The 72,089-nt window shown below is 39.2% G+C and overlaps 1 protein-coding gene and 1 long non-coding RNA gene across 8 annotated transcripts; one reads left to right on the top strand and one right to left on the bottom strand.

The window, feature by feature from the left end:
- Positions 1-14,337: 14,337 nt before the first annotated feature.
- On the bottom strand, positions 14,338-71,782 carry LOC6507092 (homeobox protein cut). 4 transcript variants are annotated; one of them, XM_032455205.2, is made up of 6 exons: positions 69,873-71,782; positions 35,322-35,363; positions 21,890-21,998; positions 21,619-21,827; positions 14,914-15,185; positions 14,338-14,841 (listed from the first exon to the last, which is right to left on the bottom strand). In XM_032455205.2, exons 1-6 carry the CDS (start codon positions 71,079-71,081, stop codon positions 14,727-14,729), a joined length of 1,956 nt encoding a protein of 651 aa, XP_032311096.1. In that variant the 5' UTR covers positions 71,082-71,782; the 3' UTR covers positions 14,338-14,726. The 4 variants fall into 4 exon arrangements, with proteins under 4 accessions (XP_032311096.1, XP_032311097.1, XP_014760595.1 ...); XM_032455206.2 differs by lacking the exon at positions 69,873-71,782 and adding an exon at positions 48,102-49,243; XM_014905109.3 differs by lacking the exon at positions 35,322-35,363 and having other exon boundaries at positions 69,873-71,781.
- Positions 31,514-33,038, top strand: LOC26514996. Of its 4 annotated transcripts, XR_001408454.3 has the most exons (6): positions 31,514-31,616; positions 31,931-32,032; positions 32,317-32,454; positions 32,519-32,642; positions 32,704-32,799; positions 32,860-33,038. It is a non-coding gene; the product is annotated as an uncharacterized LOC26514996 (long non-coding RNA). The 4 variants fall into 4 exon arrangements; XR_001408455.3 differs by lacking the exon at positions 32,519-32,642 and having other exon boundaries at positions 31,515-31,616; XR_001408456.3 differs by lacking the exon at positions 32,519-32,642 and having other exon boundaries at positions 31,544-31,606.
- Positions 71,783-72,089: the final 307 nt, after the last annotated feature.

Below are 72,089 nucleotides of genomic sequence, written 5' to 3'. Positions count from 1 at the left end.
TTAGGGGTTTAAAAATGTACATATTCTCTTGCACTTACATTAATCATTTTACTTAAAACTGCTTATCAACTAAACAGTTTTAGAAACAATTTTAGGACTGACTCATAGTGAACTCTAATTTCTCTGTACTTGAAATTTTATGAGTCTTGATTCTTGACTTTTTAATTTCCCCTAAAATTTCTATAACTTTACAAATGCATTACCACATGATCTTTATTTGTATGTTTTCAGTTTTTTTCATTTTTATTATCAACTTTGCGGGGGCGTTGGGGAAAAGCGATCGTTTACTTATCGCCCGGACGGCTTTTTTCCATCAGTTTAGTTTTCAGTTGTTCCAGTTTCCAGTGCGGTTTTTTGTTTCCTCCGATTGAGGCACAGAATTGACAATTAGTGAAAGTGTCTGGTCTGAATTGGTTATGGCTGTTGCTGTTTGTTTAGGCCAAATGCTTGTAATGGGTTTTATGGCTTACAGCCTGAGATCTCTGGCCCTGGGACGTGTGAATATTTGAGAAAATATTAAAATGAATGATTTGCACTTTGGTCCGATAGGTGTTTTAATCTTAGAAATTTATAGAACTAAAAAGGGACTGAAATTCTGGAGTAAAAATGCTTCTTCTCGGTATACCATAATGGAATTGGAAATTGTCAAAGTGCAAACAATAAAGAAATTATCAGAGCTCAGAGCTTCGCCCGCGATTTATGACTTGCGGGGGAGTGTTGGAGCCTAATAGATTGCAGCCATGACAAATTGTTGGTTTTGGCTTTATGTGCCACAAAAAGGTAGCGATAAAGTGGCAATAGCTTTGGCCAGCTGGGCGCTTGGCTCCCTAGCTGCCTAGCTGGCTGCCTGGCTGGCTGTTGACTCTTGGCCTAGTGACTCGAAACTGTGCCAATGAATTTGCCAGTAAATCAAACGCAATGTTTAAATAATTTGGCAGCGAAACCAATCGAAAAAGCGAGACAAGACGGCGGCAGCCAGCAACCTAAAAATAAATGCCATGACGAAGTGGAAAGCGCAACCCAAGACCCAATGATGAGACATATGCATACAACGGAGGCGGTGGGCGAGGCAGACAAACGTGCCACAAGTTGCCAAGTAATTTTTTCAACATTTTTTTATAGCGTCTGGCAATTGGCGATGATGCAAGGCGGTCGGTCGAGACCGCTCTTTGCGGCTTATTTTTTTACGACATTATTATTTGCCGGCGGTTCTTGTGGCCATTTTTTATGACATTCTCTTGCGGTTTGTGCAGTGCGTGGGCCCTCATTGATATTAATTGCTTGGTTTCCCTTTTGGCCGAATAAGCAAGTTAGTGCAAGTGTTGATTTGGCTAATGCCTTCCGGCCTAAGTGGGGGAGGACTCTTGAATTTGTTATGGCTGGGATTTTAGGGAATTAGATTGTCTTAGAGACCGTTTTAGATGTCTGGGTTTTTTGTTAATATACTTGAAATACTTTTTGAAATTCTTTAGAAATATTTTCATATTATAAGAATCTCTTTTATGAAAACTAAAATTCTTAGCATTTATTGCAACAATCTTTTTTATGAAAACTAAAATGTTTAGCATTTATAGCCCTTTAATAACAGTTATGAAAAATTCTAGGTATATTATGTTATTATAATTATATTTATAGCTTTAAATTTTAGAAGAATTGTAGTTTCTAAGTAACTTCCACTTTATTTTAGCAATTTTTGGCAAATCTGTGTGATTTTGTAGAAAAAAGAACTTTTGATATTATCCAGATATATAAATATATAAAAAAATTACCACTTAAATTATGTATTGTAAAAATTAGTGAAGCAATTTTGCGTCTTTGTTGAAAAGATCTAACCAACAAGACATAAACTATATTGTGTCTGCCACATTTTTGTGGCTACTTTGGTGTCTTTTTGGTTTCCTGGCATGGACATGCTAGGACATAAAAAACCCAAATTGTGCTAATGTTTTCACATCTATATGTAGTATATATATTTCCTTTTTTTTGGGGCGCTAAAGCCAAAGCCAATTTGGCGACAGTTGCTTGATGCCAGTTTTCCCCCGCCTTACCATTGGCAACCCCTACGGGTGAGGCAACAAGTGTCTCTGGGGTTTTGTTTGTATTTTCTTGCCTGCTTTACATGTGATAATTAATGCCTCCTATTTTTGGCCAAGACAATTTGCATCATGAAATTAAGTCAGTTTTTGTGAAATCTTTTTTCTAGCAAAAGCTCTCCCTAGTTTCTCGATTGCAAGTTCAAAATTCTCCAGTGACCCGGATGCAAGTAGATTAATAGATAAGTGAGAAATGTTGTTGGACCCAGACACGATGAAAAAAAAACCCAGATCGCAATCAAAGGCGCGCCCTTGTTGGCGTTTTCTCTTTTTTATTCAATTTAGCTTTAGCCAGAGCCTCCTTGGGCGGTTTTTTGATGCACTTGAACTTGACTGAGGAATTTAATTGAATTTAATAAAATATAAAAAGAAAGCTTTAACATTTTCACATTACTTTTTTTTTCAATGTATCTGGAAGATTTTTTTGTATCTCAACTACTGCATCTGTATCTGAGCTGCATTGGTTTTTATCTCGCACAATGATGCCCTGTTGTCTCCGCTGTTTGTTTGCACTTTTTAAGGTCCTATTTATGTTTGTTTGTTTTCTTGTTTGTTAAGCATGCCGCGGGTTACAAAAAGGGGCTTGGGTTCTCCGTAATTGTGTGTTTTGCGCCTAAAGATATGCTTTGATTTTTGTCGGCAGCAGGCAGCCGGTTCGGCCGCGGGCTCTGGCCTTTCCCTTATCTTATTTTCTTGGGGCAGCACCAGCACCCAGCACCGTCATGAGTTCAAGTTCAACGCCTCATTGCGTGAGGTCTAAAAATTCTTTTAGGAGATGTGTCTTTAAAATTGGTTATGCCTTCCACTTAAGTCACACAATGAGAGCATCCCGCCGTAAACTAATATATGGAAGTCCCTTTTCTGATACTTTTCCTCGTAAATTGTCATTTGTTTCTAGGTTGGTGTGACGTGACGCTCTGCCTGTCAAGTTTTTTTTATTCTGACTGTGACTCACACTGCCATGGATGGCCACTGTGACCGTGGCAACAAGCACGTGGATAGATTTTTCCGGCGAACAAACAATTTGTTGTTTGGCTTTTGGAGTTACTACTCTGGCTGGTAGCTCTTGTGGATCAGACAACGTGTCGGTTGTCACGTTCAGAAATAATTCCGGCCCCAGATTGAGTTTGAGAAACCGTAACCGAAATGGACCGTTACCGCAATGTGATTGATTAAACATCAGACATTCGACAGTTGCACTATAGCTCCCCCTTATCCAGCTAGCCACCTTGCCACCAACACTCTCTGTCTAATCAGTGGCAATTAGTGCAAACAACAGCCAAAAATAAAAACAATTTTTCCAATTGTGCAACTAGAGAGACATTGGTGTGTCGAAAAATTTGTCCAAAGTTTTGTACCCTAATTGCCAAAGGTCACAAGCGGGGGGGTGGGAGGAGAGGAGCGTGGATTATTACCGGTTGACCCCAACGGTTAACAGACAGTTACCTCATCTGCATATGTGGCCCGCTCTCTCGATTACGAAATCTCAGTCAACGGATATTTTTGCATACAATTTTTTCTAATTTTTTTATCTGCATACAAATTGTTTAGTTGTGTGGCCCAAAGCGTCTCGACACAAACAAAAATTAAACGAAATATTTGTGTTAAAAAAATGGGGAACTAGACAGAAAAATTATACACATGGAGGTATCTGGAAGTAGCAGCAGCGAAATATGAGTTTTATGCAAATTGCTTTGTAAATTTGTGATATTTGTGTCTGCGAGCGCTTTTCCTTTTGTCCTATCCTACACAATCCACCTCGATTTTCCTCGTTTTTCCAGCACAGTCCCTCCGCCCGCAGAACCCCCTTAAAGACCCCCCTTAAAGCCCCTCTTTTTAAACCGCTTCATGTCTTCTACTGTGGTTATTGTAAACCAATTTGCTTATGTGATTTGTCTTTTCTACAGAAGGTTGTACAACCCCCCTCGGCTCATGTCCCTCTCAATCTTTATTACCCCTTTGGGCGGTGGGAGGTGGGTGTGGGGCTTGGGGGAAAGGCAAAAGGGTTGGGGCAGGACAGCAGGAACCTGGGGAGAAAAGTAGGCGGGGCTGGGGGACAGTTAATGGCTGCGGCGTGATGTTGTGCCGGATGGGAGGTGTGACATTTGACACAAAAGCGGGGAAGTGTGCATCATGTCTTCTTCTGCTTTGCCCGCAGCGGTTTTTGTGGTTATTGGGTTTACAATAATAGGAGGTCTAATAAAGAAACTCGAAATGTTTAGAAAAAATATATAAAACAAGTAGAGAAGGAATAATAGGAAAATCACAGGATTACTGAATTCTATTCAGTAGACTGGATTAAAATCACTCTCATTTTGTTTTGTCTTGGTTTTAATGGAACTATTTTGGAATTTTTAATATAAAATGGAGATAAATAATCCTACACCTAGTTTTTTATAATTATTAATATAGTATATTAACCACAGTTGTAAAAATATAAAACCAGAACCACCTTTGTTAGTGAGAAACCTTTTTCTTGACAACTTCCGTATTCTGAGTCATCCCAACTGGACGTCAAGTGTAATGTTTAAATATTCCATATTTATATATGAATGATTCACTAAGTTCTGGCAAAACCCTGAAATTTAGTCAAGCCATTTTTTGGATGCAATCATGTGCATTTCCATAACAAATTCTGAAAAGAAATGACTCATTAGTTGCATTCGGGATCATATTCGAAATATTGTTTTAAGTCTAAAAGATGTAACAACGAACCAATGACTCAGAGATATTACTGTATTACTATATACCATTTTTTCCCCTGAGTAATTAACAAAAAATTGTTGATCCACGATACCCAGAAATACCAAAAAACACACATACACTTCATGAAATTCAATTAAATCGGGCACGATGCCGAATTTCAATTTCGATTTTCAATACGTCGTTGTGTTTTTTACAAGCTTTCAATTCAAATGCGATAAATGACACGGGGCCAAAAAGCACACACAGAGCAGCACTCAGATCGCGATTCGCAGAGCCAGAAACAAGCGCCAATGGCCAAGATTGCATCAGACAGTCGCAGATCAGGCGGTGGAGTGGCTAGCAGAATGCCGATGGAGGGACGGGTAGCCAAGATTATGGCTGATCATATTCAAGACCAAATCGATGTCGAAGTCTGTCGGAGCGCGGCGCAAGTCTTGGCCTTTGGGGCGTTGTACGGCTGGCAATTAAATTGCAAAATAATAATTTTTAATACCAACTTGACTACGACGACCACGACGACGATTGCGGTGGAAGACTCTCCATCTGCGACTTGGTCTGTGGCCTCAAACGAAATGGAAATCAATTGAATGTAAACAAATAAAAAATCTTGTAAAATGTGTGGATAGTAAGGATGATTTCAAATATTAAATACCCTTTTCTTACATATATATATATTTTTTTTTTTAAGAAAACATGCAGTAGTCTGTTAAATTTTGTCTATTCTAGAAGACAGCTCTATCCTATTGATGATAACTTTTGAAGACCCAGAATTTCCTAGTAATATTTTATAAAAATATCCTATCAATCTTATAAAATAGCTTCCGGTTATTGATTTTGTAAAAAACTATCCTAGATCTTTTCCAGGGTATCCAAAGGAGAGGCCGCCATGGCATGTTAATTGAGCCGACTTTTGACGCTTTTGCGGAGGCGTCCGGGTCGTTTGACTTTTGTATCGATGTTGTGGGTAGATCTTAATAATTGGCCATTGGCTTTCCCATCTAGCCGTTAAACGAACCCAAAATCTGTCTATTAAATTAAACCTAGATCGTACATTGACCCAGAGATCGATCGTCCGTAATAATGGCATCGAGTGTGGGTGTCGCGAAAACGAAAATGGGGCGAAAGGTTGTTAAATGATTAAGAGGCGTTGCATTAGCCACAATCCTTAAACCCCCCGATTTTCAACCTCCTTTTTTTTTTTTTTGCTCTTTCTTGGCCGTCAAATGGGGATGGAAGGGGGAATTGTAATAGGTGCATTAGAAAGTTCGTGGGAAGTCTTACCAGTTGGAATTATGCAGATGCTGCACGGGTGTAGAGGGGCAGAAATGTGCAGAAGTAGACTGGCTCTGGCGAAAAACTTTTCGCAGTCAGTGTGAAATGCTTTTCATAAAGGAAGTAAACCAAACACCGGCGCACATATGCAAAACTTAAGAGGTGGTAATGAAAAGAGCTAATACACAAACGAACATACAGAGATGCATGCACTTGCATATGTGCACTTGGAAAAATTTTGATATTTTTTAATAATATATGTTAATTATTTAATATATAAGCTGTTAACAAGAATTCATTTTTCGTCACCTACGTGGTCTACTTTCCACAGCGACTTTTCCTGTTAGCACAGCGTTAGTTCCTGTTTCTTCTAGCACCGATCATAGTATAGTAGAGCAACTACTTGGTAGTTTGACTTTTTTTGAGTGCACATAGGTTACTTTTTCTTACACACATCTTATGTTAATTGAAGCAATGCGTCAATGGCAATTCCCTGAGTGTTCATTTGCCCTCTTTCACAGTTTTACCCGCCCCTTTTCCTGACCTAACTTCATTTTCCACTCTGGGTTATGTCAACTGTGAAAAGCGCGCCTCGAAAAAGGTGGAAAATCTTGAACCATTTCACAGCAAGAACCAAAAACTTTTATTTCAATGTGTTCTATGCGTGTGTATGTGTGTCTGTGTGGGTGGAAACTGGAATGAACTCAAGAAAATGTGGGCGGAAAATCTATTAAAATGAAGAAAGTGTTGCTTGGTAGACCAAGTGTGGCAAAAGATGACTTTAATTAGACAAAGAACAGAGCAGAACTTTAAACATACATATTTTAATTCTAAAGCTTATAGGTTTGCTAAACAACAACAAAATCGCATTCCCTACCCATTTGTTATCGATAAATATCGATATTTATTGCCATAGGATATTTGGCCAAGAAATTTAATCTCCGCTTAAGTGTAATTGCGGCAAACAAACATTTAACACGACCAAAGCTCCCTGAGCAGCTAATCAATTATGATCAGGCCAAATGCCAAGGCCCATACAAAATGGCTGCCACGCCCTCCTAACGCCAACTGCCCACTGCTTTTGCCAAGAATGTGTATGTGTGGGAGAAGAGGCACGCTGCAGCGATTCCCAATTCCCCGAACAATTTCCGGGGCTAATAATAAATATCAATAAGCCAAAAATTTATTACCAACTAACCGCAGAATTTGCAAGGGCTTCTGTGTTGCTTCTTCATTCCCAGCCAAAGAATTGCTTGCTATCTCTTTCTAAAGTCGACTTGCATCCCTTTCCACTTGTGTTCCCCCTCTTTATCGCCTGCGGTGCCAACAAATCCCCTTGATTAATTCTAATAGCCTCAGATGTTCAGCCTCGACATCATTTCTTTCGTTTAATACTCAATTTGGTGTTGTTACTCCCTGTACTTCCCGTCCTGTTCGCACCGTCTTCCCTCTCTCTTCCACTGTCATCGCTCGCCTTCGCCACCTTCCAGGCACCCCCACCCTCTTGCTCGTTCCCTTACAAGGCGTCAAGTTGTTTGCGTTGCTCTTCTGTGACTAATATGCAAACAAGCAAGCACCAGAAACTTGGCCAATAACTTAACTTGGCTCAAATGCTGCCTGATGCCACATGCCCCTCGCAGCTCCTTATATACGCACACATACGGACGCTTACTTATACATGTCAAAGGCTGGCTGGGGCAACATTCACGCACTCGCCAAAAGGAAAAGAAATAATAAGTGCAAAGGAAGTCATGTATTACTCCTAAAAACGAATATTGAAATACTCTTCAAACTATATAAAAATAAATATTAATTATGTAAGTTTTTGCAAAAGAATTTGTATAATACGTATACGTAATAAATGACTCATACGTCATGTTGGCACTAGACTTTTTTCAAAGTTTGAAATTCAAACGCTACAAAAACACTGTTTTTGTCTCTAATACTATTATTTATTCATGAAGTATAATTTAATATATTATTTATATGTATTACTTTATTAAAAATCAACTATATCTATATCCAGGGTATCCAAAAAAACGAAGAACAAGTCCAGCATCGGCGGGACCATAAAGATAAGATTAGCACACGATTCGCAGCGTTCGCAGCTGTTGTCGGCATCTCAGGGAATTCGAGCTCGATTGCTTTGTTTTCGGATTCCAGGCAGTAGACAAAATGTTAGTGCACCATCGCATTGAGAAATAAATATGAATTGTTTATGAAATGACTCATGGCAGTCGCATCGTTCTAAATGTTGGTTAAACAGGGTGGAAAATAAATGATTTTAATACAGCTGGGCCGTAAACGCTATTTGTTTACAATTTATTGTTTACCACTTTATTTTTCCTTGGCTGTTGTTTATTGCTCATTTTAATGAAATTCGTTCAATGTTCCTTTCAGTTATTTTTTTGCTGTTTTTTTATTCAACTCGTTTTGGATCTTTCGGTTGAGTCAGGTTCATCCTCTGAAATCTACCTCGTTCTGTATTATTTTTTTTGTTCGTGCCCCACATGCGTGGCCTATCAAAATGTTTCATATCAAGATACAGTTGGAGCTGGGGCATGTGTAAATATTTTTTATGAGTCCTTTTCCCCCTGCCAGCCTCCTTTTGAGGAGTTCCGAGGATAATCGCGTGCTTTTATGAAGCTCTCTTGTCTGTGGGTCTGCGAGTGCGCCTTTTGATATGTGAAGCGTGCCTGGGCATTGGGGTCGATGGTATTTATGGTCCTAATGGTCAATGCTGAATAACCCAGCACGATCTCGACTTCCATACAAACACATTCAGACTTTTTTACTTTCAGGCATCCTAAGCACATCGCACCCACATGGAATTTCAAGTCAAGGTCGAGGGTGTAATGTGGCCTACCAGAGTCCTATACTTGAACGAAAAAATAAGGAGATACGCAAACATTTAAATATTTTTCAAAAACTGAACTCCTACCCTAATTCACTCCGATTCAACTTGGCCACGACATTAATTTGAGCAATTTACATAAATCCTAACTGCCCGCCATAAAGCGTATAATTAAAATACGCAAAACAATGCACATAATTATTTTTCCAGGAACTCATGTGATTTCACGTTAGACCGAACCAACATATAATTGCCTTTAAATTGGGGCTGGCCGCTGAAACAGCTGCAATATTATATTGAAATTAGTTTCAGTTGCAAATTTAGCACAGATCCTGTTTTTTCCATGCCATTAAAATTTATGAATAAATGCAAAATTGCAAATTGCATTAATGCTTAATTCCTTGTAAACGTTTGCCCATTTTTATTTGCCAAACAGCAACAAAATGCGATAATAACGGAAGACTCAGAAAACAAATATATTTATAAATAAAAACCTAAAGTGAGCACACTTCCATACAGAAAATATTTATTCAGTACATGGATTTTACCATTTAATTTTACCATTAATTTTACCATTCCCATTCCACGGGAAAGGGGTTTTTTATACCCTTGCAGAGGGTATTATAATTTTGGTCAAAAGTGTGCAACGCAGTGAAGGAGACATCTCCGACCCTATAAAGTATATATATTCTTGATCAGGATCACCTCCTGAGTCGATATGAGCATGTCCGTCTGTGCGTCTGTCCGTCTGTCCGTCGGTCCGTCTGTCCGTCTGTCCGTCTGTCTGTTTCTACGCAAACTAGTCTCTCAGTTTTAAAGCTATCGAGTTGAAACTTTGCACACACCCTTCTTTCCTTTGCAGGCAGTATATAAGTCGGAACGGCCGGGATCGGGCGACTATATCCTATAGCTGCCATATAACTGATTGATCGGAAATGCCATAACTTTGGTGTTTTTTAAGTTGGAGACTTTCCACACATGTTATATTTGACCAAAATAACTTGAGTACAAAATTTCAAAAGGATCGGCCGACTATATCCTATAGCTGTCATAGAACGATAGAAATTGGCATAACTTTATTGTTTTTTAAGTTAGAAAGATGGGATTTGGTGCAGATTCTATTTTGGGAAAAAAAAATCTGATTTGTCGAATTTCATAAGGATCAGCCAACTATATCCTATAGCTGTCATATAACTGATTGATCGGAAATGCTATAACTTCGTTGTTTTTCAAGTTAGAAGGATGGGAGTTTCAATGGATTCCTCTTTTGGCAAAATAATTCGATATGCCAAATTTCATAAGGATCGGCCGACTATATACGATCCGCTATATATCTAATAATATAAGATGCGTGGCGCCACCTAGCGGACTGCGACTCAACTGCAAGGGTATATCAACTTCGGCTCTGCCCGAAGTTAGGTTTCCTTTCTTGTTTTAAACTAATTTGTACTCCATTTTTACGCAGTAAGACTTAAAAGATGAATTGTGGATCGATTCTCCTTTAATCTGCATCAAAATATTCACAGATCCTGCGAACCGACGATATGGCACATTGCGGAAGCCATATCTTAGACAATATCTATCCGAATCTTGAGCGGAATACCTTAAATGAATTGTGGATCGATTTTCCTTCAATCTACATCAAAATATTCACAGTCTATATTTTTGAGATTTTCGATCAAATTTTCTGATGGACCCCCTTCAAAAATGGGCCAGATCCTGGGAACCAACGATATGGCACATTGCGGAAGCTATATCTTGGCCAATATCTATCCGAATCTTGAGCGAAATACCTTAAATGAATTGTGGATCGATTCTTCTTCAATCTGCATCAAAATATTCACAGTCTATATTTTTGAGATTTTCGATCAAGTTTTCTGATGGACCCCCTTCAAAAATGGGGCAGATCCTGGGAACCGACTTCAGGGCACATTGCGGAAGCCATATCTTGGCCAATATCTATCCGAATCTTGAGCGAAATGAATTGTGGATCGATTCTCCTTCAATCAATGCATTCTGGATCTGGATCCTGGGAACAGACATTAGGGCATTTTCACATTTCATTGCATGTTTCGTGTTGATTTTTTATTTAATTTTAATTTTTTTTTAAATTTATATTTTTCTATTTAAAAACGTATTGTCTTTTAATCTGCAGAAAGGCTTAAATCGCAGTGGCAGTTAGCAGAGACTTGGCCGTACTGCCAAGTTCTGGCTTTAAGCCGTGCCTAGTGATACCAGATCGTATCATATTGAAACGTTTTCGAAACGAAATTAAATGCAATTTTGTGGAGACTGAATCCCCGGACAGGCCTCTAGTCGAACTCCACCTGTCTGTGCAACTGTGTGGGAGTTTGAAATTAAGCGGCATTTGCCGTTTGTTGGCATTTCCTGGGTGGAAAGTGGAGGAATGCCGCCCACTTGAAAATTTCCATTTGCTCACTTCCATCCCCCCAGCCCCTTACAGTCGGCGTTTGTGTTTGTGTGAGTGAGTGTGTGGCGAGAATTAATTATGCAGGCATATCATGGCGACTCCTTGTCCCACTCTCTCTCCATCTCCTTTTCATCCTTTTCGTGTGCGGTTTTAATTTGTGAGCTCGTGCCCGTGCATTTCGCTTGAGCCTTTACCTTCCTCCTTGGCCTCCCACACCCCCCCAGACCGTTATGTTTGGCCCGCCTACTGATGATCCTGCTTGCCACGCCCATCGCTTGTTGCTGCGGGTTTGCAAACATTATTTTGCTTGTTTTTGTTGCTTTTCCTGTTGTTGTTGGCACTTTTGCCTTGTTTGCATTTCCGTGTGATTTCACTTGGCCAGCAAAAATCGATGATTGGCGGGCGAGTTAAGAGCGAGCGGGAGTGCACCCTGAATATTAAACTGGTATTATCTGATAGCCAGATTTTTTTTATGGCACTTTTAATTGATTTTGTTCGGCGGTCATTTCTTTCGCTTCTCTGGGGAGACAGGGATGAAATTTTTGATTTTGTTGTAAACTTTCGTTACTAAAATTTTTAGTTTTTATAGACCGTTTCTTACCTTTAAAAGTAGTTTATCCCTGTTATTTTATTTAAATATCATACAGAGATATTATAAGATAGTTTATCTCATGGAAACGTCCAACTAAACCCCGATTATAACCATTATTTTAGCTATTATACCGCCAAGGACACATGCCCATCAACCCAATGAGCTTATCTATGGCGTGGTGGCGCTTCCGCCCGCCAGGTGGCGCTATCATCGTCGTTAACCCTTCTGGGTGCACTCTGCTTATAAATTCTATAAATTTTAGATCGTAATGTGTGGCCAGCACCCATTTCGCCGTGCGTCCACCTGTCAGCGTTTCAGTGCTAGTGTGTGCGTGTCTGGGTGAAAATTACATCTGTGTGGTGTTCTGCAAGTGGGCGGAAAGTGGGCGACAGGTGGGACGCTGTCTGAGATACTATTTGTTATGCAGTTTCATTAGTAGAAACTTTCCAGTTAGATGCTGTCATTAGCACGGAATTGGCTGACTGGATGGGTCCACAGGTTGTAATTTTAAAGTCTTTGAAGTCTAATCAAAAGGTGAACTAAGGAAATACGGGAAGAAGGAGTGATTTATAAGCTTCAAACATAAACAAAAGTTGTGTAACAACAAGAAAATTTAATTATAAATCACCTCTGTTTTTTTTTTATTTTTTTGCAACTCATTAGCATTGCAGATGGAACTTTCGCCACCTGACTTTCCCTGGTTGGAACTCATTAAACTGGCTCCTTTAGCGCCAGCCTGCTAATTAATACCTCACCTTACCCCACTCCATCTCAAACCATTTTTTTAATAGTTAAAATCATTAACTTTCCATTGTTGGATTTTTCGTTTTATTCACTTTCATATTTATTTGGATTTTTGCATAGTAATAATATGTTTTGTTTTATTAGTAATGGTTGCTTTTTCCGTTCAACTTTTTTGCATTCGCTCTTATTATACATTAAAATTTATGCTAAAAGTGGTAAATAAAATCATTTTGAAATGTTTTTCTTTCATTTTGCGGTTAATTTTTTGTTTGTATATTCGGCTTGGTATTATTTTTTCTCAATATAGCTTCTATAAACAATTACACAGATTTATTGAAATATTCATATGATATTCAACGTACCAGGGAGCTAGCAATCTCTCCATTCGTTTCGATATTTGAGTTTATCCGATTGTGTGGAACGGATTTAATAAATATACATTTATATTTAAAATTTGAGCAAATAGAATGCCCGTAAATTATGGCAAATAAACGATAAAATTGGTAAATGCGATATCGTGGAAATGAAGAACATTAAACGGCTTATGGTGTCAGGGCTAAATGGGTAAATAAATTCATAATTATTAAAATCCTAAAAATTTCGATCGATATTAATAATGGAACCGGTAGATTTCCATCATTAATATGCAAATGTGTTATGAAATCCGTGGATTATCTTGCTTTTGCTAAAATGCCAAATGGTTTGATTTCGAGTGCCGCTTAAATTTAGATTATATCTAAAATATATATATACAGTGCCTGGTGTGAGAACTATGATTTAGGTAAACTTAATATTAAAATGGTGCATTCGGCGAAGGAAAATAAAGACCTATTTAAAATCGTTTTCTCTCAAGTCACATGAGCCTTTTAAACTTGAAGAGTTTCTTAATTTAGTTCTTGAGTTTTTATTATCGAAATGCCGTAAATAAGAAGCTGGAGAGTTTGGGGGCTAGTTAATATTCATATGGTTTTTACATTTATCTGGCTACATTTAGTTATTAGTTTTCATATTTGCTGGTAACTTCTTTAAATGCCTTTTTGCTTTAGTAAGTTAAATTTCAGAATTACTCAAAAATAAAGCTACGAAAACTTGGGATCTGGTCGAGGAAAGAAAAAAAAAACAAAATTAAAATTTGACTAGAAATTAAATATGAAAACTTAATTTTGTTTTTTTGTTTTATATGATTGTATTGTTAAGTTTGTTGAGTCTTATTTTGTGTGTTTTGCTTGTGTTTGTGTTAAAACTTAATTTAAATAACATGAATAAAATATGCTTCGTATATAGGTAATTTTTAGGCTTAACTCGTAGGTGTTTTCGTTTTATTGTGTTTATTATAATTAAATAACATAACATTAGTCAATTAAAACTAAAAACGCAGTCAATTTATATATTTGGAATTTCTTTTGCGTATGAATAAAATACACATAATTCGTTATTGTTTATTTCTATAATGCTTCTTTGTAAATTGAATTAATTATGTTCAATTATTCGTGTGATTTTCATTTTTGTTTTGGAGCGAAACATGCACAAAAAAGTCTTAGTTTTTGTTTGCTAATTATCTTATTAATTTTCTTTACAAATTTTTGGAAAATCTTTTTCGAATTAAGAGCAAAACTTTTCGTGGTCTTAAAACATCTAATACACAATCTTTTGATATACATTTAATTTGTAGGTGTATATTGGGATGGATCGACTAGGAAAGTTTCAAAAAGTTTATGTTTTTTTTTTTTTGTTGAAAAAGGGAAAATAAGCTGGGGAGTATTTCCACTACGATACTACTGTATTTTCTTCATATATCTTTGTCGACCCATCCCTGTGTATAAATAGATTTATTTTAATTTTACTTTCGTATTGTTTTTGTATAGGATATGCAACTTAATTCACGTCTCTATATTTGCTTTTACTCGGCCAGGCGATGAAAAAACTCTTTCCCGTTTTTCCTCCCTGTCGCATTTTGAGTTTTCACACAGGCTGATTAATACTTTTCCTGGTTTCCGTCGTGGTTGTTTGCCCATCGGTTTGGAGATTCAACGCTTATGACATGACACTGTAGATGGGATGTTCGTGCTGTTTGGGGCAGCCACCCTGCTGTTTCATAAAATGTCCGTATTCGCAGGTGGGCGGCATGCAGCGACCTTGCTCTATGCACCTGTGTTTTTTTTTTGGGGGTATAAATGGTAATAAGGACTAATAGTTAATCATAGGGTTTTATCATACTCACTTGCGATCTTTCAAGGAAAAGTGCTCAATGCCGCGTTTCAGGGAATCGCAGCCGGCGTTGCTGGAAGTGCAATCGCACCTGCACTGGCCGTCGTCCTGCAGGACTTTCTCGAAAGCGCTCGGACAGGTGCAGCTTAATATGGTGGCCCGCACCGGAGATGACACTGCCATGGCCGTTTCCACATTATAATTGGATCGTTCGATGCAATGGCACTCGGTGTGATTTACAAAGGTCCTCTTTTCAACCGTACGCGAATCTTTGAGGTTGTACACCTGGGGTTAAAGTTAAGAAAGTCGTTAATTAAATGTCACATTTAGCAGGGATACACTAGCATGGCACAGTGACATCCAGAGTCGCTTAATTAAACCAAGCAACTATTTGCATATCAAGCTGGCATTACATAATTCCCCCAAGGGCCCTGAACCCGTGACTTGTTTGCTCCAAATGCTATATATCTTTCGATCTGACACCAAGGGAGTTGACAGTCTGCTAAGCTGACTGCTCATCAAACTTGTTGTCATTGTTGCCGTGGCACGATGCCCGATGCTTATAATCATAGCTCTTGTAATTCTTAAATGAGTTGTCAATTGTCATGGCAGGGGCTTATGGGGATTATTGGGAAACTTGTTAGGGGATTTTGAATTGAAGTTAAAACTGTCGTATTTAAATGTATATAATTCTTTAAAACTTTAGCCTTTTATAGTTTTTTTTTGTCCATTAATACTTCTGCTTAACAGAACCTGCTTTTCCAACTTGAAGTTAAAAGAATGTTTTTTAATTGAAAACTTTTGAATGTTTTTATTAAGTTTGAAAGTGCACTTTTCATGGCTAACCAAGAGTCCTTAAATTCTTGTACTATTAGTTAATTTTCTATCCCCTCAAATTTTCAAGAACGTGCCTGGCTAACTTTCCCCTTATTCATTTTGTGAGGCGCCTCTGTGTGCCACAGCCATTAACAGACCACAAAACTTCTACAGCTGCTGATGCTTGGGATTGGATTGGTCTCATGCCACTTGCCACTTGCTACTTGCTGCTTGCCACTTGCCCCCGTCTATGTCGACACTTTCGTGGCTAGTCTGTGGTCCACATTTCACTGCTACTCCCCCGCTCCTCGGCCCTCCCTGGGCATTTGTGTGTTTTGTTGCATGACAAGTGCAAAATGATGAAATGCGTATGAATTGCATAAATTAAGTTGAATTCTTTAATTAAAATAACAAGTTGGTTATTAATCAAGCCTTAGCCAACAGCCAGTGGCCACTGGCCACTCATCTATGCAGCTCCGAGATCTCTTGTAAGGACCAGGGAAAATGGCAGAGTGTGCCACTGAGGAAAAAATAAAGGAAATCAGGAGAAAATGTTTGAGTTCTGCGAAGCATTTGAATTTTGATTGGACGCATCAAAGCAGAAAAAACTAACCAACCCAATAATGTCAAACAAAAAAACAAAAATCGGACATCTTCTTGTTTCATGTATTTATGAAAATGCTGAAAATTGGGTTTTTAGTTTAGAGTTCTCTGTGGTTCGAGTGTTGTGAGGTATTTCTATTTTTTGTTGCCAGTTTTGGGGTGTGGTTTTGGCCAATCCTTATGCAAATGCAACCAACGAATTGAAAAAGTTTTTACCCTCGTCCTCTTCTCTATGGCTGGGACCAACTGAAAAGTTTTTAGGGTTCTTTATTTTGCATGCTAAGGCACACAAAAAATTCCTTGAGAACGAAAGCTTTACTTCACTAAGTGCAACAATAATTGCCGGAAACGGAAGTGCCAAGTGCTGCTGTTGTTACTACGCTCAGCCCACCGTTCCTGCCAAACCGCATTTGTGCAACAAAAAAATTGCAGTAAAGTGCTTCTCTGTTTTCCCAGCTCAGTAAATATGCAAAAGTCGGCCTAAACTGCTTTTGGAAACAAAAGAAAATTTCCAACTAGACTTTCAGGAGGAAAGCCCCAGCGGTTGACATATTTTTCATTTGAAAATAGTAATCAGAAAAAATATGGTAAAAATTTATACGAATTTAGGTTACTAAGGCTTACTAAAATCTTTATTTATTATTAATTTGTTTTGTTTTCATAGAGTTAAGTTTTTATAAATTTAAGTGTAACCATGATATAAAACCATATTGTTTATGAGTGTTTTGAGAGGAGGCCCGGGCTATTGTGGGTGGTTGGGTTTCTTTCCAAGTTGGCATCTCTAATTGAGGTTGGGTTCTTAGTATGCAAATGCATTCATATTTATGTGTATGTTGGTATACCACATTTTAAGCCCCCTTTTTGAGTTTCTTTCTCCTGAGAATGTGCGTGTGCTACCTGGACAATTAGTCAGTTATTGCTCGGTTTGCCAGGGGATTTTCAAGGGGGGCGATTAAGTCAGCTTGCTGGCGTGTAAGCATAAAATGTTTTCCCAAATTTCCAGGCACTTGTTGTTTTGGCCCAAAACAATAGACCTTGTCGAGAGCTTAATTGAGCCGGAGAAGATGAGAGGTAAAGGTTCTTGAGTATTTGCAATCTTTTGCTTGAAATTCAGACTGAATATTTTATGATGCTTTGATAAAGGTCATAAAAAATATTACTCAGTTATTGCTAGTGTCTTATAAATTTTAGTTTTTTAAAAATTTTCAATTTAAGAAGCTTAAATAGTAAGCTCTGTCTTTTAAAACTACTCTTATTGGCTCAAACATATTATAGAACTTTTAAACTTTAGAAAAAAATTACGTAAAACTTTTAGAAAATTAGTAAAAAGTCTGTTTGGTAAAGGTTCTAACTCAGTTATTAAATATTGTTGCCAATTCATATAAATAAATTATTCTCACGATAAATTCATAATCACTATTATTACTGTTATTATTCAAAATGAATAACAATTGAATTTGAATAAAAATTAAATTATTCTATATATTTTTTCTAGCTAACATATTGAAATTATGCATTTTGTTTATGTTTGTTATTCATAGCTTAGTTTTAAGCTGGATTTTAACGCGGCTTTCACATCAACGTGGTATTAGAGAGGTTTTTCTTTAGTGCTATACTGCCACCACTTGCACCTGTTTCCACCCATTTACGTGCTCGCAATTTGCATTTTGGCCCGCTTCTCCCACGATGCTGCTGCCACACACGTGGATGCATGCCCCAGCCCGGTTTTTGGGGTGCTCTGAGTTTGATAAAACTGCATTACGCAGCTTTAAAACTGTCTGTGCGAATTTGTCACGAATGGTGGGGAGAAGGCGGGTCCTTCAACTCTTTTGGCAGCTTATTTCTGCCCCCCGGGAGCTCCTGCCGCTTAGCCGCTCCTTTTCGTGCTTTCCCTCGCCTTGTACAACTCATCCCTAGCTCATTATATACACGCCTCGAGCTGGCCACATTTTGTGGCAAATTAATTAAATCACCGAAGTTTGGAGCGGTTAAGTCTTTGAATGGGGGCTAGACACTGTCAGAAAATAGGGGGGGTTTTTAGATATCTTTAAGATTCAATAGGCTATGGTTCTCTTTAATTTAAAATTTTAATGTTGGAACCATTCTGAAAGAGGAACTCATAGTATCTAAGGATCTGTAGTCTGTAGATAGACTCTATAGTACTTTCTCTCTCTGTATTCGATGGAGAATATAGATGAGGAGTCGCCCATGGAGCTAGCCATTTGCCTGTCAGTCAATTGACTTTTACTTTGGCTTCGGTTTGCTAAACAAGCAAAACTTTTCCTCGAATGGTGTGTGTGTGGGTGGGCGTTGGCTTTCACGATTAGAGGAGGCCTTTGATTTCTGCTCTAGCCTCCTACCTCTTCCCTCTACCATCATAAGTCTCACTCCTTTTTGGACCTGGGTGAAAGTGGAGGTCATTGAACTCTCCCCCCCTCCACACAACACACACAGACTCAAAAAAGCTGAGAATCCAGGAGAAAAGGAAAGGAGACCAACTCATAAATCTCACAATGCTTTCAACATGTGGTGGAATTTTGTTTGCAACACCGCAAGGGTAGAGTGGGAGGGAGGGCATTGCCCTTTACAATCTTGCACAATGCAGAATATCCCTCACTACCACCCCCGCATCAAGTTTGAACCTCCTCTCATCTGGCAGTATGGTACCAGGAACCTTCCTGGCCACCAAATGCAAAAATTTGCGCAACATAAATTATGTTTTGTTAAAATGTTTACGCTTTTTTTGTTGTTTGTCGTGTTGTTGCACTGCTCTCGTTATGGTTGTTGCATCCTCAGCCCGGTTATCGCTCCTTGACTCCTGTAGAAACCTTCTGCTCTTCAGTGTTCTTACACAGGAAGGAAATATTATAGTAAGAGTAGGCGTTTAATCTTATGGCTTTAAAAAAGAAGGAAAAACTGGATCTAAACCTTTTAAATCCCTTACTTTTTTGAAGTATAATGTTTTTGATTTAATACATATTTTTCTTATAATTTTTTCTCAGTGCTTCCCATGCTTTGGTGCTCTCCAGCTGTGTGTGTGTGTTGGCCCGTCACTTGACACCTCTCACTGACAAACCGCTGAGTTTCTCCCTTCTGGCAGCCAGCTTCTTCTTCTTCAGTCTTTACAGCTTCCTTTTCTTCTTCTTCTTCAGGCCCTTCTTCTCACTTCTCTCCACTCTTCAGAAGCTTCTTCTTTTTTCTATTTAGTGGCTTCTATATATTATTTCTAAAATGTGTGCTTGTGTATATATTTTAGCCATAGACTGCCAACAGCTTTTGGACACACAGCTTCAACTTCATCTTCAGTTTCCTGGCCAGATAAATATATATATATTATAATTTATTTTTTTGTTGGCCGCTATGTAAGAGAAGGATATGTGGGTGGAGAAAGGAGTCGGAAGCAGGGCCAAGAGGAAGCAATGATGGACACAAAAGTTCCTAGAGGCCATACACTTTCCAACAGGAAGATTCCCAAGAACTTGTCATAAAGTTAGTTTAAGCCAAAAATACGGAAGTTTATTCTGGAATTTCCCCTTCGAAAGCCAATCCGAAAATTGTTTGCTTATTTAGTTTAAGCTTTAAGTGAAAACTATTCTTAAACAAAGTTATTAAATTATGTTTTACTTTAAGATCTATTTATTTTTCCAATAAATTCCATTTCGACTCTTTGCCTGCCAAACTTTTTGCCTCGTAACTTGGCCATTAATGTTAGGGCCAAGAAGACCTCTTCCCTTATCTATTAATATTATCTTGCCGGTTTTTGCCCGAGTGTCGAAAATGTTAAATTGCTCCTTCAATAATTTGTGTGGCTTGGTTCTCAACTTATATTGGATAATTAAGCGGATGGCCCTTTTTCTGGCCACGTGTGTGGGTGGAGGGGTGTGTTTGTCTGGTTCTTAAGCGTCTTGCGGCCAACCTCGAAGAACTATCTCTATGGGCGAGAGTGTGTGCGTGCATAAATCTTGCAAGTGGAAACTTTTTGCGGCAAGCGCAGCATAAATATTTGAAAATTAAAAGCCATCCTTTAGGAGTACGGAGTGGCAAGAGTTATGGTTGCCCCGTAGGTCCCTAATAAAAAAAAAGTTGCAACGGCAACGAGCCTCAGCCTGCCGCAAAAAGGAAATTTATGAAAGTTGTGCAAAGAATGGAAAGTCACTCATAATGGAGAACTAAGCAAATGCAGGCTGGGAAAGTAACTGAAATTTCCCAAGAAAGGAGCTTATGTTTACTCGACAAAAGATGGTTTCATGTCACTGGCAGAATATTAAAATTGCCGCCAGCAAGATGCTAATAAATTAAAAATAAATTAGTTTCTCTTCATATAGAGTATGCCTTGGTGTTTCTGCCACAATTCTTTTTTCATTTAATTAGCAAACCATCCATCAGATCATTAACAATCCAATTTGTAACATATTTGAGTCAGACAAAATGGGTTTTCCACCCAACTTAATTACATTCTCGATTTCAAAACGTATTGAAAGCTCGTTATATAACAAAAAGGCAGAAAAGAACAATGCCAGAAGCAGCAACAGCACCCCCACGGCAACAATAATCATATCATGAGGCATAAATCACCAAACAAATTGAATTATCATTGCGTCATTAAAAAGTCATTTCAGTCGAAAGCCCGGAGACGAAAAAAAAAAACAAGAGGAAAAAAAATTAAATGAAAATAAAGGTGAAACGATATAATTATGTTGCAATATGGCGCCCTCAAGCATGACCTACGCCCCCAACAACAACAAGCCATACCAATTACCTTTGAGTTTTACCTTCATGAGACAGAGATGGCTAGACCCAGCGCGAAAGAGATAGGGCTGTTTGTGCATTTATGTTAGAAGTCAGAAAACGCGAGCAAACCGCTCACGTTTGTCGCTTTAAAAAATCAAACAAACAATGAAGGCCTGCATGTCACAATGAAAATAGCTTTTAATTTGTTGATTCTGTGTGTTGTTGTTTCCGCTGCACCCAACCATAACAATTGAATGAAAGTAATTTGACGAGGGCAGGGGCGTGGCTATATGATAGGTTATTTAATAAAAAACTAAACAGATCATCTTGTAATCACAGCTCTAAAAAACTAGCGAATAAAATGAATTTAGTTTGGCTAATATTCATTAGATTTTTAAGAGAAATGCTTTAAAATATAGATAAATCAGTTCTCTACGAAACTTCATTAAAATATTTCAGTTAAAATTTTTTCCCCATTTTTAATATAATTCTCTGGTGAACCCCTTTGATTAACATCCTTACATGAAATGAATATAAGACCCCCTAGTAAGACTATATTAATACTCACAAAGAAATACAGCTCCACATTATGAGTGCTCTTGGCGGCGCATATTTTACCCTTTCGGCAGCAGCCACTGTCCTCGCTGCAGCGATGCAGAATGGCACAACGGGGCCAGTACTCCTTCGAAGTGTCCTGTTGCACAAGCAGGCAACGTTTCTGAGGAATCCGGCAGATGGCCTCTCTTGCTACCCTCCTAACATTTTCCTGGGCGAGTTCTATAAAAAAATTAGATAATAAATAATTATGAAAATTTATTTTTAAAAAAATCTATCTTTACTGTTCATATCCGAGAAACGCTTCTTCGAGTATCCTTCTTTATGGAGCTCTATCTTACGCCGTGTCGAACTTCCCGGTAAATAGTTGTTTGATATAATATTTCCGGTTTCCTGTAAATGACAAAAAAAAAAGAAAATACATAATTTGTAGTTTCCATTTGGGCCAACATAATTGATGGTATTTTTGTGTTGCAACAACAATTCCCCAATTGTCTGTTCACATTACGCATACGCCACCGGAGCCATTGGCAGCCATAAAAGTCGCTTACATTAATAAAGTCTCCATTTGGCGCGTGTGATGACAATTTGTCACCATTTTTATTGCTCATAGAGGGAAAAAATATAAACAAGGTATATCCCATGCATTAGGGAGCGGGAAGCCGACACAGATTGAGGTAACATGCCAGTGAAACATTAACAAGAAGTTGTGGGGCCAACTGGAGTTCATAAACTAAGAATTCATGTGCACACAGACGGCACCAAAAAGCAACAAGGGCAACAAGAAAGCATTACAACATTAAACTAAAAGAAAAGAAAAGTTGGAAAAACTTTTATGGAATACACTTACTTTGACTTATAAATTATTAAATACAATTTTAATATTTAAGCTATTGTGTTTAGACTTCAAAATTATTTTTTTTTAATAATGAAACTAAAAAGACTACTTTTTTATAAGTCACAAACTGTCCTACAAAATCAAGATACCTTGACCCAATAGTGTAGAACAATGGCCACATGAAACAAATTGGCATTCAAGGCAATAAATACAACAGCGAGAACAATAGAGAAGAAATTGTCGGACACGGACATGGCTATAAAGCCGGGGCGGGCTCAGGGTAAAAAGGAAATCAACCTGGTCCAGAAGCAGCAACAGAACCAGAACCAGCAGCAGCACCAGAAACTGAAATCCAGGCCCAGCCAACCATTCGAATTCGAATTGGTAGCGAGACGGAATAAAGTACAAAAATGTTGACCAATGCGCACAATTGGCAATTTGTGAAGTTAAGCGAAATTAATGAGCTGGCTGCGGCCATAGCTCTCTTTTCTCGTCACATATATAAAAATATACCGGCTATATAGAACCATACACTCGTTATATATGTAGGCACGTCAGAGTAACGTAAATTGTGGAAATGTGGGTGGGCTCAAAATGGCTAAATAAAAGGCCAACGTGCTGGTTGGTAGTTGCCGGATAGCCTGTTCATTAGTCACACACCGAGGATGCAAGAGGGGCTACAACATATATATATATATATTCTATACACACTTTGGTTTAAGGTGCTCAAGAGCAATTGGCATAAATCTTCGTCTTTGGCATTTGTGTTATGTCCATCCATTCCCACTCCCATGTCGATGCCGATTCCCATTCTCGTTTTCATTTGGGGGCTTAGTATTTCTGGTCCATTTGCTTTTGACCGAAAACAATGGCTCTTTGATGTTGGTCAATGATTTTTAGCGGTTTAACCTTGGGGCTTATGAATGGGGCTTCCATTGTTGTTGCTTTGGCTACTCTCCTTGAGGGCCAGTCCTAATCTTTTCCGGCCTGCGGGAGTGGGACGAGGGCGGAGGGCCTGACAAGAATGCGGCGTTAATGCCTGATTTGATGGCATTCGAGTCTTTGGTTTACGGCCAGGTAGATTCGCATCTGGCCATTGGGCGGCATTAAAAGTTAATGCAATTTGATTGAAATGCTCTTGGCCGCAGTGATAATGTGGCTAAGCACTTGTAAAAATTGCCAATAAAGTTTACTCTTGGGAGATGCTATATTTCTTTTCACTTTTCAACGATATTTATTTTTTATTATTCGCGAGGAATTGGCAAAAGATTATAAATAATATTCTTGAACATTAGTTATTTCGAAGGCCAAGCTGGCAAAAATAAGGATAAAGCTAGAGACGATTTCCAGCATCCTTGAAACTATCCCAAGAGCTCTAAAAGAGTCATCCAACACCCGGCCAGCATCTGAGTTTTTATCTCATTTGGCAAATTGCATTTGCAAAAATCATTTTCCCTGACCCGTATACTTCCGGCTTTTTCTGTGAAACTTCCTTGGCATCTGCAAGCCAAGGCTTGCAATTAAATTTATATTTTTTTTCCATGGGATCCGATCCCATCACTCCGATTTCCCCAGCATTTCCGCCCAAACTGTTGACGACACTTCAGTCCGTGACGGCGTTTCACTGAGAATTTATCACCTTTTCGAGAGGGCTCAGACACCTAGCTCCTCTATGTTCCTCTCGTTCCGTCTCTCTGGTGCTGTCTCGCTTTTTTTGGGGGCGCTTGATATTGCCACGCCTCGTTTGTCAACTTTATTCAATTTTGAAAACTGCAATGCCACCCTCCCCGACAGGCTGCCTTCACTTTCATCAAACATCTGGCATTTGACGCCGTCCTGGCTGCTTATTAAAAACTCAAACGTCCCTGGAAGAGTGCTTTCCCAGTGGCTCCGCTCCCCCCATAGGTCCATAGGTAGTCCCTCCACCCATAGACACTTGGCTGTCGCGTTGAGTGCTGAAATATTGCTGCAGCCTCTCCGGAGGATGCTCCCCCTTTTTTCCCAGGCCACTCCTGTCTGGCGTGTTCCGTCTGCTGCCATTTGATGGATGGCGGAGGGTTCTGGGGTGCTCAGCTCAGGAAATATGGAATTATTTTAAATTGTATTCAAGACATTGGCGAGTAGTTACATTTTAAGTATTCCGGTTAATAAGCTTTTATAATTAATATAATATTAACATAAACTTCCTATGGAAACTTTCTATTTAATATTCAATATTTTCATTATAGAATAGAAATAAAATATTTCTTTCAGTGCTCTGTGAATAATGGTAGTATGAGCCAAGTATCCTTGATATCATATTCAAGTTGGAATGTTTTTTATTTATTAGCTGCATGCAAAATTGACTCGACGGGCAACCGTAGGAATAATGGTTAACAAAATGAAAATTCTGCCAGCCGTTTGATGTGATTTTGAAAAAATGTTTGAAATTTTTTGCTCCGCTCCGCTTGGCGCTGCATACTTTCAGGGGTGTTCATGTCAAATCGCGCATACGCCGCATGTGACGCGAGGAATTGTTCAAAAATTTATTTGCATAGAAAAAGCGTATAAAAGTTTTTGTCAGATATACATAAAAAAAAATATATATATATAATATGTGTGAGATTGCAAGGAGAAAGAAAAGTTTTGCATTGAAAAGTTTTTTGTTCGGGGTGGAGCGGAGAAAAGTGAAAAATTCAAATTCCGAATGCATCCACAACAATGCAAAGGGAAATGTTTTGGTTCGCTGGGGTAATTGTTGTTTACTCATCATATTCAGCTACCCGTCTCTGTCTCCCATCTGCTCCAGATTCACCCGTCTCTTTCTGTGGATTGTTACCTGCTCCGACCTACCTCGATGCGTGTTGTTGCATATAAATTGTATTTGTTGAACTTTATAATGGCAATGAAGTTGATGTTTTTACAAAGCAATTTGCTCAACTTCTATCTGTCTGTTTTTGACTCTACCCGTCTCTCTTCCTGGCCATCTAGCTTGCTCTTTTCTTGCAGCAAACTTTTGCCAACTTTTCTTTTGAGGCTGGGCTCATAAATTTTTATTATGAATGCACATATTTTCTCCAACTTTAGTTGCAATCTCACTGCCCCTTTGCTGTTTGGTCTCTTTCTATCGTACTGTTCCTGTCTCTTTCGGACCAGGAACTGTTGTCTCTATCCCAGAGTGTCTATGTGTGTGTGTGTGGTTTAAATATGCGGCTCAGTTGGTGGCCAAGTTTGGTGCGGTTAATGTGAATTTGGCAGCTATTTGGAAACATGTTTTGTGGCAATTCTTTCCTCCCGGCATGCCACCATAAATATTGGCCCCAAATATGAAATGCTGTGTGGCATAAATTAAATGGCCAGCAATGGTGTTACATACATGATTGTATATATATTTAAAATTGAGCAACTGCCAGTGTCCTATTCTAATTAAATGTCTTGGAAACATTGTTCCTGTATTAAGTTCTTTGGGCTTCAATCATTTTGTGGTTTTCTCAGGCATTTATAATTTAATTAAAACATTTCTCACATTTCCATTTACAAGCACACACTCAGTCACCTGTAATTTGCTTTATATATATAGCCCCAGGCTATGGGCTATATATGAGAAGTTAACATTATTTATGTTGAGCCTGCTCCAGCATTTACCAAAATTTCCCAGGTGCCTTTTTTCTCATTCGGCAGAGCCAACAACAACGGGCGGAAAAATAAAGAAAATATTGAAATCCTGGCGAGAAGAGCGAAAGTGCAAAAGGAGGAAATAAAACAGCTTTAAGTCCTTAAAGGCCAGCAACTAATGAATTATAAATGTTAAGCCTACTGAACGCTGCCAACCTTTAACAATTCCAGCTTTTCCGGAATCTGTTTCGAGAGGCGTTGAATCGTTGGCGGGGTTATGGGCCTGAAGGGAAAAATATATTCTGAATGTATATCGTTTTGTAAGAATCTCTTTTTATTTGTTTTTATATTATACACTTTCACGAAAATATCAGCATTAAATCCTAATGGAAATAGTTATTGCAATACTTTTAATATTAAATTAGGATTTAAAAAAAATACTTTTTGATTAAAGTGTTTTATGTCATAGAGTATTTAAAGCCTGCCTTTCTTCATCTTGTTTCCTTTATTTTTACTCTACTGCCTTCATTAAGCTTCGTAATGGTGACCCCGCCCACACGTGTGTGGGCGTTCTGTGGGCAGGGGGTATCATCGAAAGGCTGCAGTGCAGTCGGAGGGCATTACAGTACCTGTCTTCCCATCAGGTTGCCCCAGCATGTCATCTGCAGTTGCAACAACAAGGTCGTTCCTTTGTTGAACATCAACGTGCATTACAATGCAGTTGGTGTTCACGGCCCCCTGCCCATTGCTGGCCAGCCCTTTTACCCTCATTTTGCCTTGTTCGAATTAAGTTTGGCGCACCTAGGCATTGGCTTGTTACTGACCTGCCAGCCGACCCTTCCCCAAGGCAGCCCACATGCTGACCCCATCCCAACCACGCCTCCAATATAAACCAACAGGGGAGGAAAGAGGGAGGATATGGGGGCGGAGTGTTGGTATAAAGGCAATCATTCCGATATGGAGACAATGAAGATATCTGTCCGTTTGCGGACTTTCACTTGCTGTCTATCTGCCATTCTGTCAGAATTGTTTGTTTTCGGTAGGCTAATGGGCAAAAAAAAAAACCAGAACCTGAAAGAGACAGGTAGTGTGAAAAGCGAAAGAGTCAGGAATACTGGCTTCTGACAGCAGTCAATCGATGAGTTCGAAACTACAGAGGCTTTAAATACCCTACTATTCAGATTTTAAGCAGGGATTTTAAATAATATTTAAGTCCTTTAAAGAATAACTTTAAGAAAATCCAAAAAGCGGTGTAGTTTTTGTTTAAAAACCTACAAAAATTCCAGGAAGCTGAAGAACTACTCGAAAAACCGCAGTCTACTTAACCAGACAACACTTGAAACTCTCATTAATTAGCCAGGATTTTTGTTGGCAAAGAAAGCCTCAACAATCTATGGAAACAAGCCCCCCACAAAGGCGTGGCTACCACCCATCCTCCACTCTGTGCCTTAACCCCTTGCGGCTCAACTGTCTCGTTTGACCCCTTGTCTAGGGAAGCCAACTATTTTGCAATTCAAAGCTGTGCAAAAAAACCACAGCGAGCGCCAAAACTGTACTTTGCATGGAGATAAAACCACAGAAATACTTGCCAACTTGCTTGCCATCTGGGCCTGCGAAATATTTCGACCTGGACATGTCCTGGGGGCTATTTTTTTTTTTTCTGGCAGGACACCCGAAAAGGATAGTGGAAGAGGACTCACATGCCCACCGCAGAACAGCAGCCAAAAAGTGTCAAATTTATGAACGGCTTGCAAAACAAATTTAAAACTGCAACGCCAAGGATGTGGAAGTGAAAAAGTTAGGTGGGCCAAAAAAATTGTGAGCTGAGGGGGCTATGAGGGTGAGGAAAGTTTAAAGTCTGCTTTTGGGCTAAAAACAGCAACCGCAAAAAGTTTCGGCCCAGTCACTAGCAGTGGCAGAAAAGTCCCATTGCCCCAAAAAGCCGCAAACAGTGGCGGGAGGGGGCAGCATGGTGAAAAGAGAGCATGGCGAAAAACCGAAAATGAATTTTCAGTGTTGCCAACTTTCTGCGGATTAGTGGGCGTGGCTGGGGGAGGATAGGGTTACGCATACTTATTATTTGTGCATCGTAACTGGAGCTCCAGTAAGCCAAACTCCGGCGCTAAACGCTGGCCATAAATTCATTTAGTAAGGCAATACTGACCATAAATTTCCAGGCTATCGATTGCAACGGATATCCAGAATGGCAAAAGGGGCCAGAATGGTTCAAAAGTGGGTGGTGGTTGTATACTGTTGCTGCAACAGCAACAACTGCCACAAAAAAAGGCGAAAATACATGCCACAAAAGCAACAAAAGCCAAATGCCAAAGGCGATAAAATAGTTTATGTTCGCTGCTTATACTTTTTATTTTGTAAAAGGAATAGGGTATATCTGAAAAACGGGGTTTCGAATATTTTATTCTTGTATACAAAAAATTTGTAGACTGTTAATTGATCATTCATTTTCAGGTTTTGTTTTGAATATGATTATGAATTATGATTAAAATTAGAAATTATTTTTAAGAAGAGTAAACTCATACCAAACTAGAAAAGAAAGCAAATAATTTCCAATATTTATATTCAAATAGAGTATCTAAGAATCCTTTAGGGCTAACTATCACCTTTCCTAACCACACACTTGTACATATCTCTTTAGCCAATAATTTGCTTTAATAAATCACATTTATGTTTGTGCTGCCAATTGAGCATGGCCCAAAGGGGTTACTTGGCTATTGGCCAAAAATTAAACATGTATTGTAAACACTTGCTGGAGCAAAAAATAAACAACAAGCTAAACACAAAAATACATAAATTAGAGCGGAAACGGAAATAAGTGTACCATTTAATAAACAAAAAAAAAACAAAAATAGCCAGAGTCACTCGCTTAAAATTCCTTGTTTTTTTTTTAATGTGACAGTAATTAAAAAAAAGGAGAGAAAATGAAATGGATAAAAATCCATGAAGGTGCCACAGTTGTCTCCAATTTAAATTGCGACTCGGAGTCATTATGACCTTTTTTGGGTTGCCAGCCAAACTTAATATTAATGACTGGCTGGGAAATTAATTTCTGCAGTTGACTTTCACTTAAGAGGGTGGTCTGAAGGGGGTTCGCCCGTCCTGGCCTGACTTGGCCTGGCCTGACGTCTTCAGTTTCCCGATCCCATTTCCAAGTCTGTGCTTTTTTTCATCGTCTTTCTTTCCTGAACCCCAAGTGGGTCAACATTGATTTCCGTCAGTTGATGGCCAAAGACGCTTGTCCAGGCGATGGACGCAGCTCATAAATATTCCAAGCGGCACGCGCTCCTCGCCAAACAACCTTCCGTAGTCCCCCGGCTCCTGTGTCCCCTTACCAGGGGAAAACACCCTCTTGAAACCCCCCTTTTAAAAAGTGGCAAAACGAGGCGACAAAGTTGCTCTCCATTGATATGTTTGGATTGAAAAAAAAAAACGGGGCAGAGGGAAACAGAGGCGACTTGCTGTGCAACTGAAGAAACTGCAGCATTGATTGAAAATAAATAAATTCGTTCAGCTTGATGGCCAAGTTGCTTTGGGGTAAAAAAAAATAAAATAAAATAAAGTCTTGAATAAGTTGCAAAGGGCTAAGGAGGAAAAAGAAACAAGTCGATTTGAGAACAGCGAACTCAAAGAAATCGCTCTCAAGAAATAATTTCAATGAGTTGTTTGTTCAACTGAGTAATCAAAATGAATTGGAATGCTGTGAATGAACTTAAAGTGGAGGATCTTTGTAAATTATACCCATGGAATTCAGATAGTTTAACGTTCCAAATGATAATATGCTTAAAAACTTCGTATTTTTCATTAAACTCTCATGGCAATTCGCGTTTAAAAGCTGTCAGATGGACACACTTCTCGGAATTACTTCAATCAATTTAACATCCTCTTTACATCAATTAAATTCTTCATTATGATTCAAGCGAAAACTCGTTGTGTGTTTGCTCATTTCAAAGGTTCCACTCACACATAAAATCATATTTCATTTTTTGTGCGATTCCTCGAAAACGATGTCCTCACACGCGATGTTCTTGGCTGAGGTTCTTCTTTTTTCATATATACATTTTTCATTTTTTTTACACATCTCTGGTGGTGAGAGGTTGCTTTTTCAACTGACTGTGGGTCCTGTTTTCCCGTCCGCTTACATAAATGATATATCCTTAAGTGTTTGGCATGCATATTTAATGCCAGTTTATGGAGTATTTTACCAGCTTGCTCTGGATTATAATCCCCTCACTTTGAGACATTGCAATTTATTGATTTACTTCGTGTTGAATTTAACTCCCAACGTTTTTCACAATTTTATCGAGAGAACCAGACACCCAGGCCCCTGAATAAGTGATGTTGAAGGGCTTAAGATTCACGATTCAAAGAGCAACATTAACATTTTTAAAAGACGCTGGGCGCTGTGAAAGTTTCTCAAGAATTTTGCGAGCCGAGCCATCCAAAGTCAAAATCAATTGGCTTGGATTTTGGATTTATGGTTCATTGACTTGCTTTCATGCTTATCTTTGTGAGTCTTAATATATTTTCCCCGCCTTTTGATTTTAGACTTGAGTTCCTTTTTGGTTAAGTAATTCCGTTGGCAACCGAAAAACTTTCAATTGACGACCGATAATCGGATAATTTTTGACAGCATTTCTTGCGTTTACATTATTTCCCTAATTATTGTCAACTATACTACTTAAGACTTCTGGGGAATCGCTTATCAAGAGCGGAATGTTTCCTCTACCTCTTGAGATTCCCGTCTTTATAGAAAAATGCATTTTAAAAGGGGGGGGATACATGTCTCCATAGTTTATCGTTCATTAAACCCGTTGAACAAGTGCAATGTCTCGTGATTATTTATTTATTTTTTTTTTGTTTTCTCGCAGCGCCTGCACTTTGAACTTTTTATAAGGTTTGCCCGGGAAATGTTCTTTGAGTTTTCCTGGCTGGGTGTTACCCTTTTTTCCCCGCTTTTCATGGGAGATGTTTGCTGCTTGTAATTGAATAGCCCCGGAGACTGTGGCTTACAATTATCTGATGCTCGGTGGAAATGCAGGCCCCCCTAGTTCTCACCTTCCCCCACCACTGCGCCTTTTGGGTTTTCCCCCATTGCCGCTTTTCCTCAATTGTAGTTGCCGCCTTTCCTTCTCTAATGGAGACTAATGAACTGCTGCGAGCGCGAGGAAAATCTGGGGGAAATCTCGTCTAGAAACACGAGCAGGTAGAATTGTGCGTGCTCACAAATCTAATTACTTAGGATGATAGGGATACATTTAATTAAACTTCAGAAGGTAGAGGAGTGCCAAAATTCAAGTATTTTATGAAATAATATAGTCATTGTGAATTTTGGAACGAAATTGTAAACCAACAACTATTTAAATGTGGCATTTCTTCGCTTTCTCACAAAGAACCCATAACTTGGCTAAAATGTGAGCTATTTTCTTTCCTGAACTAGTAGGCCATGACTTCATTTTTGTCAAATCAAAAATCGAGTCGGTCCCAACTGGGCTGAACAATATTCAGTTTCAACACACACCTCAGATGGAGAGGTCCTAAAAATATGGTCCAGGTATAAAAAAGTAAGAAAAAATAAAAAGTGAAATTAATAAAAAGTGAAAAAAAAAATTAAAAGTGAGAATAATAAAATGTGAAAATAAGTAAACGTGAAAATAATCAAATTGAAAAAATGTAAATAAGTCGAAAATAATAAATAAGTCAAAGAAAATAAATGTAAAAGTGAAAAAAAGGTTAAATAGAAAAATATAGAAAGAACAATTATATAAAAAGCAAAAAATATAAAAAGCAAAAAAAATATAAAAAGCAAAAAATAAAATACAAAAAATAAAATAGTTAAAAAACGAGAAATTTATTATCAAAATTTTTTTTTTTTCAGCCTGGACTAAAAAGGAAACCAACAAAAAATCTTGGAATTCGACAATTTCAGTGGGGTACTACAAAATATTTTTGTGGGCCACAGGCTATTCAACATCAAATAGTAAGTACTAGTACAAATTTTAATAACCAATAGATATTTAGATTCTAAATCTTGTAAACACCAATGAAAGCAACATGAATACGCTTATTTGTTTATAAATAAGTAGTCCATGACTTTATTTTTGGCAATCAAAAACTCTCCAATGGGCTCTAGAATATTAAGTTTCAACACAAACCATATAAAAAAGGTCCTCAATATGTAGTCAAATATTTAAAAAAAAAATCATAGTAAATACAAACAATATTTACTAAGTAAATAATTATAAAAATATATTTATATTTTAGTTTTTGTAATCACCCGTTTGGCACTATATTTAATGAACCCAAGCTAGAGCTCATAGGCATGAACTCTTGGAGACAACAATTTTAATGCCACAGGAAAATTTTTTTAGTGACCTTAAAAAATGCCGAACTACAAAAATCGTAAGTACTGATTTTATATTATATTTTATTGGAAAAAGAGTAGAATATATATTTTTCTAAACAGGTAGTCCAAGACTTTAATTTATGAGCACACAATAAAGTCAGGTCCCAACTGGGCTTGAATATAATCAGATTCAACACACACCTCAGATCTAAAGGTTTTAAATTTAGTCTAGAATAAATCAAAAGTAATAGTGACATGAAATTTGAATATTTACAAAATATTTACAAATTATATTTGTTTTTCAGATTCTCCCATTACGCATTAGAGTCAGCGTCACTTCTTACTTAAAGCAATACAATTTCTGTGGCTTCCACAAAATGGAGGCCATATTCAAAAACATGGTATGTACTACAAATAAAATTAAATATTACAAGTACTACAAAAAAATTTATATTCTGCAGCCCAAGGAACCAAGTCGGAGATCTTGGCATAATTCCTTGGATGCATCTATGCATTTACCTGAGTAACCACTGCTTTAAACCTTCGAGTAACGAGAACATCTGAGGGGCAGACACGTTCAGAGATATCAAAAATTCCAGACATCAATCAACGCCTCGATGTCGCTGGTTTCACCGGCATGCGAATCCCCGAGCAGCTACCAATAATTCAGTCAGCTGATCTTCCGATTCGGTGTCTATTTCGACCGGGTTTAAATCGGCGATTTAATCAGGTCTAAATGGACATCGAATTGGAAGATCAGCTGATAGAATTATTGGTAGTTTCTCGGGGATACGCATAAAGCTGAAGTCCCCGCCATGAAATCTGCAAACCCGCTATGATGCGAATCGAGGCCCTTAACAATTCAACAGCAAACAAAGCCCTTACATTTGTAAACAAAATCAATTTCTCACTTCAACTGATTGTTACTCAGCAAAAATAAATTGTTACAGAAAATTAAAAAAAAGTTGTTTTAGTAATTAAAAATCGTTGCTGGCAGCAATTAAATCTGCTACACATCGACACCATAAAGTTGTTAATTTATGTTTGTTGAACAAATGTTTGCATTAATTTAAAATGGCAAAGGACAGCAGAATTTTGTTCAAACAATAGGCTTTACAAGGCATTAATTGATTTTGGCAATCGTATGAAAATATAATGGATACATTTATTGATTTGCATAGATCCGGTAAAATCTGGTTAGTTTACCCACTTTAGGGCTTGTTTGACTTTTTTTTTTTTAACTAGACGGAAAATGGTATATTTGTGTCATCTATGTGGTTGGTTTTCGGGTCATTTGGGTCACTCCCTTTTGGAAAACAAAAGGCCACAACAACACAAACATTGACCCACATTTCAATTTATTTTATTTGCTGCGGGTGTCGTTGCGCAGCATTCGTGATTTGTGCGAGAAAAACACAAATGAAAGTCATAAATTTTTGGCAAAACATAGCAACCGTGGTGGGGGCTATCTCTGGTCTCCCTCTTAACAATACCATTTTTTTTCCTTCCTCTGGGATAACAAATGAATGTGGGTCACAGGGTAAGTAATGTTAGTAATTCTAGGATATAAGGCCCACAGACATTCGCCAGTCAAATCAGCGTCAAGTTCGCGGCTCAACGTTTCAATTAAACTAAGTTCGTGGCAAATGTCTGAATTGCTTTTTGCTATTTTCTATTTTAGTTCGATTGCCTGGCAGACGGGAGCCAGACAAGTCACGTTTTCTTTTTCAGCGCCAAGAGCTATATATGGTAATGAATCGGACGCAGATCAGTACTCTATAGCAATGTGGGTATAGTACTATTTCTAGTTTCTATAAAGTTTAAGAGGTTTTCAAGACATTCTTATATTGAACTTCAAAGAATAAAGGGTCTTTAAAACTTTAGGTCTTAATTTTTTAAAGATATTGTAGATTCATATTATATTCATAAGAATATGTTGTAGTCTATTAAAATATTTTCTTTTAATATTATCTCTTGCAAACTCTGAGTAGGAATTTTCTTTTAATTCTTTCTTATTTCTCTTTCTTTTCTTTGAGCTATAGCTATCATTTAAGACCATTTACAGATTTCATTTCTTTTTAGAGTATTACTTATTTCACCCAGATTTAGAAACTTAATTCTACGACGATTTTGCATGGCAGTCGACGCCAGTTTTAATTGAATATTCAATGCACAGACAGCGCACATCGAATTGATGGACAGGTCTCTTGTGGGTGCGACACACTCGCTGACAGGAGCGGATGAAGGGGGCATCATTCAGCTGAGAATAAATAGGTAAAGGGGGGACATTCGTTCTCTATTCAGTGTGTAAATATTTGCAAAATGACTACTGAAGTCGAGAGATGCAGCTGGAGATCAGAGATCCGTGATCGCGATCGAGATCGGGGAAATGGAGGAAGGCGAGTGTTGTTGATGGTTGACCAACAAATTGGTCACGATCGTTAAGCAAGACGCCTATTGTAATTGTTTGTGTTGCTCGGCTTGGAACTTGGGATCGTTTGCAGGTCATCCACCCGGGCCTGGGGGCACAACAGATGCATTTACGACACATATGCACATACTATAGCTTATAATATATATATTTGAGCGCCACGACGATGGGGGCGTATGTACAATATGGCAAGTTCAATGCAACGGAAGTGCCGCAATTGTCAGGAGTGGTTTTTAGTGTGGTTTATGGTGCGGTTTTCGTACTGTTTTTGTTCCATATGACAGAGAGTCATAAAGGAGTGTTTGATGGTTACTCCTCAAAAGGATCGGGGTTGAAACATTTCCCATTTCAATATATGTACTTCGTGAGAACCAAAGTAAAAGGCATTTATAATACTCCACTACTCTTGCAACTTCTCTATTATTTCCGCCTCATCTGTAGCTTAACAGAACCACACAATGTGGGTGGTTTTAATGTCGGTGGCGTACTTACATGGCCATCATTGTCTTCTAATGTCTTGCCAGTGTTTCTTACCTGTAACGAAAAAGTGGAAGGGGTTGGTTAAATAATTACTGCAGTTGCAACAGAGATGAAGTTTCGCCCGTGGGCGGCTAAAAACAAAGTTGCAATTGTCTAAGTCGAAGTTCTGCAACTTCTGCCACTTGCTAATGTGTGGCAAGCGTACCACGGGCAGGGCCAACTTTCCGCTCTTTTACGATTGTGGCTGGATATACAAATAGTTACTGCCAGTAGTTAAATCTCTGCACAAAATAGTGTTACTTGTTGGCCCAGTAATGCAAAAAGTTCCCAAGCACTTAGGTATAAAAAAAAGGAATTAGGAATAAAATTATACAGTAAAATATTAGTGTTTATATTCCACCCAAATCAAGTCCCTTTTACTTTTCAATTGAAGAGGATTATTACTGCAGTAACCTCGTATCATTTATTTCCATTACAACTCAACTTTTGCCAACAATTTTCGAGGATAATCTTTTGTTGCACAAAACTTTAGTGTTTGCTTTTCTGCTCCTGACTTGGTAAACTTTGCTGGAACTTTTCTTTTTTTTTTTATGATTGTGTGGCAAATCCCCCTATAATCATAATCAGCTCATATGCAAACATATTGCAGAAACCATACAGCAACTCCTGTGTGGGTGTGCCTCTCTATGCTGCCCCGTCTCTTTTGGGGGCAGCTCCAGTGGTGCGTCTGCAACTTGTTGAGTCATTCAAGTGTTTAGCATTCAAGTGTCGGCCTCCAGTGGAAAACGAGTCATCAATCATCGACCAATAAACCAACTAAAAACACGCTGCCATGCTGCCAGCAACAACTATGTATGTTGCACGGACGATCGTTACGAACAATGTATGGATTTCAGTCTTATGACAAGTGAAATGACACTTAATTGGCAAGTTAATGTAATGTATAATATTAAAACGGCAAAAGGCTTCCCAGGCCTATCAAGCCACCTATACATTGTTGCTTTGTTGCAACTTTCACGCCAACAATTCCAACAAATTGTTGCATTTAATTTCCCATTTTCTGAGAAAAAAAAATCCTTAAAAAAGTAGAAAATTATTGAGGTGCCGAAGATTAAAAAACGCTTTGACTGTGGGTGGCCATGGCAGCAGACTTGTCTTAATTTAATTAGAGCCATGAAAAGATTGCCGCTGTGAACATTTCAAATTGTTTTCAATCAGCAACAAATAACAAAAAAGCAGAAAAACGCCAGCAACACATGTCGCTCCAATTTTCCAGCTTGGTTTTTCCTTTAGTTGGCTTTTCTGGCCTGCTAAATGGTTTTTAATTGCCCAGAAAATCGCGAAGCAGCTGGCAAAAAATGAAAAACAACAACTCAGACAATTGGCCAATAGAAACACATATAAAACTAGTTGAATTGGCTAATTGCTTTTTGGAGATTTCTGCCAAGTTGATTTATATTTGTCAAGATTTTGGGAGGAAAGCAGGCAGTTAAAATTTCAGAATATTTTTATCCCCCCAATTATTCAATTTGGAAGGCATTGGTGTCAACTGCTATTAAATAACGCTTTCATAAAATATTCAAACTTCGTTTAGAAAGTGCGTGCTGGGTAACGCCTACAATTTTTTTTACGACTGACAGCCAATCCCCCCAGTGCACTCCATAAATTATGCAAAAGTGTCGAAGCGATTATGTGATTATATTCCCGGCTTTTTTTCTCCAACTTTTCTCTAGAGAAACAGAAATAGATTTAAAGCCCTTTCTTTCTCCGCCACGCGACAATTAGCACTTCATTGAGACATGTGCGACAAATGGAGTGAAACGGGGAAATGGGGAGTGGAGACTGGAGAGAGAGAAAGGGAGATGCGGAAAGAGTGAGAAGGAAAAAAGCTTACCCAGTGTGCGTGTCCCACAACCGAGAAATGGAGCATTTTATGCTCCAATAAAAATAATTAAGTGGCGTAATTGATAATGAATTTTTTCCTCCGCTGTTCGCTTTTTTTATAATTTCATGTCATAATTTTGTGAATTTATGACATAATTTTTCGAAGGCGTCGCCAGTGAGTAAACGATGTCGTTTTTTGTTAATTTTTTATTTGGCGCCAGAAGCGTGATGATTTTAAATATAATTCTGATAAGCTTTCAGCCCGGAAAGTGGGTGAAAAAAGTTCGATGGGGAAATGCTAATGAGATTGCAGCTAATTGATGGTGTTTAGAAAAGCGATTGGGAATAATGGGACGTATTACTAATCAAAACATAATTAGCTATCAAGTTTTGATAATATAATATTATTAGCTTAGTCTCTGGGTTGTGTTTTAAAAACCTTTAAACATAGATGTCTAAAGAATTTTTTAAACTTCTCTATAAGGCCATTAAAAGTGTGGTTATAATTTATATTGTGCTGACCAACAATCTTTATTTACGCTAGCAATATTGGCAACTTCAACAAGCTCGTAGATCACTTTAATGGCATTCAGTCTGTCTCTTTCGAGTCTGCGTTTGCCCTCTCTGTCATGGGTTGCGGAATCCAAGTGCCCTGTCCCTCTCTTTTAGCCATCAAATACATCCGCTCGAATCACTCTGGGGTCTGGTAGTACCCATTCGAGTGGTGGGGACGGGGGCGTGGCAGAAGTTCAACAGTTCGACAGAGCACTTGATACTTTTTATGTTCTTGTTGTCATTGCACGTTGCATTCTCTACTTGTCAATGGCAGAGCTTGAACAAGTTTTTTCTTTCCTCAATTTTGTATTTTTTTTTTCACTTTTTCACTTTTTTTTTGCGAACTTGACTTAGTCACTGTGTACACAACTGTACAACAAACAAGAATCATGCTGGGAATTGTTGATGCACTCGACAATTTCCAGGATACGCTTGAAAAGAAATCCTGAGTGAAGTAAAAGTGAATCAGAGTGGCGGCTGAGCGGAAATCTAGTTCAATCAATGTTCAAGTCTCAATCAAATCGAAAGAAGGTAGATGTTCAAGATGTGTAAGAATTTAATCTGCTTTAAAAAACTAAAGAATTTATTAAATCCTTAAACATTTTATTCATTTTTTAATCTCTAATTAAAAATAATTGCTAACAAATATAGATTTTCCACTTTTGGTGGCCCACTAATCGAATCAATTTAAATGCCGATTAACAAACAAAGAAGCATTCAAAAACTAGTAGGGGAAAACAAAACCTTTTCCTTTGTGAATAATCGCATAATTTATTGAATATTTCCAATTCATGACAATAAATCTCGTTTCGTTTTCCCTCCCAAAACAGAAGGTCAAACGGACAAATACTAATTAACAACGCCCACTTTTGATTTCCCTTTTTTTTCGAATCCATTTCAAAATGTATCTGACGAGTGTATAACTTTTCCAGTGCCCACTCGAAGTTCGATTTCGATTTCGTTTCCACTCACATTGATTGTAAATACTTGTGTCCAACTTGAGTTAGTTACAAGTGCTCCATGTGGCACTTTTTTTCTTTGCGACCATTGTTTATTTTTTCTTTGTCCAAGGGTCTTTGGATCGAAATCTCCTTAAATGCCGTCCAAAACTGGGAGCGTTACCAAAGTAACAAGTCAAAGGCAGTTAGGGTCTTAAAAAATCTCTTAAGGTTGTTTGTTTTTGCCCTGCTTTTGTTTAAGTTTTTGAAGTTGGGGCTATCGAAGGTAAAGTTTTGTTATCGTTCAGATCAATATCATTAGAATTCTTACTCTGCTATTATCCTATTAACTGCTGTAACCCAAAAACACGCCATCATGCTCCATAATTTTCATAACCCGCAATTATCATATCAAAATTCAATGAAATTCCAGTTCGTGTCCCACATGGGAACCTTACCAAGTTGAACTTCCCGGCGTGCGATCTCCGCACAGATGGACACTCGTCACTGGAAACCACAAGCCGAAGCACGAACTCTGACCTCCAGTCCACACTATATCATTTCACTCCATCCCGCCACTCCTTTGATCAATTAGAGGGCTGGAGTCATGCACTTGGTGGATGTCAAATGCACTTTTCAGTTTGTTTTACACTCAGAGAAATCTATCTAGACTTAAGCAAAAAGATTATATATTTTTTCATGTTTTGTAGGCCTTTTGAGTCATGTTAAATAATAGTTTATATTTCCATTTATTATTATTATTTATTTATTATTAAAATTTCTTCAAGTGCACATTAGAGTGGCGCCTCAAAAACATACGGGGGAAGTGCTTATGAGATGGCAGCGGGGATTTCCAACCGAGGCATGCAACAGGGTCAAAAGAAGGGGAAACCTCTTCAACCGGGGACAGGGCGTAGGAATTACGAGCGGCGTCTATAATTTGTTCGAAGACACTGCGTGTGTGACACACTTCAGGCTGTCAGCATTTGATGGCTCACGGTAGCTACATATACTTCATGCCACTCCCATGCCACATACCTCTCGGTGCCCCTCCCCTCTCGGTACTGCCCCTTTCGAACCCAATTAAGCAATTTGTGGCTGACCATCATCATGGAAAGCACACGCCAGCAAAGAGAGTCGGACTAATCTTGGCCAGCTTCGGGTTTAATGGCCAGGAAAAATTATATTCGAATTTTACTGGCGATAATAAAAACAATTTTCACTTTGGGTCAAGGCACTAGTTGACATTTTCCATCATACGAGTATAATTTTTTTATGTCTGATCGTTTGACTCGAAAGTGAAGGTTTTTATGACCGTTTATTAGATAAGTAATAGTTTAGAAATTATAAATGGTTTTTTATGGGATGAGGCTTATTGAATGGGGCTGGGAGGGGAAAATGGGTCAGAGGTCTCAGATCTCCAGAGATATGAAATTTGATAGACCTATAAACCGATTTGGGATCTCAAATCATAATTGATAGAATAGGGTTAATAATAGAGTTTCAAAAGGGAAAGTTTATGGGAATTGAATTAAAATCAAGCTAACAAAGTTGATTTTGCTTTGATTCTAAGATTCCCATGGACTTTTTATGAAATTTGCACCCAATATATTGGAAACTTTATGAAGTTTTCTTGACATTTATGAGTTACTCAACGCAATCCACTCAACAACTTTGCCGATTCTGGCCGAGAACTTCAAGCTGAACTCAACCTGCTCGTGGCACTCTAAAGTCTGCACCAAATTTATGGCTGGTTCTACTTAGCCCGAGTCAAAAGTGTAGCTGTCATAAATTTTGGCCAAAATATGACTGAACCCTGGGCTGGCATGGTAATTTATTCGAAGAGCAAGTGGCAAGAGACGCGAGATGCCTTGGCCAAATGATTTAATTAGGCTGAAAATTAAAAACACAACCCCGGCAAGAGTGCCAAGAGCAAAAAGCCACAAACAGTAGAGGAATAACAAGTTTATCTGACAGATACCAGACAAGAAGTCAGAAGGAGAGGCCACCCATCAACGGGCTGTCAGTTAGTCATCAACTTTGTGATCATGATCTCTATGAAGCGTCGGTTCTGGTTCACTTTTTCCAGCTCACACATAAAACTCTGACATAAATGCAGTTAGCTGTGCGTTGCATGCGAAAGTACTAGTATCTGGCAGATAGTATCTTCTAGATACTTTTTGTGTGTTGCCTTCGTTAGAAGGCAGCAACATTGTGTGTGGTTGACTAAATGCCCGACTGCTGAAATGAATGACTGAGTAACAGAGTGACTGAATGACTCTGTGCGTGTGCACTTGGCAATTTCCCCAAGCTAAAAGTATCTATATATCTCTCAGATGCAAGCAATGAATGGCTGGCGGCCCTCTTTTTTTCTATTTTGTAGCTGTAGCTATGCTGTATTTGTATCTGTGTCTGTAAATCTGTAATACAGATTCTGTATCTACGCGCATCTCCCATCCGACTGCCCGCATATCCAATCAGTTTATGTCACCCAAAAATTTGACGAGGGCTTCCAATATTCATTCTACGTTTTTGTCTCAGTTCGGTAGTCAATTAAATTTCCCCAGAATTTCAATAACCAGATCCAATGAAAAGGTCAGCTTGTCAGTACATTGTTGTCAACACAAGTCGAAGGTATAAGACGGATGAATCTGCTGGGTAGAATATTAACCACAAGCCTAAAATACCAGAGATTCCTGGAAATTTTCACGGTGTTTGATTAATAAATAAAAGGAGCTAACCACAGCCTCCGGATGATAAATATAGAAATTAGGCATTAAGCAAGACAAAAGAATATGAATGTTTTAAACGAAAAGTACTCACTCCGCATTCAAATGATTCATTATTCAGTTTGGGGATTTCTTTTAAATTGAAACCCCCGGAATATCCTTCTGATTCATTGTTCCTAATCGGCTGCCAAGAGGCCTAATCCCATTAATAATATTCCCTTCCGAGTCAGCTACCTTTTCTGCAATTTGCAAATCAGCAAAGAAATTTCTTGAATTGTTTCTCCCTTCTGGAATTTGTCCCCTCAATCGAAAGGAACCTTTCGAGATGAACGATGTTTCGTTCTTCGATTGGCTTCATTTGGTTGCTCAACATGCGCATTGTTGGGCTTCATTAACTTTTGCCCATGGACTGCGATTGAGACATTCGCACTCGGACGGAACATTCGAACAGCAATCGTCAGTTAGGCATATTTAATGGATTTTTTTCTCCTCTTATATTCCGGACAAAGTTTCTAGTCCCTGGCTCCCCATTCAAGAGGAAGAAAAGTCGGAAAAATATCTTTGATTTTTGTGTTTTTTTTTTTTGGGATTTTCGATTACATGTCGGATTTTCGTTGGTGCCCTTTGTTTATTCAGTCGACGGTAAATTGCTTTGTTTATACTTTTGTTGGAGTGAGAAATGCTAGTAGAACCTAGAAGTAGAAGCCCAGCACAAGCACAAGTGTTTATTGCAAGTAAAAAGTGCCACTTGCACTTGGCACACAGCTGCCGAAGTGAATGTAAATGCATTCGGATGGAAAATAAAGAAAGAGGCAGGCCCCGGGACCGGACCTTGGGGCATTGAACTCGAATCGATGCAACAGGAATAATTTCAAGGTGGCAATCAGAGCCAGAGGTAAACAATAGTATATTCATATTTTCTCGTTATTCTATCCAAACAAACCAAATGGGAAAAGTTTATAAACAAGGAAGTGATAATAAATGAAGATATTTTCATTTCAAAAGAGTTGGAGGACACCTGGTTTAGAAGTTCTTTAGGACATCCATCTTTTGAGACTAAAAACCTCTATGCAACAATTGAAATTAATCTTCTTCAATCATTATCTGATGAAATCCCATTATCTGATGTCACCGCACAATGACAGTGTTTAAACATAAAAATATTTACAATTAATGCCACCCTTTGCTGAACAATTTCTGATGATGTTAGATGTGTAAACACAAACCAATTGATAGGGGGCGACCCATAAAGAAAGTTAGGAAAGGCAGTTGGGGAAAAGCAAGCTGCAAACGACAAGACCACACAGCCGAAAGGGCCAACAACATTTTGGAGGCAACTCCAACTTGATTAATGGCCCAATCCAACCGAGAAGAGTGAAAAAAGTGTGTATTTATTATTTCTTGTGATGGGTGGTGGCAAGTTGAGGAAAATTGAAAAGCCAATTGTATTTTCTCTGTGTTTTGTTGTATTGCCGACAAAACAAAACAAAACAGCTCAAAACAAATGATGTGCCAGCAGTGGTGCCGGTCAAATTCGACAAGGCAATCAAAATGAAGTTACCTCCGATTTGGGGGTATATCCATTAATCACCCAAAAAACCAAAAGAAATTGGAGTAGAAGAAAGCAGAGCCGAACCAGGAAAAAAACACAAAATACAAGAACAGAAAACGATTTAAAACAAATTAATAGTGGCACAGAACATAAAGGGATAAATTCCAGGCTACGGGGTTCGAGGGGTTTTAATTAGTTTGCAGAACAATAGCCACGAGGAAGGGGCTTGGCTTTAGTTATTCTCTGTTGTTGTGGTTCCTCTGCCAAGTTTGAGTTTAATTAAAGCCACAAGCCGACAGCCAGGCAGTATGAAGTGTAGATATTTGGTAGAAACCGACATTTTTTAGGAAGGAATACCCATACAATTCTTCTGAATTGCAATGCAATGAAAACTTTAAAATTAGAAACTTGCTTCGATAGCCTTATATTTATGAAAAAAAACATATGTATATTACTATAAAAACTTCACCGATAGAGAACTATATAATACTCGGTACTCACGGAAGGATAGAGGAGCTAGATCGTGTAGCTGAACAAATATAGGAATTGTAAAAAAGTAGGATCCTTTAAGTACTGACTAGAATAGGTGGAGCTTTAGCTAAGAAACTGTATGATACCCGGAGCTAACTATAAGAGGTCTATAAGAGGTCTGTCGGGTAGCTGAGCAGGACTCTGGATTGAGCCTTTCTTGGCAAAATATTTATGAAAATAATATAAACAAATTATTAAAAAAAGGCGAGTCCAAGTACTGCCTCCTTTACAAACAAATAGAATAAAGCCCACAGAACTCTTAGTTCCTTTTCTTTTAATGAAAAAGAAGGCTTCACTCGGCAAATTATGAAAATTGTGAGAAAACCTTAAAAAATAGAACACAAAAAAGGCGAGTCAAAAATAAACCAACAGAAAATGGCATAAAATTGTGTGGAAAACATAAACACAAATTATATGCAAAAGCAAGCGCACAATTGGGGGAAAAAACAGCTCAAATAAAAAACGAGGACAGCAAATAAAATAGGCGAGTAAGTATAAAAAATGCTAAATAAAAATTAAATTCTGTTCATGCCAAGCACGAAACAAGGAAAATGGAAAACCGGCAAAGGAAAAGAATGGAAAGCCGTAGCCGGAGGGGGCTACCAAGGGGGCGTGGCTCGTAAGTTGCAAAGGCCTCAGGCGAATTATTTGGGGGCAAGGATGACTGGATGGGAGGCGGATGTCGCACAAATTTTTAGTTAATTAAAACTAAAAGTGAAAATGCGCAAATTGCGGGTAATAAAAACGCTGAAAGCGACACAAGGGACACCAGAAGGGGCAAGGATGTAGGGGCAAAGAGTAGACGCGAAAATAAGCGGGCAGGACAACAGCAATGAAAGGATAAAAACGAGATGATGACATAATGTAAATAGTATAATATACCATATTTTTAAATGGCTATAAGACATACCCATTAATTTTGAAAAACCTTTTTCAAAAATATCTGAAATAAATATTATTTCAGAAATATAAAAATATTTCAAAGTCAATATTTGCGCTTTGAAAAGTATAGTTTTTGTTAAGAAGCTATACGATACGCGGTACTTATAACACGATAAGTTCTGTTTAAAAGTTATATAAAGAAAAATAAATAATATTTATGGAGGCATGGAATAAAAAAGAATATACTCCACAAGTACCGGGTATAGATATGCAGATCCAAAAAAGGAGAAATGAAGACCGGCACGAGAACGAAAAACAAATGCAATTTACAATGCTAACACTAAAATTGGGCAAAGAACCGTCCGAAAAACTCGGAATAAAAATAAGAAATATTCTGTTTGGACTGGAAAGCAGGCTGCATAAATGAGGAAAACGGCTGCAGAGGAAAAACCTGTGCGAAAAACAGCGCGTGGAAAATAATGCCAACCCAGTGGAGGAAAAAATGTAGAAATGGGGGTAAATTGCGTACAACCAGTGGGCGGGGGCTTGGGGGCGGCATTGTTTAGTTGGTGAAAAGCTGGACAGCCGGGTACAACGGAATGTGTTTCGGAAAATCGGGTCTGGGGGTGGGTGGCTGTGCCTTGCATGGCAAGAAAAATGAGGCGCGGCAAAAAACAAGGCGACTAGTTAACAAAAGCCAGTATGCTGGCAAAAAAGCGGACAGAAATGCAGGAGAAAGGATCTTCTTTGTTGTGTTTAAGGTGACAAAGAATTAGCAGGGCCACAAAAGGATACCAGAAGGCAAGGGGAGAGCAGTGGGAGAACTTTTCGTCCTGAAAAGATGATGGACGATGGCAAGGAATGAATGGGGTTGGCTAAAATGGATTGTATTTTCCTAAAATTCATTTAAATTAAGGAAATATACAAGACAAAGGATAAAGGACTATTAGGAAATATTTTATTTATTTTGAAATGAAAAGGTTTTTTATTAAACATTAAATATCAGTTTAGTGTTGAAGACATTCATGTCTTAAATAATCTTATAAACTTGAACCATCTTTTCTTTTACATATTTTCTCTTCAAGAATTTCACTTTAAGCCATGGGGAAAAATTCTTGATGCAAGAATCTCTAGCCATGCAAATTTTTCCTCGTTGCCCCTACGTGTTCCTGCTTTTATTTTTTTTTCCAATCCATTTTGCTGACCAGCTAAATAAAAATGTAAAAACCGCGCAATGCTAACAAAATGCAGATTAAGTCAACAACTCGGGGGTGTTGCTTTTCTCCCCTTCCTTGGGGGGATTTTTCAGCTAAAAATAAAATGGATAGCATCTCAAAAAAAAAATCAAAAAGATGCTGGATAGTGTAAGTGTCCTAGCAGATAATATGGAAATCACAAAAATACTAAATCACTTGTTTTATTTTCCTTTTCCTTCAGGGTTGCTTTTGGAAAGAGAATATTTTTTGGTTATCTGCCATCTTGGATTACCATTTTTGTTTCGGTTTCCATTTTGCCTGACAATTAGGTGCAAATGAGTTAGAACGCATGGCGCAATTCGGATCTCTCCCACTTTACCCAGAAAATAAAATAGAAAAAAAATTCGATGGCAAGGTAAATCCCTCTTTTTACATTTTCCACTCACGAAAAGTTTTGCTTTTCCAACCAAATAAAAAAGAAGAGAATTTCCCTTTCCTGATTTTCAATTGCATTTGTCGGCTCACACAACGCCTAAAAAGTGTTCTTGTTTTTTTTTTTGGTGAGCTGGAAAGGGGATGACCACATCATCAAATTGCTAAAAATAAAATATTATAGAGAAAGAGCCGCTGCCGGCAGTGGGAATTATGAAAAATGCCTTGTAAAGTGGCTGAACCCAGAAAAATCATCATTAAAAATTAGCTGCACTAATTTGATGTGAAAATTGGGTCAAAAATAAGTGGTAGTGGTGGGGCGGTTGCCGAGTTGATTGCCGCCTGCATTTGGCAAACAGGGGGCGTGGCTATGTAGAGGGGGCTACTAGGGGGGGAAGAGCGTGTGCCAAGTCAATGAAGCCACAAACGTTTAATTGTTTGAATGCTTTGAATTAATTGAATGTGCAAGAGGCAGTGCCTCCAATTTTCCCCCCAGAAGCTGCAGCTGCGTTTGTTTACTCGCGCCAAAATGTTTGAAGTGGCTCCCCCCCACAGGGGGTGGAGTGTATGTAGAGTGGGTGTACCAGTCGGTGTGTGTTTTTGTGTGTGCTTCTTCTCAGTGTAGCAGCGAAGCAGAACGAATTCGAGCTAATAGACTGATTGCAAAAGTTGCAGGAAAAGCGTGGAAAAGCACAAGGGAACTTGGGGAAGACATTACCCAAGACAGAGACAGCCTCCCTAGAGTTGAAAGAGACAGACAGAGGCAAAGTGAAAGTGTTGGGAATCGATTTGAAAAGCAAATAAAATCGACTGGTAGGTGCTTTTCTAAAGGCGCCAAATAAAAGGGGGTGCAAGTGGGTGGGTCGACTCTCGAAAATAAAAAGAAAATAGAAAATAAAGAAAGGGGAACCCATCTGGGGGAGAATTATACACAAGTGCAGTGTCAATAATTGGGCGAGAATTCGATAAAGTGCAACAAATACAAGATAAAAGTGATCCCATACCCGATCGTATAATTAGACTCAATAATTGTTTATGCCCCAAATGTGAGTTGGCAGATCGTTAAAAACAGCAGAGGAAATGCACAATCCCATTGCCTAGTAATACTAAAATAATTTCCCTAATAAAATAAATATGATGCCAATAATTTATAGCACTTTAAAAGGTATTACTAAAGAGCAGAACAGGTTCTGGAAGATAAATCTTAAACTTAATAGAAGTAATCTGGAATAAGGTTGCCTATCTTTAAAGAATTCAATTCAATAAAAACACTTTGAATTCTATTATCATTAATTAAGACTAATTGGAATCAAACAAACATTCCATTTTAAATGAAACGTAAGCTTCAAGTTTCGAGATCAATCTAGATTCCAGGCATATAGTATACATATATGTTCTATCTTAATTAGACAATAGAAAACAACCGATTTGCTTATTTATCTGATTGGCTATGCCATTTGCCTGCATAATTTGATTTCTGCTCAATTCTATAAATCACTTATCTGACAGTTCCAGACAGCTTGACATCTTAAAGGTTTGTCTAGAATTTTTAATAACTATTTTTGCTACTCTTTAAAACTGATTTTGCTAAACTCTGTGCCATTTCCACTTTCTTTTTCATTTCCAGTGGAGAACCTCGATACCGGTTCCTCACCCTTTTTGTTTGTTTTTTAAATTTCTTGTTTTTTGTGCGACTTGCCCGCAGAAATTGCCACTCGGCATACAAATTAATTTGTTTTAATTGTGCCGCTCCCGGCACGTTCCATTTTTGAGATCCCATCGAGCTGATTAGCCCGAACTTTTGTTGTTTTTTCAGATTATTAATTGCTTTGGGTAATTGTTCAGATTCAATTGAGATTTATATGAATTAACGATATTGCAATGTAAAGTATTTAGCAATTGAATCGGCTTTTATTGGAGTATTCTTGAGAAATAAATCTGGATATCTATAGATGACTTAGTACTAGTATTCACTGGAAACTACTAGAAAGGCCTCTGCTATCTTTCAATTAGCCAATTCCTTTCTTTAAACAAAAACATTTCCTGCATTTTTTAAAGAACCCGTTAAGTTGCATCTCCCAGGAGTCACTCACATCATTATCCTCCGATTTGGCGGCATTTGATTCTGCTGTAGCTGATTCTGCTGTTGTCTGTTGTCGTTGCAGTTGCATCTGCCTTTGCCTCTGATGTTGCTCCTTCTTCCGCCGATGGGCAATTTCGATTTGCTGCCATTCCTCCATGGTGTGCAACTCGAGATCGTCGTTATGGTATTCGTTATACTGAAGCTGGCTTGGGCTTCGTTTAATGGCTTTCTTGCGGAGCTTCTTGGACATGGTTCGAGATTTATGCTGATGATGACGCATCGGCACTGGTGTTGCCAGGAGATGCTGTTGCAGATTCTGTTGCAGCCTTAGCTCCCACGCCATCAGATGTTGCTGCTCGTGTCTCAGCTGCAGTTCTGAACTTTTATCACGTTCTCCGCTCAAGTCATCAGACAGGCGTTGCCCCGACAACACCTTCTCCTCTTTCTCAGCCTCCTCCAGCCAGCCATTCCTGGCCAGTTGATGGTCATTAGCGTTGGCTTGCTGCCACAGAGAGATGGCCAAAATCACGGCAAGCCACAAGCTCTTTAACTGCATTTTGTTCCGGCGCTTTTTTTAATTAATTGCCCGACACTATTCCAAGTGCTCCCCTTTGTTTTTTTTTTTGGGTAATTTTTCTATTTCTGCTTAAGAAATATCCAACATATGGCAGCTGAGAAATGTCTTAAGATTTACACAGATTTTAAGATTTTTCCCAACATTTTGCGGTTTGTGTTAATGCGACAAGAGGGGCATAAATCATATTCAAAGCGAAGCAAACTGTGCCACGTACGCACACGAGCTATTTCGTGAATGAAAAAGCAGTTTTGTAAATTATTTGGCTTTAATTGGAGGCCAAAAAGAACAAACTGACAGACAGACGGAGGGAGAGGAAATCGGCTAGACAAAAAATTGATTGCCAAATGCCAAGTAGTCTGTCAGTGTGTAGTTTTTTTTTTCGTTCTTTGTTTTTTGGGGCTTAAATTATTGTTTGAATTTTAACACACAACAAGTTCAGAAGCAGAACAATTGCACAACCGGAGAGAGATATTCACGCACTAACGGATGCAGATACAGATCCACTTGTAGATACAGATACAAAGACGTCTGAGTCACTTGGAAAGCCAACGACAACTGACATCTAGCCGCGTGCTAGCGACGATCCACACGTCGTGGGCAGCCAAATGTTGCAAAGCTATATATATTTCGATATTTTCTACGCTTAAAAACAGATGAAAAAATTAGTATACTGTTTTATTTTATAAACAATTATTTTATAACAAAATCTATCTATAAAATGGAACTCCCATTGACCACAAACTTGTAATGTCTTACATTAGCAACATTTTCCCTTTGCCGCTTGGCTTGTGGAATGTAAACAGACAACAGCTGACCCAAAGCAACATAAACAAACCTGGTGTGGAAAATTTCAGTTAAGAGAGTCTTAAAAGAGAAGGAAAGAGAGCGGCGGCGCGCACATGGCAAGCACTGCAAGCAACATGTTGCTGAGTTCATCAACCATCGTGTCTGCAACATGTTTCCCTAATTCCTAACCATTGCATTTTCCAGGCCCGCCAATTGCATTTTTTGATTGTTTGTTCAACTAATTCAATTGCTCTGCATCGGGGCTTTTCCTCTTAAAAAATTAACATTCCCTAACAGCGGGAAATCGAACTGTTTAATGGCTTTTCGTAGTGCTCTTTTGATCTAGTTCGGAAAGTGAAATTGCTCAACAAAGTAGGTGCTGCCATTAAATCGCAATCATCAATAAATTAAATGCAAGGTGCACTTTTAAAGTCCTACCCAGGTTGAAATAAGTGGATTATAAGCTGTTTTTAATGGTTGCATTTAAGACTCCATGCGGCTAAGGAATTTTGGTTAAATATTTGTTGTTATTAGTTGACTTTAAAATGATCAAATATCTCAAATGTCTGTGGCACTAGAAGTAGTACCCTCAGCCCTAATTACTTCATCACAATTAGGGCTCTCCTGCTTTTTGGCACGCAAGAAAGTTCAAAGGAATTTGTGTTATTATCTCAGCTGGATAATTGCGCCACCTCGAACATTTTGTGGCACTCGGCACCTTTGGCGATATTTGGCATCTGCCGCTTTGGCAGATTCCTGGGATTAGGACTCGGTCACGTTGATGCTTGTGCTGTCGCCTGGCACTGTTTGGTTTCTAGCCGTCGCTGTGGCACTGCAGTTGTGGCAATTGTTGTCAGCCAGTGGGCCTGCTGGATGATTGATGAAGTCCACAAGGACATGGCTGGCTGCATTCTGCTGCTGGTGTAGGCCAAGCTGGCACGCATCAGAATCCACCTGTCCAGCTGTCCACCGGCCCTGGAATATTCCCCCCAGAAAAAGATCATCATGGGATCATGATGAGGTGTTGCCCACTTGCACTTAATTGCACGTTTGGTCGGGCGAATCAACGCCCAGGCCAGAAAACCGCCAAAGTCAAAGCCGAAAAACGCCCCTGGAAGGGGCAGTCCACTGGTACACTGAGAATAACTTTAAGATACACTACTACACATTTATGTAAAAAATTATTCCTCGTCTCAAACTTTTCCCCCAAGTGTAATCTCTCCGAAAGAAGAGGATGCCCCCCACTGAGTGGCGATGGCGACTAGCGTGGAAATTTATGTGGCCAGTTGGCCACGGCTAGCAGCGCTCCACAGCGAAGTGGTGGTACGAGCGGGCGGCGGTGGTTCAGCGGGGCAAGGTGGCATTGCTGTTATTGCTGCCGCTCCTGCTGTTGCTGCATAATTGATAAATGTTTACAAATTATTATGTTGCACATACAGCAGCGGTGCCAGCAACAGCGGCAGCAACAACACAGTGGAGGCCACCCAGGCGAGGATGCCACACCCCCTTATCCACCAGGGGCAGATTCTCTAGCGGAAAATCGTGTGGTGTTGTTTTTTACAGAAACTGGTGAAAGCAGAGAGTTTGTTGGTGTTTATTTATTTAATTGATTGTTTTTAATAGTTAAAAAAAAAAAACAATATAGGATACACTCTCTTGGGGATACTAATACATGGAACTAGATTGGTTTTTAGGGAGTAACCTCCTCTAGAGAGTATCATCATAGTCGGATCCTTTTGGTCCAGCTTTCTCCCTCTGTTTGGTTTGGTATTTTGTCTGGCCCTGATGGCCTTTTTTCCCACGACAAGGCGCCAACTGCATATTCATTTAATTTCTGTTCTGTTCTGTACTGTTCTGGCCGCTAATTAAAATGAATCCACGTAGACAGGCAGAAAGGCAGACAGGCAGCTAACGGGCTAAATAAAAGGCGAAAAAGGGCCAAGGGAATGGGATTCGGTTCCATTAGCCCGGGATACTATTGTGTAATGGATCTGGTGGTGAGCTGTATTTATAGCAAAATCATTTTTCCATTGAGAGCGTATTATACTGCTTCAGTCGGTGGCTTTCCACATTGCCCTTGGCATTAGGCATTTGCTTTTTTTTCACTTGTCTTACAGCTTCGATTTTTTATTTACTTTTTTCTTTTCTTCTGCCGCATTCAATTTGGCTAAGTTGCCATTCGATTTTCCCGAAGACTGTGGCAGCCAGTGAGGAGGTGGAAATTGCAGAGGCAGCAGCTGCCAAAAGAAATGAAATCGAATTCAATACAAAATGCAAATGAGACCGCAATCGAGGAAAAACGAATGAGAAATGAGACGCCAGCGAAATCATAAAAATCAAATTTGAAATTGATAGGGGAAGGATCAGAACGGGGGAAACCAGGATGATGACTGGATATCACACAGGAGCTGAAAAGGAAATGGCTCAATCGTCATCGAAGGCCATCCCCTAACTGGCTATGTGTGTGGCGGTGTAGGTTCCACTTACTGACAGCCATTTCCTGGCAATTATTTAAAGCATTTAGTTCATAAACCCACGAACAATGCAGATCTATGACTTTAACCCCGGGGTTTCCCACTCGCCCGCTCGGAAGGGAAAAACTTTTCAATGCTCCTAAACCGCTTAGTCCTCGGATGACGAGGGGAAAGGCAAATTGACTCAAGATAAGGCTGCCCTGGCCCAAGGCCAGAGTGACAACAAACCCTAACCAGAATCAGAAAAACAAAAAAGGGTGCTGCCTAACCCCGTTTAAAGAGCAACGCAATTTCCGGTTGCTCCCTCCGGGATAGAGACAGACTGCTAGACAGTGACAGAGAGGGCAGACTTCCAGTCAGCCAGCATTCAAATATTTGTCATCATCAAGTGACATCTGTTTGTCGTGGGGTTTGTTGTTTCGAAGGTCCCGGTCCCCCAGAAAGTTCGTATAGTCAAAGGTCAGTGCTTGACTTTTCAGAAGAAAGATGGTTCATTGTTAGAGGTCTGAATGAAGCTTAAACTGCAACTATTTCAAACACCATTGCCCATGAAAAATGCAGCATGAAATGGAACATTTTCAATTAGTCAAAATTTCCACACATAGATCATTCTTGCTTTCACAATGCAAGTCAATCGATTGTCAGAATGACGAAGAATTTGCATAAATCTCACAGTTGAGCTGCCACGCCCCCTTGCCATTCCGAAAGGGGGCTTATCGATGAAGCAGAGATCCATGGAGGAGAACGCCTGTTGGAAAGGTGAAAGGTGCGAGTAGATAAAAAGAGGCAGGGAGTTGCATCTTTGAGGGGGAAGTATTTTTAACGAGCTCCCAAGTTCCCGGTTCCCAGGAAGCTGCAACAATTTTCAACGGAAAATGCAGCCAAGGAAAATGTAAATAGCCAACAAGAAAATACAATAAAAGCAAACTCGAGCTGAAAATCCAGCTGGAAATGCAGTCGAGATTCCCCAATGTCCGCCCAAAAAACAAAAAAGAAGGAAAATACCAAAAGACCCAATGACATAGTTTGCATACTCTCTCAACCAAAGAAGCAGGAAACATTTAAGGAGGAAATCCATGGACGGGGGCGGGAAAATCTAAAAAGGGGCAGTGTGGCAGAGTGGCTGAGAGGCAGAGACTATTAAAGCGGCATTTGCAGCGTGTTGAAAGGCGTCGAGGCTGCAATTAGCCGGGGAGCTCTCTGCCCACCAGTGGGGGGGGAGGCGGAAAAACAAGTTGGTGCATCAAGTTGCGTGTGGGGCATAAAAATAGAATTGCATCTATTTTGGAGGGAGCAGAGGAAAACCCAGGAGGGGGGCTTAGTTTATGTTGTCTACCAGGTAATTTAAGAAGAAGGTGGAGCGAGAAAACTGCCTACCTCCTTCCCTGATTTTACGATGATGACATAAGAAGCTGGCACTGAGAGTAACTACCATTAATGAAGAAAACAGAAGACTTTTGAAACAAAAAGTTTGAAAAGAATATGTTAAAATATTTATTATTACATTTCAAATTAACAGAAAATTCTGTGAGAAGTCAATCTAAATCTTAAAATTTTCAAATCAAAAGCTGAAAGCCTATCGATTAAATCCCAAAATAATCACCCAATTTACTCATCAAATGTTAAGATTCCTTAAAAATTCCAAACCAGGAAACCAAGGAACTAAAACTAAGGCATTAGTCCATAGTTTCCAACAGCTGGCACTAAAATCTAATCCCTCCTTAGCATTCCAAATGAAATTTCTCGCCAGCCAGGCAAACACAATGTTGTAGACACTCCAGTAGTATCTTTGCTTTTCATAAACATTATAATCTGCAACTCAATTGATAGGCGCTTGTATAGACCCTGAAGGAGCTGATTCTGAAATCCTATACTCGGCTGTTTGTGTGCGTGTGTACTGGCCATAAACAATTTAAGCCAATTCCAGTTAATGGCCGAGCTAACGATGCCAACGTGCGCCTTGTTAGTTAAAGCATTTTCAAGAATATTCTCAACATATTTCTATAATCATCGAGCCCGGGGTAGACGTGCCAAAGCTGCACCAATTGAAATAACTTCATAATGCTATAGAGAACAAAGCCAGTTATGGGCTGGGTTAAATTCAACCTTTGACCTATCCTAATTAAGTGTAACAATAAATGGCCGACCGACCCGATTGGAAGGTTAGCGTAGGCGTACTTCCAAAAATTCGATCCGCACGAGACCCCGCGGCGAGATCCCTGAAAATCCTGAATACCCAAAGACCCAGCATGCCTTGTCTAACTAATTGGATTAAATTTGATGCTCGACCTCATTCAATGGACCACTCGCGTTGTGTTCTTCAGGTAGGATCCATCGCATACACAACCAAACAGGATTCGGATTTGGACAAAGGAAATGAATGCCCGAAACTCGTTCCTTCGCCGCATTGTATCTCGACCAGAAATCAATGTAAACAGCCGGCCCAGACCCACATCCCAAATCCAAAACTCAAACCCAAACAAAACAACAATGGCACTGGCAATTCGGCCAAGTCATTTTGGACCAAAGTCTCTTGCACCTTTTGGTAACCATTTTGTACTTTTACGATGATTTCATGTCGGCGATAACCGAACAAAATGCTCAAGTGGTCAGGGGGTAAGGTCTCGATGCTTTTCTAATCTCCTCGAGTGCATTTAAAATGAAATTAAATGAAAATTGTTTCCACTTTGATTGCGATGGTTTAATGAAGGATGAGCGATTTTAACGAGCGGAAAAATTGGAATATTTGTTCAAGAGGGACAAGAGTATTTTTCCAATGGGGTTTGACAGCAAAACAATGCATGAGTTTCGGGTATCATATAGTATAAGTTATAAAAACACTAAAACCTTCCAAAAACATGTTTTAAAAACAAATAAAACAATTTCGAGAAGGAAATGTTATTTAAATTGTTTTTCTTCTCATTCCGAAGAAAGAGCAGAAAATGTCAAAAGCAGCATCTGCAGGAACCGCAGAATTTCTGAGGTCCTGGCGAGGACTTCTTTCAATTTCGGGTCTGCCACAGCATTTTGCTCAACTTAATTGTGTGAAAAACTTTCCAGTGAATAGAGTGAGCTTCCATCTCTCCATGTGACAGCCCCGAGGAAGGGAAAGTAAAAATTATTTAATATAATGGGAGTTAAGAGAACAATAAAAACAAAGTTTTCTGCCAAAAAAGAAAGTGTGGGCTGAGCACAAATAAGAGACACTAACTTTGACACAAACTTTAAACTAAAGAGATTTATGAAGTTGAGCTAAAGTGAATAATAATATAACCATAATTTTAAAATATGTATTACTAAACATATAATTTAATACTTTGAAACACAATTTCAGTGATATACTTAAAGCTAAGCGGGAAAACTCATTTGAAAAGTAAGTAAAACCTTCTGAAACTCGCGCTGCCAGGAAAACTTTGACAATAGAAGATTTTCATGAAAAGAAGAGGGTGCAGCAACGGGGCTTAATATGGGGTTTTCGGGAGGGATATAGTGGGTGGGACTCGCTCAGCCAAAAAGCAGCAGCAACCGAGACATTTATGATGACGACAACATTTTTTCGCTTTCTATTTTGACGACGACGAGCACGGCGAGGACGACAAGGACGACTAGGACGAGGATGGAAGCTGGCACAGCAGCAATCACATGCAGAAAAATGCACTCGGAAAAAAACCACGCACACACTCGTACGTGAAAGGAATTGTTCTTGAACAGGACTCTTTGGATGCAAGTTGCATTTTCGACGAGATGGTGGATAAGTGCATGTCTTCAAGTGTTTGTGGGCGATGGGAAAAAAAAATAAAATTATATCCTAGAAGACCCTGGAAAAATATTGGATGAGCTGGAAAACAAGAACTCGTCACTGAAGTGGCAATAACGCTTGTTAACGCTTTTTTTCTATTGAAAGTGAGACAGTGCGACAAAAATCGCGTGTGCCTTATCTCGTGCGGGTTTTCCGCGTTTTCCTAGCGGTTCGTGAGTCCAATTAAGGACCCGACTTTAAAGTCGCTCTGCTTATTTTTCTACCTAATCACTAACTAAACAATTAATCAACCGAGACCAAAGTTTCACCATGTGGCCAAAACGGAGGCAAATTCCGGCGGTAACGCCCAGGGAAGTGACATTTTCGAGGCGGAACGTCAACACGATGGCCCGAAACAGTTGCAGCTTGTGGACCCCACTGCCGAGCCGGTTGATTAATGAGCTGTGATGCTTGAAGGTCCCCGAAGTGGGTAAGTGGGCAAGTCGGCAAGTGGGCGGGACAGTGCAGTAACCGAAGCTGTAAGTTAAGCAGTTTTAAAAGGGAAATGTCGGCTGAAGGATTTGTTACTGGTGACTGGGGAAATGAGTGGCTTGATTACGTGAGCTCTGCTCAGCTGTAAAAAGTCCGGGGAAAAGAATGGAATAGAGGGCTTACTCAAAGAGAATAGTAATGGAAGATGATCAACAGGGAATTATATGAGTTAAAGGGAAGATCTGTAAGTGAATGGTTTAAAAATTGCTGCAATTTAAGCAATTTTGAAAGTCTGAAACTTAAACAATATGAGAGTAGTTTCGCAACACATGTGGAGTATCTAGCCGAGAGCTAACAATTCTCATTTATTGCCAAAGCAAACAACTTGTTTAACACATGTCTGAAAATATAATTTCCTCAACAAATTCGTTTCTAAAAATAAGTGAAATAATTTCAAAAGCAAATACCCGGACATCAATCACATACAAAATATCAGATAACACAACACTCTTCAATCCAACATCCTAATAAAGTTTGGAAATTCAGTTTTAGTTTCAGTTTTGGCTTCGCAACCCAACCCCCTAGTTGGGTGAAATGTATATCCAAAACATACAGAATTAAGCTGCTCGGGGATAAATTACAAATGGGAGAAGCACACCCGGGTATCTGGGATATATTTTTCTACTCTTGGATGGCAGACAAACTGGCAACAAATTGCATAAATCAAGTTACACATCAACTTGCAATCACAAACTCTACTGGCAGTTGCAGTCACAGTCAGAGTCGGTAGTGCATTGGGGTTTCTGGTCATATAACAAACATTTTCATCTCGAAATTCCATTCCCAATGGAATGCAATTGAAATTTAATTTTGATAGATATTTTCTCGCTTTTTTCGCCAAAAAGCCACGCTTTTAACCCTCGCGCCCAACATTTTTCTGAACTTTTTATTCTGGGGGGCATGGATTTCAGAGTTTTTTTTCCCCTCCCGATAGATACGACCCGATTTTCGTGGCTGGATGAGATTGAAATGTAATCAAAAATTGCGAATATTGCGAAAACTGAACACTGCAAGAGTACATCCCGCGGGCACATCTTAGTTGCAACGATAGCGTGGCAAGTGCATCTGATGGTTTGGCAAAATGGTTTCGGGGTTTGTGGCCTTGGGTTTCATGGCATTTTCAGTTAAAATGGATGCATTATCGTAATATTTAAACAAAGCTTCTGCAATCAGCAACTGGCAAGTATCAAAAATTAATCAAAGCAAAGGTAACACATGTAACACTTAATTTAAGACACTGTTGAGCCAATCTACCAGCAAATGGCGTACAAAATTAATTAAAGCAAACTGAATCCTGACAAGGACACGCACAATGCACCCATGTAAGTGGGCGAATGTGTGTGTAGAGTGTGCGGAGTGTGTGTACATTGTCCTACCCGGAAAAGCCCTTGCTTCTGGCTCCTAAAAGCGAGCACAGCTGCATACTAATAAGCTGGCCATCATGGCAGCACATCCTCAACCTCTTTTGGCCAATACCTCATCCTGTCCACCTATACTGGCCATTTGGCATCTGGTATCCTCCAGCCATTTTCCCTTCCTCGGGGTCTGTTGGTCAGCCACGTGCCACGCCTACAATTCCGGTGAGATTGGGGCGGCGGTGGCAACGGTGACGGTGACGGCAACGGCAGGGAAAAGCTGTCAAGCTGACGTCGGTACAAGCATTATGACGGCATTTACACATCAGCTTCAGCTTGGCCAGCAACCGAGGATTAAGTGGAGGACCTTTGCCCAAGGACTAAGGCCGGGACTTGGGAGTCCTGAGCTTATAAGCCGTTGCAAAAAGGTTATACGAGCGAATATATGTGGCTAACTAAAAATGTGCCATAAAAAGGGTGCCTTTTGGTTTAAAAATGTATACATTTTTCAAAAGATTGTTTAAAATCTGATTCTTTTCCAAGTTTCTAAAGACTAGAAGTCCTTAAATTACCAAATTATATATCAAATAACTTTTCTGTTAGCCTTTTTTTCTAACCATGTACCAAGGTTGAATTTAAAAAAAGCATTCCTGTGTAGTCTTTGAAATTTTTGCGACTAGTATGCAAATAAATCCGAGTCTTCGTGGCTAAAAAACTCAATTTCAGCCAGTCAGTGCAGTAGCAGCTGTTACTTCAGCCTGAAACCCCCCTTTTTTTTGAGGGGGGGACTGTAGTTTCAACCGTACCGGAGGTCAATCGTACTCCGCCAACCGTACTCGGTCCCTTGCCAGGACATGTGGCGACAAACAGCGGGTGGCGTTTTCTATGTGTTTGCCTGCAAACACGCAGCGAGAAAAGAGCAGAACGGAGCACAAGGACTAGAAGGACGAAGGATGTTGAGCATGCACTAGACCCATTTCGTTTATGGTTTAGAATGCAGGACAAGAGTTGAATTGCACATGGCCAAAAAAACTAAAGCCTAAACCGTGAAATAGTGGCTTTTTAGCTAGAGGATTTCAAAATAAAATGTTTTCTCTTAAAATGGAGAACTCAATCTCCTGGATAAAGTCATTATACCCTTTTATGAACAACTTCCAATGGGTCTATTTTAATAGAAATCTCAGTAACCAAACAAAAAAAAAATATGAAAACAACCCCAACATTTTTTCACAGTCTCTCTGAGATATTTGCTTGAAATTCGTTTTTCTGCAGACTGCACACGAGTTTTTGGATTGGGATAGGTCCTGGAATTCGGTTGGTTTCTCTGGTTGCGAGTCCTAAATGGATTTAGCCTGTCGCCCCATCTCTGCCCCTCGGTTTCTATCCATCTCTTTTCAGTGAGAATGGAAAATGTGTTCATTTGCATGTGCCACATGTGTCCCAGAGTCGTTGTGTGTGGCTGAAATGCAATAAAAACGCCTGCCAGACCCCTGATGTTAATTCACAAATTCAATTGTCAAATCAATACAAAATGGCAAATAAATTCTCATCTTTTTTTTAACGCCACGCAGCTGACAATGAAGGAATAGCTGCCAGATGAGTCAGAATCTCATTAAGTGCGACCTGTCACGTTCGATTACAATAAATATCTAGGCAAGTGTCTGAAGTGAAGGTTTCTCGAATGAAGACAGAAGCCAAGATGGCCAGAAGGCAGATTGCACTTGAAGAACTACTCATATTGAAGTGTTAATAAGGAAAGTAGAGGGCTTTAAGCCTTAAACTTGAAGCTTTTAGACACTTTTATTATCAATTATTTCACACACTCTATTATATTAAATCTTAAGCTCCTTTTGACTCTATTTTTTCAAGTGTAGACAGACAGATATAGGACAACCGGAACACCGGACGGATGTTACAGGTCAGACCAAATTTCTGGTCAGCAACCGTAGTGGGGGCCACATTTTGCGGTCACTTGATGGACAGTCTTTGGACATTTTAGCCAACTGGCGGAAAAGTGTCGAAAAACAGAGTAAGGAGGTAGAGGGTGCAGCGAAAATTGCCGCAAGTTCGTCAACAAAGACAAATATTTGCAGATATTCAAACGATGTTGCCCGACTGTTGATGTTGTTGCATTGCATGTTGCTGCTTCTGCTGCCGTTTCTGCTGCTGCTGTCGATGTTGATTGTTGGTCTAGTGGCCGCTGCTTGACCAAAAGCCAACAATTGGTCACGATCACTTTGCCTTTATTGTTTTCGTTTCTATTTCTCTGGCAGTTGGCTATTTTTCCCGTACTTCCCTTGTTTTTCTCTCTCCAGGGCGTCACTCCGCCGTATCTCCCCCTGGTTTTCGCACTTGGCTCGTTCGTGTTGCTGATTTGACGTGACTAATGGGTCGTTAGGCATACGTATGTATGTCCACTCCGGGCCTCAAGGAGCCAACAGGTTGATGGGTAGACAGGGGTCTGGGGGGACCTGGTTAGTCATGCTCGGGCTGAAGTCTCCTCTTTCCCGCTTACGAGCTACAAATTGCGTAGCTCGCTTCGCTGGGCTGATTGCAATGCGAGGCTCCAAGAAGGTCAAGGATAAGTGCAATACTGGCATAAAAGTGCAACACTTAAGTGCAATAATACAATTTCTTGTTAACAGGGATAAACTCAAACTATGTAGTATATATACATCCACATCTTTAAGATCCCATCTCTTAGCTTACCACTTCCAATTAATTCCATCCACTCATTACATTAATCCCGAAAATGTCACTGTCAGAACTCACCTGCAAAGAGATGCAAAAAATGCGATAAGAATTAGTAAGATATTTTGCATAAATCACGCGCCAAACACTTGCCACAAGAACAAACAAATCGCAACTGCATTCCGATCGCGGGAAACACAATCACCTGCAATATCCATCACCATTAGCATCACCTTTGTCATGTCCATGCCCCCCGACCGCGATTAGCTTCGAAAATTTTGGCATCCGACAGATGCTATTTTTCGAGGCACAAATTTGCATATGACATCATCAAAGTGGCAATAGCAGCAGCCAAAGTTTTGTGAAAAACAAACAAAAGTGCAAGCGGAATGCAAAAACCAACAAAAGTCACAGGCAGAGCGAAAATCTTTGGCCGCCGCCTGTCAAATGATTTGCAACTCGGTGCAAATTCATTTGCCTACCAAGCTGCCTCCCCTGCCTCCACCATTGGCAATTATTAGTTGGCAGTCTGACGATGTCTGAAAGCCAAGCTCGAGACTCGCAGAGCAGTGATTTCCACTCCCAGACGAAGGCGAAGACCAAAAACTAAAGACTGTAGACGGCAGACTGCCAGGCAGTTGCAACTGAGAACTGACAACTGGCAACTTGCAACTTGCAACTGCCCCGCGGTGGACACGAAGGCCACGACCAAGAAATAAAAAATTTTGGAAAATATATTTTGAAAGGAATACTTTTGAAATACTCTTATCCTAATATTTTATTGGATGTGGTTTTATTTTAAGATGTTTTCTTGTACATTTGACTATATATCTTCTATCTTAGCTTTCCATAAAATAAAACCAAGCTTAAACTGAAAGCCAAAGTCCAGATACCCTCTAGAAAGAGTATGACAAAAAAATGATTCGATGACTACAAGATTTGTTTGCCATCAAGTCTAGAAACCATTTACCCTCCCCGTTTGAAGACGCCCATTTCTGGTTGATTTGCTGGCGATTTGGACGTTGATGAAGTGATTAACCAAGCCGGAGAGCATTTGGCTTTTTGATAGCGTTTAGTTTATGAGCTGACCTCGAGGGCTTCTCGGCTACACGGCTCCTCCGCTTTTCAATGTTCCCGCCATTTGCGGTCGATGAAGCGCAATCGAATCCGATCGGCAGGTGCACCCCAGGTGGGGCAATGGGTGGGTTCAGACATAGTTGGGTACTTGGAAGCGGATGGGGTATGCAAATTGTGGCATTATGGCAGCGTGGCAGACAAGCTGGAGAGTTTTGATGGTCAATAAAACAAACGATTATGATTTATGAATAGGAATTCATGGAAGCTATTAGACTTAAAACATCATTACTTAATATATTCTCTAATCTATATGAACTTCAAAGTATAATTTCTGAATCATCTTAATCACATACACCTTTCGTAACAATTTAATAAAAATATCTAGACCAATGGCCAAAGAAATGATATATTTTTTTAAAGAATCCACGCAACCTTGACTTTGTTTCTTGAAATAAAAATATAAAAATTTTGTAATACAATCTAGAGGCAATAAATTCATGTTGGATTAGCCTGGTAAAGCGCTTTGAAAATATCCAAATGTTCTGCTTTATGGGACATATAAGTGTGCAGACAAATCTTCAAAAGCCCCGAATAAATCGAGTTTCTTTTATTGAAAAGCGAAAGTGTTAAAGAGTCTCTCCGTCAAGAGACTCCACCCAGCTATAGGATTGTTATAAACCCAAAATAAACCAAAATATGTGTGTGTTTTGGCCCAAAAGTGTGTTTAATGCTCGTGAGTCTCGCCTTTTCGGACCTCACGAGTGCATTGTTCCCAATCGGAATCCAATAAAAATGATATAAAAATTGTGTAATAAAAGAAAATCGCTTACAAATGCCCAATCGAAATGCTGAAAATGAAATATTGATGAAATCCACTAGCTGCATTGTCCGCATGACGAGCCTGAACAAACCGAACTTGACTTTGGCTCTTTAGAGTCGCGACTCGAGTCGCGTTTCTCGAGTCTCATGCATAATGCAAGATTGAAAGACATTGGAAATTTCTATCAATTTAACGAAGAAATTAATCACTGGGAGGGGGGAATCACTGGAGAAGTTGTAGCTCTGCTACTGGGCTTTTCGACAATTTATTGACTATGGCCTGGCATTGGCATTTATTCTCCCAACGCGCCCATCAAATACATGTCCGCCACACCATACACCCTGAATAGACAGAGTGTGGACAATGGGTTAATGTCCAGCCGCAAAACGTGACCCCCGTGATCTATTGAAAGGCCGAAATGAACCAGAAATTGAGTCATCAGTGCTGGTTATTAATATGACGTTTCGGACATTAATTAAAAGCCATTCAAATGCAGATTTTTGTCAACCTGCCAAATACCATAAGCGGACCCCCCATTAGGAATTTTTGTCTGCGAATGCAGCATTCGAAATTATTTTTGAATTTGAAATTCGAATATTTCTCTCCACCATTCTCCACTCTCGGCCCGAAATAATGTTTATTGATTAAGCTGTCAAAAGTGCATGACAATTTTTGGTTAAATTTTTATAATTTTGTGTTTTTTTTGTATTGTATCTTTTTTATCCCTAAATCGCCTGAAAACTGACAACTTTTGTAATGCCAAATGAGCTGTAACAGTGGTCACAATGGGGCTTGAAGTGCACTCTAGTGCGATATTAATCAAGTTGATATGCAAGTCACTTCATAAATTTGTCGTCGACATCAGGAGTGACAGCCTAAATGGCATTTGAACACTCTATTTAGCAGATAACATATGCTATTCACTTGTTTAGTCTCTATTGTATTTAAATAGGTTTGGCGTTTGCACTTAAATAGATAATTCGAAAATGTTAATAGGAAGGTGGCTTGAATATAGGTTATGCACTAAAGTATTGATTAAAGCTTGATTAACTTGATAAACTTGATAAATAACTCATTAAATTTTGAAGACTAAACTCTCGAATAAACTAAACAAATAAGTTCTCTAAAAATGTGACTAGACTCCTTTTTTTATCAAACTTTCTGAATACCATAAATTATCTACAGATATATTTTCTATTAATCTACTCTTAAATCTGAATGCAACAATTTTTTAAAGATTTTTGTAGCAATTGCTTGGATGAGCCCCCTTGAAATCTTTTTTTTGAAACTTAGATTCCCTATATTCTATCTTTATTAAAATTAAGATTTCCTATCTATTTTCTCTATTTGATACCACTGTCCATGTAAGCCAAGTGCGACACTTGCCAAAGACACACACTCAAACACACTCGAGGCACACCCACCTGAGTGAGTTCTCGTCATAGTTTATATGTACTATTACTTGCCTCGGCTCTCTAATCGCGGCTCTAATATTTTATACACATGCATGTGGAATGGTTTTGCAATTTACAGATACTTTTTGACACACATACCAGAAAGGCACACCACATTGACGCCGACACACAGATACTAACCATCACACTCTCAGGTGGATGGAGGGTCCCCAGAGTGGCATGACTGACTCAAAAGATTTATGTTAAATTTTTAATGACCAGCCGGGCAATGCATCAACTTCAATACATATTTTGAATGAAGACATTTGCCAGGCAACCTTTGACCTTTGTTGCCTCAGTTTTGGGAGTCTGCCAGAGTGTGGGTGTGGGAGAGATTATGTTGAGAAACTGAAGTATTTGTGCCCCAGAAGGAACAGGTGGATCAATAGAGCTCAGCAGGTGACTGGGTGGAGGTTCCAGGCCATCAAAAACATCATTTTAGTTCCCCTTTTTGAATGGCAGTTGATTTATTTGAATGTTTCTAATTCATCGGAATCCACAACTCGCACACATAAATGGGATTTAGATACAAATTCCAACAGATACAGTAGAGCTCAATAAACTCTAACAAAATTATATAAATTAAATTTATAGTAAACTATTTTGTGAGAGAATAATAGTTAAAATCCTTTTTTACTAAATGCTAAAATTCGTTTACTTCTACTGCCTTTATTATCAAAGCTCCACTGTATCTCTCTTCTAAAAAAAAACTATTTTTTTGGATGAGTTATTTTTTGGGTGGCATTTTTTTGGTGCGTGCTTTAGTATTCTGTTACAGTTCAATAGTTCGGTTTAGTTAAAGTTTTCTTTTTCATTTCGATGGTGTTTTGAATAACTGACCTGACCGTGACTCTTTTCGCTTCGACCCCTCTGCCCCAAATTGCCTAACACGACATTCAATTTGTCTTTTGCGGCTTTTTTGTTGGGGTTTGTCGACCAACAAAAAAAAAATTGGAGGAAAAGATGAAAAAAAACGGAAATTGTAGGGCAAGCATTTCGCAATGGACTTGCAACAAACGTGTCAACAAAAATATTTTCGTTTGCCGGTCATGATTTATTGTCCAACTCTTTGACAAGCGTGTTATTTTGAGTCGTTTGTTGCCGCGGCTCTCTGCTATTTTGTCGTTTTGTCAGTTGCAAGTGTTGCGTGAAATAAAATCATTTTCCACCCAGGCCTGGGTGCGGCACCTTTTTGTGGATATTAGATTACCTGAATTACACGAAAGTTTGCGCTTGCATGGAAGGTGTTACAGAACTTCAGAAAGGAGGTAAGGAACCCATGGAGGGGCCTTGACATGGACATATTTATGGTGAACTTGTGACAGAGAGACAAACCCAATAGTTTGACTTTCGAATTCCCTTTAAATTGGTCGAGATTTATGGAATTGAATTTATGACAATTAAGCTATTGATTCAATTAAGGCTTAGACTTAAGGGTTTTCATAAATAATAATGACAATGGGTTTAATTAATGTTTATGAGGGCGGTTTTCAATTGTTTGTGATTTATGGGAAAGTACAAGATTTAAAAGCAATAAGTTTATGATTTACAATCAATTGGGAATACAAGTCTAACATATTGTACACTTTTCCAGACACTTCATGGAGGTCATTTAGGTCAGGCTTATAAAGTATACATATGACAATGGCAGCTGGCCATCCATAAAGCCATAAACTAAAAGTCTTTCACTCGCGTAAGTTTTTCTCGTCACGTAATAAAATATTTATGCCCGTGTTCGCAGCTTAAATCAAACCAAACGTGATCACTGATCGTAATTGAGTTCTAACTGTAAAGATATCCCCTCGTACATGAAAACCTTGACCCCAAAATAAATTCATGGGCTGAGCAGTGATGCATTTCCATGAATTACAATGAATTCTTCGTCAAGCTCCTCATCAAAATCAATCACAAAGTCGGCATCTCGTCACATGTGTCTTTGGTTATGTAGTTTACTAAAATAACAAAAAGAGTAGGCATCTTGTAACGAAAAAGAGAGGGGACGAGTTCTGGTTGAGCAAACAAAGACGAACTGCGAATGCATTCAACAGATACAAAGATACATATCATTCTGCCACCGACAAACCGTTTTCTGTCAGATTAACTAACAAACTGCTGTCGTCGCTCCCCAAAAACTCCCTTTTTCTCCCCGCCCCACCCAAAATATACATATTTGTAGTATAATCCCTGGGTGTGTGGCACTGTGTGTGTACTGTGTGTGTGTGGCATGATTTATAAAGTGACGAAGCCGCTAAAAGATTTCGCGGCATTCCAAGAATCTCCACTGCAGCATGTGTGGCAAGAAACGTATTTGAACTGAAGCTGGAGTGGGAAATAAAAAAAAAGGGGAGAGGGCATCTTACACATGTACTGTATCTAAGTAATCTTGATAGTCTAATAAAGTCATTGAAACTCTGAGAAGAAAACATTGCCAATTAGTTGCTAGAATTTATATTGCTTTTTCCCTTCCACCCAAAGGAGGAGGAAAATAATTTCTTAAAATTTATTTTCGAGGCTGCTATAAATTATGGCAAGCTGGCTTAAAAAGTCCACCAAATAGAAAGACCCACAGCCAGGCAATCTGGAGACAATAAGCACGAGTTGTGCAATGGAAAATGTCCAAAGAATAAGTCTTTGGCTTCAAGCGGCTTCGGAGATAGGAAAAGTCAAGTATTTTTTTCTATAAACTCCAAGTAGAGGGATGTCCAGAGATCGAAGGTGACAGGAGTGTGGGAGGGGCTTGAGAAAAACTAATGAATGCCCCTCGCAAGAGGGAAAACATCAACAGCATAAAGTGAAGGAGAAAAGGAAAATCCCTGGGAAAGACACAAGAGAGCTAAAATGAAATTGCACTGCCAATAACAGGACAAAAAGAGGAAAATATGTATGAAATGTGAGTGGAAATTAGCTGAAAAATGTCACCAACAGCCAACAGCTATAGGCCAAGAGTAATTGCGAAATAAAGATAATAAAACAAACGAGCAGCAGCCGAGTTTCCAATAAAAATATTTGAAAGAAAAAAATGATTAGAAAACTTAAACAAAGAAAATGAAATACTTTTTTTGTAGAAATAAATGAAATAGAACTATTTCGAGTATCACCACTTTTGTGGGCTTTTTATTGCTTTCCCCAACCATGCTGAGCTTCAAGGTCGTTGCAACCCCACTGCGACAACCTTCAACCACCTCTGTGGGCGGCAAACGATAAACTCTGGCTGTGTGCAAGTATGTGGCTTCAGATGTCGCTTCTTAACCGTTTTTGACGTTTCGCCGTTCAAAGGCTAAGCCCACTTCTGTGCTGCTTTTCACTTTCCTGAAGATCTGGCAAGCGGTAGCAGCGAGAGAAAAAAAGCAGCCAGGAAAGTCGAAGGAAGCCAGCAGTGACAGGATGAAAAAAGCCACAAACTTTTGGCATGTATAGAACTACACCCACAAAAGATGGCTAAAAGCTTGCAAACAAAAACTGCAACAACAGAACCGGGAAAAGCTGGGAAAACAAGTGATTGGTGTCTCTGTGTGGGGTGGTGTGTGTTTGTGACAGTTTTTCGGGGGAAATGGGAGGACTATACAGGTCCTGTATATCAAGTGGATGTAAGTGCAAATGAGGGATATGCATTAGAGGTTGGGGAAAAAAAGTTCAGAAAGAATTACTAGCAGGAAAAGTAGAGCATCAAAAAAAAAAAGAGAAGACTCTAAAAGGGGAATTCTATTTAAGGTTTTCACAAAAGGATTAAGGCTTAAAGGATTCATTTTATTTCCTATAAACAATTTTCATATAAATATAAAATTGATATAAATTCATATAAATCATATTATAAATATAAATTATTTAAAATGTGATTCAATCTGCAATCAGCCAACAGATAAATAATTTTATTTATATGCAACCTCATTTTATTGAGAGTTAATTGGAAATGTTAATTAAGAATCATTCAAAGCTGATTATAGAATGCATATAAGCCAAAATAATATTTAATTGGGAGAAAGCGAGAAAGGTAAACGGCGTAATTGCAGCCGTACGTGGCATGTTCACATGTCGGGGAGATACTTTTTGCAGCACGGGTAAGGAAGGATGTCAGGAAGGGAGACAGGAAAAGGAGCATACATCCTGCCGAGTAGCCGGCGTCATCCGCAGACATGTGTTAATTGTATTGTTCACCATAAAAGGGGGAAGGGGGCAACTTGTTATTTTGATGGCTCTGTGCCAATTCCCCTGGCGCCACCCCACTTCCGCCCAGCCAGCCACCCACCTGCTTTTCTCACCCACCCACTTTGTTGTACAACTTTTGTTTTTTGTTCCTCGTTTTACACGCAGTGGCTCTTTGTTTTTGCCCATTTTGTAATTATTGTTGTTTTTAGCCAAGTGTTTACCTAGTTGTTAACAATATTTTGAGTGCATTTCTCGTTTTCCAGAAGCACACGCACTTGCCGACAGTTGTCCACACACTTTCCACGTCTCTCCACGCAGTAAAAAATTGGAATTTGTGATTAAGTGGGAAATTATGCTGCAATATTCATCATGTTCAAATGGTTAAACAAATTATATAGACAGCTAAAAAAATAGATTAAAAGCAGTCACGGATAAAATTAAATTTATTTAGTTTGCAGATTATTTTTCGATACAATTTATTCGATTTTTATGAACTAACAGAGGAGGAGCTCATACCACTGCTAAAAGAGGAAAATATGAAGCTCATTACAATAGCATTGCAATCACTAACTGATCTATTCTAGAAACTTCGAAATATATATTAAATAGCTACTACCCATAAAATCTTTCAAAGAAGTTCAAGAACTATTAATGCTCAAAGAAGTCTATCAAACCCTCAGTATTTTAAGTATATTTTATCATCCAAGGCCTCCCGACTATGTACTTACACCGACAACCATTGCTGAAGGACATAAACAATTCCCAAGCCATTTTCAATGACAAGTTAAATAACTATACTCCATTTACCTGAACGCCAAAGACAAAATGCTTGGCCAATAAATAAATAAATAACAGACACTTAAAGTAACAAACTAAACCGACAAAGGCAGTCAACGCCGACTACTTTCCTCGACCAAAATTATTTACTTTCAGACGAATTTAATTGGTCCTTTTTTTGTAAGGTAATTACAGCGCAGTACCAGGAGGGGAGTGGCATTGACCTGAGGGTCGCGGGATCAAAGGGAACCATGAAAATGCAATTAAAACCAGACCAAAAGCCAGAAACCCAACTCTAAGCAAACAGAATGCAATGCCATCCAAAATGTGCAAATCAAATGCAACAAACAGTTTATTTTTTGTTTATTTTTTTGTTTTTTTTTTATTTTATTTTCATTATGCTGGTTGCAATTAGTCAGCCGCACTGGTGAATGGCGAATGGTCAGCCAGAAACGGCCAACACTATTCGTACACCCCCCTGAAATTTTGCACATTGTGTAAATATTTGACAAGAGCCCAGAACACCAAATAAAGCAACATGTCTGTCTGCTCTGGACTGTGCTTTTGCTGGCAAATGTGCTTTGCTTTTGATGTTAGCCAAAATGCAAACGGCATTAGCCATGGTCAGTGCGTAACGCCCATGGTTCATGAATAATGTTTTATACACAGGGGGAAATATTAGAATTTTTTAATTTAAAGACAATTTTTTAACAACACAGAGGCTATGGCTTTTAAAAAAAGTAAAAAAACCCTTTTTAAATTTAAATATTAATTTAATTATCCTTATCTTAACTATTAAAAAATACTAATACTTGAAACTATTATAGACTAAGTACTATAGACTACTTTTCATTCTTTACACATTATTTTGTCAAGTGCCGCTTAAATATTAAAATTTTCATCACAACCTGCCCCTGAAAAAAAATCAGTGTTTTATTTGAAAATCACACTCGTTTCGCCGAGTACCCTTTGACATCTATATGTTTACCTATGGATTTACCGGATCAGCAACCGCCAACATCGAAAATCGCAATCAAACGTGAAACCGAAGCCCCAAATACCAGGCAGGCCCCAAAAATCTGTTGGTCATTTTGTGGCAAGAGTTTGGTATTCGCCCCCGTTGCGTTGTTTATTCGGTGTGGCGGCATCCCTTATCAGTGGCCGACAATCCCCGACTGGTATGGAGCAATGCCAGAGCAATCACAATGGCTAATGACATCATGGACTCCGCATGAGTCGGGGAGTCCGAGAATCTGCCTTATCATATAGTCACTCGCACTTGGTCGTAGCTATTTGTGAACAATGAGCGCAATGCCAAGCCCGGACGACTTACCTCAGATTCAATGTTATACGAAGGGGGGGCCTCATTCCTGATTAAGGGGGTGTTCCTGCTTTTCTCACGCAACGCCTGGAGCTCCTTCTGGTGTTTCTGTTGGCGCAATTTGTGATCATGCTCGATTTTGTTCCACTGCTCGTTGGAGAAGGCGTCCTCGAACTCGGAATCATTGTCCTCATTGGAATAATCTTTATCTAGCTTATCTAGATCGGTTTTTTTCAGATTGGCATCGGTTAGGATTAATGTTTGTCTCTCTGGGCGGTGGGTGGTGGTGGTAGTGGTTGTCGTTGTTGTGGTTTTGGGTGCTGCTGTGGTATGTGGCTTCCTGGTCAACTCCTTCTCCTTGTCCTGCTTGAACAGCCAATCGAAAATGTTTCTTTTCTCAGCCAGCTTATGATGGGGATTCGCCACACTTGGATGTCTGTTGCTGTTTCGATTCCTATTGTCCGAAATTTCCAGTTCATCCGACTGATCGTACTCTATCTCCTTGTTCTCTGCGGTGTGTGAAGGCTTTTGGTTAAAAAGCGAGTATCTGGGCACTTGGCGGGCCAGCTCTTCATCGACGGCATTTGAGCTGGAGTCATAATTATAGTCATACTCCTCGTCCTCATCATCGTCGTCCTCATCGGACTCCTCGTCGGAGTTACTTGTGTCCAGTTCCTGCCGCCAGTTGGGGGCACTGGTGGTGTGGTATTCAGCCCACGGGGGATTCATGCCGTCCCGATCGAAGTAGCGAGTATGATTCATGTTCAGGCCCCGGTGCGAGGTAGTGGGTGCTTCCGTGGTGAAGACTGTCCTGGGCGTGGAGGTTCCAACGGCGGCCAAGCGATGTTGCTGGTGACGCAAGGCCGGGAAGACCCTGTGCTCCCAGCTCTGGTGGTGGCGATTATGGTGGCGCAAGTGATGCTGCTGCATGGGTAGCTGCGACTCAAAGCCGGTGAGATCCCCCTCGGACCCGCCCATGGGCGGTGGCTGATGATTCCCGTTCCCCTCCAGTTCGGCCCGCAAATGCTGCTCGTGCCGCAAATGGTGATGACGCTGCTGCTGGTGCTGCTGGGCTGCCTCCAACTGGTGCAACCTCTGCTGCTGATGCGAGATCCGGTGGGGAGGCGCCACTGTCGATACCCTTTGATCACTGGTATTAGCCCCGCCAAGGGGCATTACCATCAGCAATAGCCACAACATTTTGGCGCTCAACGAAGGCATTGTCGTTTCTGTTTTTTATTTTGAAATATTACTTCTACTTTGTTTTTATGTTTTTATATTTCTTTGTTTTTTGTATTTCTTTTCTCGGCACCTGATATTCTTTTTAAAGCATTTTCTCTTTTGTTTGGCTATTAGCTATTAATTATGGCGTTTAATATTCTGACACTTGCTGACGAGATCTTGAGCGCTTTTTGTTCGGAAAGGAATTCCAATTATTCACTTGGCTGTTAATCGTTGAGATGATATTTGTGACACAAATGATATTTTTCTTTCTGTTTTTTCTTTGTTTTTTTATGCTTTTTTCACACTTTTCTTTTAATTAATATTTTTGAAATATTTTTGCAAATCATTCACAAAATTTATATCTTTTAGTTTTGCACTTTAATTCAATTTTTTTTTCAAGAGAACTCACAAAACGCCCTCAACTTGCAAAGTAACTCAAACACACACCCACAACTTCACTCACGCACATCCGATTTTATATATCTGGGCTTTATATCTGCGTGTCGGCGGCTGGTTTGTGCAATGATTTGTTTGTTTTGATACACGGGGCCAGATGGCAGAACTCCATAGACCGATGGCTAAATGCTTTTCACTTATTCTTATTCACGGATTATGCACGGATCCGATTTTCCAACAAGACCCGACGACTTACAGATAACGACTGTATCTCGTATGAATTGGATTGGATTCTGAGGCAGATGCGCCCGGTGCCGAAATGTTGAGATACACTACCTATTACACTATCAACCAATGTTGCGATCCACACTGGCGGCCGGCCAAGTTGCCAGAGCGTTGTCAACATGTTGCAAGCAACTTTGGTACTGGAGCGGCAAGAAAAAATAGATAATTCATATCTATTAGCCGGACCGATCTGGCTGGATATTCGTTAGCCTAACCCGTTCTTCACCGAGTTAGCCAAGTTAAAACGAGGGAATTTAATTTAGGCCTAGACATTGCGCATGTTGCTTCATAAAATATAATGTCAACAATCTCCCACACAGTCTT

The sequence above is a fragment of the Drosophila ananassae genome, chromosome 3R (genome assembly GCF_017639315.1).
Source record: "Drosophila ananassae strain 14024-0371.13 chromosome 3R, ASM1763931v2, whole genome shotgun sequence".
NCBI lineage: Eukaryota > Metazoa > Arthropoda > Insecta > Diptera > Drosophilidae > Drosophila > Drosophila ananassae.
Note: the sequence above shows the minus strand (reverse complement) of the source record. Positions and strands in the feature narration are given on the sequence as shown.

Excerpts from the sequence above, each read along its gene's own strand:
- LOC6507092 (XM_032455205.2), bottom strand. The coding sequence starts at position 71,081 with ATGCCTTCGTTGAGCGCCAAAATGTTGTGGCTATTGCTGATGGTAATG. Across the intron at positions 35,364-69,872 it reads CGTATAACATTGAATCTGAG|GTAAGAAACACTGGCAAGAC; the intron begins GTAAGTCGTCCG and ends TTTTCGTTACAG. Across the intron at positions 14,842-14,913 it reads TTTTCCTTGAAAGATCGCAA|GTGCATAGAGCAAGGTCGCT; the intron begins GTGAGTATGATA and ends AAAAAAACACAG.